This window comes from Helianthus annuus, chromosome 6, assembly GCF_002127325.2.
Source record: "Helianthus annuus cultivar XRQ/B chromosome 6, HanXRQr2.0-SUNRISE, whole genome shotgun sequence".
Classification (NCBI taxonomy): domain Eukaryota; kingdom Viridiplantae; phylum Streptophyta; class Magnoliopsida; order Asterales; family Asteraceae; genus Helianthus; species Helianthus annuus.
In genome coordinates, this window is record NC_035438.2 from 38,514,480 (window position 1) to 38,586,568 (window position 72,089).

General features: G+C 36.9%; 4 protein-coding genes and 2 non-coding genes across 7 annotated transcripts; 2 read left to right on the top strand and 4 right to left on the bottom strand.

Annotated features, from left to right (window-relative positions):
- Positions 1–30,661: 30,661 nt before the first annotated feature.
- Positions 30,662–33,383, top strand: LOC110865257 (protein ALP1-like). Its single transcript, XM_022114493.2, has 4 exons — positions 30,662–30,778; positions 30,962–31,127; positions 31,722–32,203; positions 32,686–33,383. Exons 2-4 carry the CDS (start codon positions 31,007–31,009, stop codon positions 33,247–33,249), a joined length of 1,167 nt encoding a protein of 388 aa, XP_021970185.1. The 5' UTR covers positions 30,662–30,778; positions 30,962–31,006; the 3' UTR covers positions 33,250–33,383.
- Positions 33,384–34,685: 1,302 nt separating this feature from the next.
- LOC110865256 (zinc finger protein ZAT7) lies at positions 34,686–35,303 on the top strand. The gene has a single exon (XM_022114492.2). The coding sequence runs from the start codon at positions 34,754–34,756 to the stop codon at positions 35,201–35,203; it is 450 nt and encodes a 149-aa protein (XP_021970184.1). The 5' UTR covers positions 34,686–34,753; the 3' UTR covers positions 35,204–35,303.
- Positions 35,304–35,556: 253 nt separating this feature from the next.
- Positions 35,557–40,178, bottom strand: LOC110865254 (ras-related protein RABE1c). 2 transcript variants are annotated; one of them, XM_022114489.2, is made up of 9 exons: positions 39,886–40,178; positions 39,676–39,798; positions 37,507–37,579; positions 37,328–37,428; positions 37,077–37,142; positions 36,867–36,964; positions 36,709–36,771; positions 36,530–36,622; positions 35,557–35,827 (listed from the first exon to the last, which is right to left on the bottom strand). In XM_022114489.2, exons 2-9 carry the CDS (start codon positions 39,746–39,748, stop codon positions 35,744–35,746), a joined length of 651 nt encoding a protein of 216 aa, XP_021970181.1. In that variant the 5' UTR covers positions 39,749–39,798; positions 39,886–40,178; the 3' UTR covers positions 35,557–35,743. The 2 variants fall into 2 exon arrangements, with proteins under 2 accessions (XP_021970181.1, XP_021970182.1); XM_022114490.2 differs by having other exon boundaries at positions 39,676–39,780; positions 39,886–40,166.
- A 941-nt stretch (positions 40,179–41,119) lies between these two features.
- Positions 41,120–42,597, bottom strand: LOC110944628. The gene is made up of 2 exons (XM_035974114.1): positions 42,153–42,597; positions 41,120–41,919 (listed from the first exon to the last, which is right to left on the bottom strand). The coding sequence occupies exons 1-2, from the start codon at positions 42,595–42,597 to the stop codon at positions 41,120–41,122; spliced, it is 1,245 nt and encodes a 414-aa protein (XP_035830007.1).
- A 3,501-nt stretch (positions 42,598–46,098) lies between these two features.
- TRNAI-UAU lies at positions 46,099–46,172 on the bottom strand. The gene has a single exon. It is a non-coding gene; the product is annotated as a tRNA-Ile (tRNA).
- Positions 46,173–46,266: 94 nt separating this feature from the next.
- Positions 46,267–46,340, bottom strand: TRNAI-UAU. The gene has a single exon. It is a non-coding gene; the product is annotated as a tRNA-Ile (tRNA).
- Between the last annotated feature and the right edge of the window lie 25,749 nt (positions 46,341–72,089).

Genomic DNA, 72,089 nt, shown 5'->3' on the forward strand with positions numbered 1-72,089 from the left:
ACTTAGCGATATCCATATTAACGAACCCTTTGTGAATCCGTTACCTTGACCCGTTTAAAGATCTTTGGTGAAATCTTTCACTTTTAGCAACAAATCCTTTTATTTTCAAATTTAGTTATTTGGTTCAATTATACCGAATCCACTGCTTACAAGCAAACCAAATTTATTTAAATGACCTTAACCGGTGTCACCAATCTAGACTTATTGGTCCAGTTACTTTCTACCCTTATTATTTGCTATGGTTTGCCTTATAAGGTAACCATTTAAAAAACTCGTTATCTTTTAGTTAAAAAAATTTTCATGTATACTGACGCGTATGTCATTCATGTGTAAGGCCTCGCGGGCCGTTACTTACTGCTTATAACTCTTAATCTTTATTGACTGAGTTGTAACTTGACCACTTAGTCTCGTTAGTCTTTTAACAGGTTTATCACGCACTTGTCTTATATTAACAAGCGTTTTGTATTCGTCATGACATTTTTCTTGACTTTGAATAGTTTTGGCGGCTAGCCTAATTTGCCACCGTCACTTCATACCCCGTCACACGGGTATACTAATTTGCCATCTTCGGCCTTATGTGTGTCTAAGATTTTCTAAACCATCTCATACTACTTATGTTTGTTAAAACATTGCTTTTGGCTAAAAACTAAATTTTTAGTTTACATTTTCTCCTTGTCTTATATCTTTTACTCATTTCCAGGACTTTTCGTCTGAAAATTCATTTCTTTCCGTTGTCTTTTCGGTAATATTTCTGTCCGTTTAGATGTTTTAGTGAAACCCCTCACTTTTGTCAACCAGGCCTTTCTCGATCCCTTAGCTTTTAACTCACTTAGTTAAGTTAGCGAAACCCCTCGCTTTTATACTACTTTTACCTTCCGTTATTTATTTTACACGGGAAGTTTAACCATTTTCCTCACTTCACGTTATTGACCCGTAGGTTCTTTCACTCAGCCTCGTAGGCTTATTTCTTTAGATTTTTCACCTTTTTAAGACGAGGCCTTTATGATCCCTTTGCTTCAATTCATGTCCCGTGGGTCATTTTGGCTCCGTAGACCTTTACCCTAATTAACATCCCGTAGGTTATGATGATCCCGTAGATCATCTTTTATTCTAGTCTTTATTCAAATGTGTATACGTTTATATACGCATATGGCGTTAAGGCATCCCTTTTTATGTTTATAATTATTTATCTTTTTACTTTTTGGATTTCATTTGACCTTGACCGTAGTCTAAGGCTACATTGTTTTCTTTCGAATCATCTTTCCGACTTCTCGACTTCTAACGTCAATTACACGTCGGTTTTCCATACACTTACCGTTACCCGGTTCTTACCTGTACTTCCTTACGTCCCATTACCCGGGTTCTTTTATTTCAGTGTTTTTAACGCCTTTAACTCCTTTACATAGGTTATTTAATATTTTGCACTTTTATTTATTCGATTCGCACTTACTTAATTTAGCAAGTGTCATCCTTTATTAAATTTGTTTGACTTGTTCGTGTGAACATTCATCGCTTACGAATGCCAAACTTCAGTCTTTGTTTGACCTGTTCAACTTTGAAATGGCTGAACATAATTTATTCAAAATTTCTATTTACATTATTTTGTCGTCTTTTAGTTAAGACTCAAAACCCGAGTCTTTTAACTTTCCATCCGAGTTCCCGTTTCTCGGTTCACGCATGTGTTTAAATCCTTATCCACCAACCGGGTGTTTTACCGAAGTCGTTATTACTGCAACCTTTACGGTATGCATTATGACTTCCTTTCGCCTTTATATTCCTACTTTGTTCTCGAATTTGGCGTTTTACAAAAACGACCCATTTAGAGACGTATTCGCATTTTCCGGGTTCGAGTGTAAGTACACTCCTTCCCAATGCATATCTTAATCATTTTACATGTTTCTTTGCCCCCTTCTCTCGGGCTCATTTTTTCTAATATAATACGCTTCTGTCACTCAGCTGTGCGTTTACATGATAATCAAATATTTTGCTTATCTGATTCATTTGGGTACTTTTTATGCTAGTCCCATTCACCCCGTCCCTACTACATCGAATGTAAGTATGTCCATCATAAAAAAGTTCATAACATCATGTGTTCACTACTTACTTGGCCAGAGTAAGCGATCAACACATGACACACATGACCTTTTCATAATTTCCGCACTACACCCCATGTAAGTGACGCCTCTAATCTTTCTATATTCTTGACTTTCATTGGCAACCATTTATTCAGTTACTATTTAACAATTATTAAATTTACACGTTTCATTCCTAAACATATACAATGTTTTCCTTTTTATCAAACTAATATATAATCACATTTGCTAACGTGATTGCTACTTTTCTCAATAACATCGAATTGAGAGTTTTCCACTTAGATAATTACCCCAATCCAAGTTTCCACATGAACAAATCTTATTACTCATTTGTTATTCATCATCGTGAATAACACATTTTCTATTAAATTTCTCTTGGAAATCAGGTTTTCCAAGTTCTATCATATATGTAGGCAACCGTCATTACTTACGTGTTTGTTGCATATTACTACTTATGCATTTAAATTTAAAAGTGTGCACCTGATAATGCTTGCTTTAACAGGCTCTCTTTGCCAATAACCTTGTTCGCGGTCGTTGCGCAATTTAGTCCTTGGGTGAGCATGCTCCTCTTGTCACACTTCAGACCGCTCCTCTATCATATCCGAAATTTGTTCGATTCTCGTCGTCTTCAAACGCGAGTGTCCTTCAATTATAATATTCACAAAAGTTAGTAACGTCAACTTTAATAATCGCCCGTATTATAATACAAGGCTTTTTCTACTATACGCGTCAACGCGCGCATTTTCGCCAACTACATCTATCGTTTAATTGGGGTAACATGCGTTACACGATAGCCCTATGTGTTATTTACAACAATTTAGCATACTAAACTATTAACATACGCGTACTTACCGGATTTGCGATCAAGCCTCGAACCGAACACTATTCTTTATCAAGAGCATAAGGTTTAAGTCCAAGCATAGTTTTCCCACCATACTTGAATCTCTTAAACCAAGGCTCTGATACCAACTTGTAACACCCTAGTTACTAATTAACGATTTTGTATGTAATTACCAACAATTAGTTTTGTAACTAAGACAACACATATTACAAAAATTCGGGTTTATTAAAACTTTTACAAATTATAATTTATTCTACATAACGTGACCGAAATTTGTTGTTTAAGATTTACAACGTGGCAAAAATGCGGAAGCATGTAACTATATCGTGTTCGGTCCTGCGTTGAGCTTGATCGTCTTCCGGCATCCAAAAAGTACCTACATTTCATAAAAACATGAAATGATTTAGTCATACGGGATTTAATATGTATCTAAACGAGTCCCCGAAACAAAACTGGTCAAAAATACATTTTTGTTCAGGGTCCACCGTAAATTACGGTGGACACCGTAATTTACGGTAGCCCTGTTATAAGATACCACCACCGTAAGGCAGTGGAGAACTGCCGTAAAGACTTCAGCCTCCACCGTAACTTACGGTACCCACCGTAAGTTACGGTGGCCCCTGCACCAGCTTCTTCCATTTTGCCGTTTATTGACACGAAAACTTTCGTATCTTTCAATCCGCTTACCCGTTTGACTTACCGTTTCTTCCCACGTGATTATAATTTGATTCTCCATCATATGGAGTTAAAATCCGACATCCGACTTAATAAATTTTGAAACTTTCATGGCTTCGGCTTATTACCTTTTTACAAAAATTTGACCCGTTTACGCATTTTATCAAACAAACGTATTTGTTTGATTCCTACATCACAAACACTTCTTCAAACTAATGTTATCTACCATTTTAGGTTCTAATCAAAGGTTTATTACACAATTTAAACCCATTTTCACTTGTATGCTTATTTTGACCCGTTAAGGGTATTTTAGCACTTTAACACTTGAACTCGCTTTCATTCATTCCTAGCATTTTATTCCTACATTTCTTATCAAGTTATCTTCCAGCACATCTATATATGTATGTTGGATTTAATATGGATATCTATAGTTTCCGAGTTTCTACCCCTCGGATTACCATTTTACGACAAAGATTCATATAAGGTCTTTCGACCCAAGGATTTACATCCTTCACTACCTATACTCATTCTAAGCATATGTTTAATCATAAAACTTATTCCGAACCACCTTTATGGGTCGTTCGTTTAAATTAGTTTGTAAGGGCAATTCGGTCAATTTCATCATTCCTTTACTACAAGGACTTTTAAGTACTTGTTTGGCTAAAATCCAACCTTTTAACTATAATTCTTGTTTGTAAACTCACGTGCTTCTAAAACACCATAAACTTAATTCAACTTATTCGGTTTACCTAAAGATAACCGAATATCTATACTTTAACCTGGTCTAACTCTTATAGAACTCCAAATTCTACGTGATGAGTTGTATTATTATACATACCTGGCTCGGATTAATAAATTGGCCTGTTTCAATACCTTGACTTAGTAGCCGCTAAGCAATAGCGATGTGCGTATCCATTCGATATTTATTCCTATAAACATATAACTCGACAAACCATTAGTCAATATCGTCAAAGGGTGATAATTTCACCTTTTGACCCGTTTATTTACCAAGTGATCCTCGTCACTTCCACTAAATGCCAATTTCATGTATTTTGCTAATTTAAAGTCTACTAACGAAAATACGAAATCAAGCATAATGTAACGGAACCGTAGTTACGTACCTTTAAAGCACACCTTCCAAGCGTGTATCACCTCCGGCTTGTCCGTTTGACGTTCCGGATTCTTTGCCTAAAGAGTTCAATCACAAACATGTTTAGAACTCCTTTTTAAACCATTTGTCGCATGATACACCGAAACATCATAATTATGCGTTTAAACTTCAATTTCAGTTTTAAGCCTTCTTTGAGGCGTTATCACAAACACTTTATGGGCAGATTTTTACATGATTAAATATCAAGTCTCTAGTTCATCACTTAGCCCTAATTTCACATCAATCAACCATTTTACATAATGGTTTGCTTCTACAATTCCTGAAATCACTTCACAATTGTCAAATTACACTAGAACAATACTCAATTTCCTAGTGTTTATCAATTTCTACATAACCCACTAATCACTTATAAGGGTGTTCATGGATTTTGCTGAATTACACATGATTTAAACTCATAATTGTCTAGGGTTTGCCCCTAGACACTATATTGTTCTTAATCCATCATAAAAACAAACATGCAAACCCTAATTTTCAGATTTTTCCCAATTCATGAGAATTTCAATTTCAGAGTTTTCCTTAAATTTTACATACCTTGGAATCCTCTTGCGATGAGGATCAATAATCTATGCTCGGATTTTGATTTGGGACAGGATTTAACCTTCAATTTGAGAGTTCTAGTGATTTTTAGGTTTGTGAGAGTGGGGTGTCGCCCCTGCTCTTCTCCTGTACGACCAGACCCTTCAAAATGGGGGTTTGGTTTGATTTTTATTAAAAACAATATTATACTTTCATTTTTAACAACATTGGTCCCTCCTCTTTTGTTTAACATTTAGTTTTGGTTATTCTAACCTTATTTCAAGTTATATCTAGACTTGTAGTTAACTAGGTTATAATTCTCCTAGTTATTCATTTTGTTCAAAAACCCGCTTTATTTTAAGTCCCGTTAAATCTCGGGCCTTTTTATTATACTTCGCTTTCACAAAGTATTTCCCCCTTCTTTTAATAAATATAAGACTTATTTATTTAAATCCTAATATTCACCGGGTTAATTTTACCACTAATGGTATTTTACCCGTTTTTACTATTAACGAGGTTTAATTACCAAACCCATTTTCGGGATGTTACACCAATTAACCCATTTTCGCGAATTTCTGATGCTGATAGTCCCACGCGGCCCGCTTGGGTCTGTCCAGGCGGGTCGCCTGACCTGCTGTTCAGCCAAACAACTTTCAAACTTGGCAGCTTTGGTCCCTGTCCTTGCACGCGATGTTTCGGCTACTTATCTTGACTCGTAAACCCCCAAACTTGGTTTTTAAGAACCTTGGGACATTTACCAACATGGTAATATCCTCGGAAAACTTTGCGCTCAACCGAAAAGCCATGAAATTCGACGTTGACGCTTTTAACCCCTCAAGTACGGTTTTGGCCATAACTTTCTCATACGTTATCGAAACTTCACGAAATTTTTACCACATATTCTAGTGAGTATATTTTAGTATTATAAAGCTTCGGGTCTGCCAAAAGTTCACTCAGATGTATAAATTCAACATGTTGACACTTTTGGCCCCTATAGTTTGTAATTCCTCACTTTTGGGCATTTTCCGCTTCGTATGATCCATGAACCACCCGTTTAAGGTCATGAACATTATGTAGGGTTATCATAGAGTCTATTTATCCATTGTTGACACTTTGGACCCTTACGTTCCATAGTTTCCACCGTTTGTCACTTTTAGTCCCTCTAAAGTTTGTTTTCACATACCGGAACCTTATGACACGTGTCAAGACATTATTGGACGAAATTTTTCGAGGTGTTACATCCTCACCCCCTTAAAAGAAATCTCGTCCCCGAGATTTACTGAAACAAATGGGGATATTTTTCTTTCATCGTGGATTCCACTTCCCACGTGTATTCGGGACCTCTACGGGCATCCCATTTGACCTTGACAATAGGCACATGCTTCCTTCGAAGCTTCTTTACCTGTCGATCCTCAATCGACAAAGGTTTTTCCACGAATTTCAGACTCTCGTCTATGTGTATATCTGTATGCGGTATAACCAGTGATTCGTCAGCGAAACACTTCTTTAAATTACAGATGTGGAACACATTATGAATAGCACTAAGCTCTTCAGGCAAGTTTAACTTATAAGCAACTGACCCGACACGTTCGATAATCTCGAAAGGTCCTATATATCTCGGGCTTAGCTTGCCTTTCTTTCCAAATCGCATCACACCCTTCCAGGGTGATACTTTAAGCAATACTTTATCACCTACCTCGAACTGAAAGTCTTTGCGCTTAGGATCCGCATAACTTTTCTGCCTATCCCTGGCAGCTTTCAAACGATCGCGAATCTGAACGATCTTGTCTGTCGTCTCAAAGACGATATCTGGTCCTGACAGTTGGACTTCTCCAACTTCTGCCCAACAAATGGGTGATCTACACTTTCTACCGTATAGGGCCTCAAAGGGCGCAGCCTTTATGCTGGAATGGTAGCTATTGTTGTAGGAGAATTCAATCAGTGGTAGGTTCTTATCCCAACTACCACCCAAGTCGATCGCACATGCACGAAGCATGTCTTCCAAAGTTTGAATAGTACGCTCGCTCTGACCATCAGTCTGAGGATGATAAGCCGTACTAAAGTTCAAACGAGTGCCCAACGATTGTTGGAAACTCTTCCAAAAATGCGACGTATATCTAGTATCTCTATCGGAGATAATAGATATAGGTATACCATGTAATGCTACAATCTTATCGACGTATAATTGAGCTAACATATCGGAGCTATACGTCTCCTTGATGGGTAGAAAATGAGCTGACTTAGTCAGTCTATCTACTATGACCCATATGGTATCATTTTCCTTTTTCGTCTTTGGCAACTTGGTGATGAAATCCATTGTCACCATTTCCCATTTCCATTTGGGAATTTCAGGTTGCTGAAGCAAACCTGACGGCTTCTGATGCTCAGCTTTGACTTGCGCACAAGTCAAACATTTAGCTACATGCTCAGCTACTGACTTTTTCAAACCAATTCACCAGTAGTTTGATTTCAGATCCTGGTACATCTTATCAGCTCCAGGATGAACGGAATATTTAGAGCTGTGGGCTTCCTGGAGGATGACATCCCGAAGTCCTCCATAAACTGGAACCCATATTCGTCCGTTTAGTCGTAGCATTCCATCTTTGTCGTAGGATAACTGTTCCTCCGTTACTCCTAACTTTTCTTCAGGATAGTTAGCTTCCAACACAGCTTCCTTCTGTGCAGCTAACACCCTTTCATTCAGACTATTTCTTATCTCAATGCGCTTGGCATTGATTCTGATCGGTTTCACCCTTTCCTTTCTGCTTAAGGCGTCGGCAACTACATTTGCCTTGCCTGGATGGTATCTTATCTCACAGTCATAATCATTTAGAGTTTCCATCCATCGCCTTTGACGCATGTTCAATTCCTTCTGATTGAACAAATGCTAAAGACTCTTGTGATCCGAGTAAATTATACACTTGGTTCCATACAAGTAATGTCTCCATAGCTTCAAAGCAAACACAACAGCACCCAATTCCAAATCGTGGGTGGTGTAGTTCTTTTCATGCACCTTTAACTGTCGAGAAGCGTAGGCAATGACTTTGCCTCTCTGCATGAGCACACAGCCCATACCAGTGTGCGATGCATCGCAATACACTATGAAATCTTCTATGCCATCGGGCAGTGTCAATACTGGCGCGTTGCTCAACTTCTTCTTCAGGATGTCGAAGGATTCCTGCTGCTTAGGGCCCCAATCAAACTTAATCTTCTTACGAGTCAACGAAGTTAGGGGCGCAGCAATTCTTGAAAAGTTCTCGATAAATCGCCTATAATATCCTGCCAATCCGAGGAAACTGCGAATCTCGGTATGAGTCTTCGGCTCCTGCCAGTTCATGACTGCTTCTACTTTAGCGGGATCTACTTGGATACCACGCTCGCTTACCACATGTCCAAGAAACTGGACTTCTCGAAGCCAAAATTCGCACTTCGAAAATTTGGCATAAAGCTTCTCTTGATGCAGAAGTTTGAGAATACAACGAAGGTGTTTCTCATGGTCAGCTTGGCTCTTCGAGTAGATAAGGATGTCGTCAATAAAGACGATAACGAATTTATCTAGATAAGGCTTGCAGAAACGATTCATGAGATCCATGAATGCGGCTGGTGCGTTGGTGAGCCCAAACGGCATCACTAGGAACTCGTAATGTCCATAACGAGTCCTAAACGCTGTCTTATGCACATCTTCATCCTTGACTTTCAACTGATGATAACCTGACCTCAGGTCGATCTTTGAGAAGTAACTTGCTCCTTGCAATTGATCGAACAGATCGTCGATCCTGGGTAACGGATACCGATTCTTGATAGTGACCTTATTAAGGTCACGATAATCGATGCACAGACGCATCGAACCATCCTTCTTTTTAACGAATAAGATTGGCGCTCCCCAAGGAGATGAGCTAGGTCTAATAAAACCTTTGGCTAAAAGCTCATCCAACTGCGTCCTCAACTCCTTCATCTCCGTTGGTGCCAATCTGTATGGTGCTCTTGCTACAGGTGCAGCGCCTGGAATGATGTCTATCCGAAACTCCACTTGCCTATCTGGTGGCAAACCGGGTAGTTCTTCAGGGAATACTTCAGGGTATTCTGAGATAACAGGGATATCTTCGATCTTCGGCTTCGGCTCATCAATGGTAACTTGTGCCATATAAATGACACATCCCTTCTGCATGCATCTGGATGCCTTGAGCATGGACACTTGCTCAGGCAATCCATGCTGGGTATCTCCTTGAATAGTGAGTGACTCACCTGACGAAGTCTTCACTATCACTTGCTTTCTATTGCACAGAATCTGGGCTTGGTTACTCGACAACCAATCCATGCCTATCACTATGTCGAATCCAGCTAGCTTAAAGGGAAGCAAGGATAACGGGAAAGAATGATTCCTAATGGATATAACACATCCATCTAGAACAGTCGAGGCGGTTTCTATGGTTCCATCGGCTAATTCCACCTCATATTTCACACTTAAGGTTTTAACAGGAAGGTTCAACAATTTACAAAACTTATCATCTACAAACGACTTATCAGCTCCTGAATCAAACAAGACTCTAGCAAAAACATCATTTACAAGAAACGTACCTGTAATGACGTTGTCGTCAAGAACTGCCTCCTTGGCGTCCATTCTGAAGACTCTCGCATTAGTCTTCTTTCCTTCATCTGCCTTCCTCGCATTCTTTGGGCAATTTGGCCGGATATGCCCTTTCTCGTTGCAACCAAAACAAGTTGCATCCTTCATCTTCTTGCAATCTAGAGCTTTATGGTCTGTGGACTTGCAGATTCCACATCGCTTTTCGTGAGACTGGGAATTCGCTTCCAAACGACATTTCCCAAAATGGTGTCTCTTGCAGTTCTTGCATCTGGGTTTTTCACCCGACTGATGATCACCTTTCTTAGATCCCGACCCTTTCCGGTGGTCGCTGTTCCCTCTGTGTCGTTTCTCCGATCTTCGTGAGGTGTCATCCTCACGTTTCCTTTTGTTTTCTTCTGAGCTCTTCATAGCTCTCAATCTGACCACATCTTGAGTGAGGGAGAGGGATAGATCAGCTACGGATCTAAATGTAGTAGGCCTTGAAGCCTTGACGCTTGCCTTTATCTCCAGTGCCAGACCCCCAATAAATCGAGCAATCCTTCGCGGCTCCGGGGTCACCAGATACGGCACTAAACGAGATAAGGTGTTGAACGTAGTAAGATACGCTTGACAAACGAGATTCTTCATAACCAGGGATACGAAATCCGATTCGATCCTTTCGACCTCGTGCTGCGGGCAGAAATTCTCTTTGATCAGTGCTACAAACTGGTCCCATGTCATGTTATACAGAGCGGCCTTACCGGCAGCTTGCAGAAGTGACTTCCACCATGCTAACGCATCTCCCTTGAACGACTGGGACACGTACTTCACGACGTCCCTATCAGCACACCCGCTGATATCAACCACAGTATCCATCTCATCAATCCACGTCATGCAATCCACGGCTCCTTTTTCCCCAGTAAAATCCCTGGGTTTGCAAGATACGAAATACTTGTACGTACAGGACTTGCTGTGCGTATCCTGCTTCAGCTTGATCTCTTGCTTAGGAATACTGCTGTGGTTGGAGGAGTGATTATCCTCCTCATCCTTTTTCGGCTCACTCTTTTTAGAAGGCGGCTTACTATGAGCCCCTGAATGAGTCTTGGGCTTAACATGCGTTACTGTTCGGGTCCTACTCTGAGTACCGCTAGATTCCCTGAATTGCCTATCCATAGCTTTGGCAACAGCATTATCTATCAGTGCTTGCAATTCTTCACCAGTGACGTGAATCCTGGTATTATCTGGGTGTTCTCCAGAATGACTGTTGGTCTCCTCCGATTTGGCCATGTAGCTTTAAGCTACATAAAAGGACAAGGTCTTATTTAGAAACCTAACAGTATTATCGTTCTAGACGATTTATTAACCATGATATTAAGAATCATAATAGTTAATTTACTTAATCTCATTCAAGGCTTTTATTAGCAACTATATTATGGAATGAATTATATATTGGCACAATAGGCCTAGTCACTTCGGACAACTTACTAAATTATAAATTTAGATTTTTATAGGATTAGCATCGTATAATTAAACAAATAATCCTTTACTAGGCAGGGAGTCATAAACCACAACTGCCACTATATGACATAGTCATAACCCGTAGGTATCAAGTTATAAACAGACTTGTGTACAGATATAATCTGTAGATAATTTATTAAAAAGGTGACATGTGTGATTTTACGAATCACGCTTAGTCAAGAATGTTAACATGTTTTCAGATGTCAATAGAGATTTGAATCTTTTCAACCAGGTTTTACCATGTTGGCTAGGCCTGTAAATAAGGCATTCAAGCTAGGTTCTACCTTACTAAGATTCTTATTAAAATGGCAAATCAAATAAAAAAAATTGATATTTTCCATTTATTTTAATATTATATTCATGCACATAAATAAAATGAGAAATTCAAATTAACCATTTCAAATTTTAAATAAAGTAACTAGTACATCTTTGCCCTAAACGGGACTTTAATTCAAATAACATGAATAACATGCCCGCGCAGGGGCTAAACAAATAACACAACAACAAATAAACTAAAACAAACCCACGCAGGGGTTAACAGAACAACATACCCACGCAGGGGTAGAATAAGAGAAATATACCCACGCAGGAGTAGAGTACAGGAATAGATGTCCACGCAGGGACATGAGTAAAAGAGCTAACATCAAAGGATTTAATAATCCTTCTTACTCTTACCCTTAATCAAGTCAACCATCTTCTTGAGCATACCGCGGTTGTGTCGGCGATCATTTTGCAACTCCCGTCGCACGTCGTGTATCCCTTGCAGGATTTCTTGGACTTGCGGTGGCGAAATCATTGGCGCCGGCGGCGGTGGCTGATACTGCTGTGGCTGTGGAGGCTGCGGCTGCTGGTATCCCTGTGGTGGGAATCCAAAAGCTGATGGTCCCGTAGCCCAGGGACCTCCAAAAGTACTCTCCTGGTTGAGAGGGTTGTAGCCTGAAGCTAACCAATAGGGATCTCCCGTATAATCATAACCGGGAGGAAAAGTCGGCTCGAACGGGTTGAACTGCGCTGCGCTAGCATACGTAGGAATGGGCTCCCCAAAGTTCTGCGGCGGTAGTGGTGCAATAGTCGCAGAAGTAACCTCTGAGACGGGATGCTGAGACTCTCCCGTCTCTGACTCCTCGTGGAGCGGCGAGTAGCGGCCGCTACCAGAATGTCGAGGGGTGGCAATGCGAATCCCTCCTCGCGTAGACATACGGGCGTTCCTCCTTGGCCTCTGAGGCGGAGGAGGCAAAACTGGTGGTGGTGGTGGCGACGGAGTAATCACGTCGCGCCAGAAGGCCTCAGATGGGTCCTGCTGCAAAGGCGGCTGCTGGAGCTGCTGCTGCTGAGAGTGGTGCTGCGAATGCACCGGAGAACCATGGTGAGACTGGAGCATCGGAGAGTTGTGGTGGCTGGGGGTGTAATACCAATCGTGCTGTCTGAACCTCTCCTCATAGCTATCAACACCATTGAATGGTGATCCCCTGTAGGGTGACCCATCCGATATCTCAATGGTATGGTTAGGCGTGCCGGACGGTGGTAGGGAAGGGTCAGTGTCCTCGTCAACCTCCATCTCGTTTCCACCAGAGAAGTGGTCTTCAGGTCCTAGTGGGTTATGACCCACTGGTTCATCCAAGAAAGCATCAGGGTTGTATAGGCCCTGATAAGCTGGTGCTGGGTAGTGTTGAGGTGACTGGTGTAATGGAATAAAAGATCCATGGGAGTCGTGGGGCCCATTTTCAGAGTGGGGCCCTAAGGAGTGGGGTAGGGATGGCGAGGTGCTCAAAGATACCGAGTGCCTGGCTGGCTCGGCGAATGATCTCCAAAGATCATGGGCTGCAGTGTTGTGTGAAGCTGATGGGGCTCGCCTGTGTGAGGGTCCTGCCTCGTGGTCATGTGATGTGGCGAATCCTCCTCGTCCTCGCATACGTGGCGGCATGATGAACCTGTCAAAAATTAAACAAGTTGCACACCAAAATATATAAGACAAAGCTAATAATAAAAATAAAGATAAAATAAACGAAATGTCGAACATTTCCTAAGTTCTTTGTCTAGACTCGAAAATCGAGGAATGTGCAATTGTGTAACTGAGATCAAACACTAAAGACTAGTGTTTAATTCACTCAGCGTTGGCTCTGATACCAACCTGTCACACCCCGATTTCCACGTGTCACCGGTGGGCCCGGTGTGGGGTACAGTGACGTAGTTGGCATCGTCATAGACAAACAACACAATATAATAATGCACAGCGGAAGCAGAATAGATACATTTCAACTTTAATTAAAATGACATAATAAACATCATAAGCAGTTGAAACGGATCCACAGGCGGATCAAATAAAAATAAGAATAAATTGTTCAACAGTTATTTGTCGTCCGAGCTTGCGAGACTATAGTGGACGCTCTTAGGAAACAGCCAGCCTATTTCGTATAGTACCTGCACTTAACCTTTTGGGAAAATACGTCAGTTTACACTGGTAAATACAAATCGACTGACTCATTTTGAAAATGATTGAAAATTGATTTAAATGCACAAGGCATAAATATTTTTATTAACTTGGGATATTTATGCAATATAAACTTGTGAACGATTTACATGTACCCGTACTTATGGTGGCCCGGGATCTGCTGTCCGGGCTAAAGATTAAATGACACACCACATTAAAGAGTTATACACGCCGGGTGTACGCCTACACCCCGTGCTCTGGTCATGGCCATCTCGTAAGATAATGCCAAGGATATCCGGGACACGGTCAATAACCCCCCAAAGCCTAAAGTAAGACAAGACTGTTTAAACGAGTCGCACAAGCTATTCAAGACTGTACACCCATACGGTGCAGGACTTGTGCTCCCGATCAAGCGGTATTTTAAATACCGTACCCCAAGCCCGTATAGGGAAAATAAGTCAAAATGTATTTACCTGAGCAAGTATGAATCACAAGTGGTAAGTGTAGGTAGCTTTTACTGGGCCTCCTAATCTGGAACAAAGGTTTATAATAACCTATTAGATTCCTAACGGGTCCTTTATTTAAGCCTAAGCTTGACCGGTTAGTTTTAAGGACGATACGGTACAAGCGCACGATTAAGCGAAAGACCGGATAGAATGTGATTTAGACCCAACAAGTTTGAATACTTGTATAATATGGGTATACTAAATACATTCTGGATTTTGAGATAAAAATGATAACGTTTGACCTGTTTCGGTCAATTTACGCAAACTAGTTACGTAAACCGAACCGAACGCTAAAAGGGCGTTACGGGTAGCCAAAAGAGTCAAATGCAAGTTCCCTGAGATAATATGCTTTAAATATGAGATAATATCAGTAAGTTATGTTCTATATTGCCCGGAATAATTTTAAACTCAATTTATGCCTTATAAGGGCATTTTGGTCATTTAAAAGATTATAAAAGAGTCAAATTAGAAATCTGAGTTTCGGGTCTGGTTTATACAGTAAATATACTTCATTTAACATGTTATAACAGTAGGGTATGACCCATATACCAAACTTAACATTTAAAATCAAACTATGCACCGTAGGGGTATTTTAGTAAATTCACAAGGGCTAAAAATGCCAAAACTGGAATTCTGAGTTCATATACTTATACTTACTATTATTATATGAAAATATGCTAATTACATCAGTAGGTATAAGTCTTATATGTTTAAAATGAGTATAACGCTTACTATGCGCTAAAAATGCTTAAAATGCGATTTAACGCCGTTTCCGGGTTTTCAAAATAAATCTGGGATTTTTATATTCCCAGAATACTTAAAATAATTTATTTAACATATAAAATCAGTAGGAAAAGGTTTCGGGTCAAAAGAATGCATAAAACTCATTTTATGGCCTAAACGGTCAAAACCGACATAAACCGAAATAACTAAGCGATCTAAGATACGACCAGCCAAAAATTAAATAAAAATCATCAAAAATCCCAAAATATTATATAACATCAGCGGGTAAAAAGTTTTGTATCAAAACGTGGCCAGCAATGGGTTATATGCGAAATACGCCGTTTATTAAACATAAGAACATAGTTTTACGCTATCGGCCATAATTCACAATCTGGACCACCAACTGGTCTCAAATTTTCGGTGCAAGTTTATATATTAGAAATAAAGATTTCTACTCTTTCACTTTTCCAAAAATCACGTTTTATATCAAAAAGGGCAAAATAGTCAACTTTTAAGCATAATCGGAAACATGCAAATGAATCGGCTAAGTATAGACTCAAGCAACAAAATTCAAGAGAGTTTTACCAAAATAAAAATGGTCAAAAATTCTCTCCAATACAGATCTCAAACATGCATGTACGAATCCGAATCGATAGTCTACGAAATAGTCGTTTTACAAGACTTTCGGTTCCGATTCGTATTTATACTAAAGATTTGTCGAGTTTATTATGATAAAACATATTCTTACATGTATTATAAGTTGTTTATGATGATCAAACAGATTGCATGTCCTTTACATTATCATTTAAGCTTGTTTTTGCAAAAACAACTTCTGTTGACTTTTTAGAAACAAGTTTGACTCGACAATTAGCATGCATATAGTGGGAATCAGAGAATACCCTTTTGAGGGTTTGTTTCCCACATAAATACCAACATATATGTGGTTTCAATTTGAGAAATGACTGAGTAAAACTCGTTTAATCAGAAAGTCAAAGTATAAGAACAACAGTTTGACTTTTAGCAATTAACCTATGCTAGAACGAATTATAGGATGATATAAAAGATTATCAAGGTCCTAATGAAGCCTAGCAAGCACTTGGAGTCGGCCTTGATGTCCAGAAATGCTCCAGAAAGTCTTGAGAGAGTTCTTGAGAGTTGAGAGCTCTTTGTTCACAAATGTAAATGCCAAGAAAATGAGTTTTGATCTGATTTAAAGAAGAATCAGATGTTTGGAAGTAGCTCCCTGTTGCAATAGGCATGCATGGGATTTTATTGGAGCAAAGAGAGGTGGAATGAGCTGGTTAGCACTCAAATTCGGACCCAATTAACCCATTTTCGCGAATTTCTGATGCTGATAGTCCCACGCGGCCCGCTTGGGTCTGTCCAGGCGGGTCGCCTGACCTGCTGTTCAGCCAAACAACTTTCAAACTTGGCAGCTTTGGTCCCTGTCCTTGCACGCGATGTTTCGGCTACTTATCTTGACTCGTAAACCCCCAAACTTGGTTTTTAAGAACCTTGGGACATTTACCAACATGGTAATGTCCTCGGAAAACTTTGCACTCAACTGAAAAGCCATGAAATTCGACGTTGACGCTTTTAACCCCTCAAGTACGGTTTTGGCCATAACTTTCTCATACGTTATCGAAACTTCACGAAATTTTTACCACATATTCTAGTGAGTATATTTTAGCATTATAAAGCTTCGGGTCTGCCAAAAGTTCACTCAGAGGTATAAATGCAACATGTTGACACTTTTGGCCCCTATAGTTTGTAATTCCTCACTTTTGGGCATTTTCCGCTTCGTATGATCCATGAACCACCCGTTTAAGGTCATGAACATTATGTAGGGTTATCATAGAGTCTATTTATCCATTGTTGACACTTTGGACCCTTACGTTCCATAGTTTCCACCGTTTGTCACTTTTAGTCCCTCTAAAGTTTGTTTTCACATACCGGAACCTTATGACACGTGTCAAGACATTATTGGACGAAATTTTTCGAGGTGTTACAATTTAGCTCATTGTATCTTTTTATTTAGAGTAAACTACAATTTTACCCCCTGGGTTATAGCCAGTTGGCACTCTTACCCCCTCCCTAGAAAAAATTGCAATTTGCCCACCCAACATTGTTGTTCTGTCGTAAGATTACCCCCTGCCGTCAGTCAACAGTTGTTTGACTGTTAAATGGTATGTAAAATGACTATATTACCCTTTCATATTACCCTCTATGATTTGTTCTACTCTGTAATATTACCCTCGAAGTAAAATGACTATATTACCCTTTCTTGTTACCTCCTATGGTTTTCTGTACTCTGCAATATTAACCCCCCAGTGTTATATTTTCTTGCAAACATTACCCCCTGTAGGCTTGCCTGAAAGACGGCCAGAACCGGCCGGTTTCATCGCCTGATTAAGGATCTCCGGTGGCCGGAGATTTTGAGAGGGAGAGATAGATGCATGTGAAATGACTTTTTTGCCCTTAACAAAAACAAAAATAACCCCCACCCCTTCCAATCATCTTCTTCATCTTCAACAATAACCATATGCCGTCATTATAAATTCCCTCTGCTGCAACATGGCTGTAGAACTTGTTGTAGCCATTGAAGAAATATAACAGAGTATGAGACAAAATTAGATCTGAGAATCCAAAGAATGACTACTCTGGGTATGGATAATCCACAGGGAGGTAAGCTAAAGTTACAGTAATTAATTTTGCATTAGTGACTGTTTATCAACTGATAATCTAATTTTGGTTTTACTCAATCTAAAAGCAAGCATCCAAACACCCCCTTAGTGATCCTTATACTTTATTAACAAGTTCATACTTATCATGTGGTGCAGCCAAGTAAGAATAATATATACGCAGATATTGAAGCTGTTTATAAATGTCTTGAGGAAAGTTATGGAACTAAACAAGAAGATGTTGTCCTTTACGGTCAATCGGTTGGAAGTGGGCCCACTTTAGATTTAGCAGTCCGTCTTCCTCGTTTAAGAGCCGTTGTGCTTCATAGTCCTATATTATCAGGATTACACCCCACCCCTTCCAATCATCTTCCCTTTGCTGCAACATGGTAGAACTTGTTGTAGCCATTGAAGAAATATCAGAGTATGAGACAAAATTAGATATGAGAATCCAAAGAATGATTCAGATTTAAAAAATACAAAATTAGAATAAAAGATCAGAGATAGAAGATTCGCAGGTGAAGAAGAAGATTCGCCGGAGAAGATGAAGCTTCGCCGGAGAAGATGAAGGGAGGGGAAACAAGGTTGGGGGAGGTGTGGGGCCTACACTATAATAATAATAATAATAAATATGGGGTAAGATTACCAAAATACCCTTACCTATAATAGTCAAACAACTGTTGACTGGCGGCAGGGGGTAATCTTGCAACAGAACAACAATGTTGGGGGGGGGGGGAGGGGCAAGTTACAGTTTTTTCCAGGGAGGGGGTCAGAGTGCCATTGGCTCTAACCCCAGGGGGTAAAATTGCAGTTTACTCTTTTATTTAACATTGTGTTTTATTTTTATTTTATTCGTTGTGTTTTTTATGACTCATTGTTTCTTTTTTCCTTAGCATTGTGTTATATTTTATGATTGATTGTGTTATAGTTTCCAATCAATTGTGTCTTTGACTTTGGATGTGAATGGGGCTCCGACATTTGAATTTGGATATGAAAAAGGTATTAGACAGGGAGATCCTATCTCTCCATTTCTATTTATTATCGTTATGGAGGCGCTGTCGAATATGTTCAGAAAAGCAGTTCAGATTGGTATGTTTAAAGGTGTTGTCTTTTCGAATGATGGTCTGGTTATTTCACATTTTATGTTTGCGGATGATGTTATGGTTTTCGGGGAATGGTCGGAAGAGAACTGTGTTATGATGAAGAGAATATTAAGAGTATTTCATATATGCTTCGGCCTCAAAATTAATTTAAATAAATCGGTTATGACTGGGGTCGGGGTCGATTGGCAGGAAGTTAAAAGGCAGGCAGAAATAATGGGTTTTAAGTATGGTTACATTCCGTTTAATTACTTGAGAATTAAGGTTGGTGCCAATATGAATAGAGTGGCGAATTGGGAGCCGGTGTTGGAGGTGTTAAGGGGTAGATTATCAAAGTGGAAGGCGAAAACATTATCAATAGGAGGTAGATTGGTGTTAGTTAAATCGGTTTTGGAAGCCCTTCCGAGTTATTATTTTTCTTTGTACAAGGCGCCTATCACTACATTAAAGAAAATGGAATCGTTTATGAAGAACTTTCTGTGGGGAGGAAATGAGGATGTTAGAAAGATGCATTGGGTCTCGTGGGAAACCGTCACTAAACCTAAGAAGAAGGGTGGTTTGGGGTTATCGAATTTGTTTCTTGTAATAAGGCGTTGATTGCTAAATGGCCTTGGCGATATCGAATTAATCCGGATTCTTTATGGGCGAGTGTAGTTAACGCCATACATGGAACTAATAGAACATGGGACGTGTATCCGTGTAACACCCCGAAAATGTAAATCATTTATTTTAAATATAATGTTGGTAAATAAACAAGTGAACTAACTAGGATTAAAATAACCTAATTAGGTAAAAGTCTTGTAGTGACTTATAAATGGGTTAAAACACTAAAAATTAAAACTAAATGATAGTTGAGGGGCCAAAAGTGTTTAAATTGAAACTAATATTAATAAAACAAAACATAAAACTCAAAACACACTTGTGTGTGTGTGCTGAGATCGAACCAGACAAGGGGGCGACCAGGGTTCTTCAAAACCCTAACTTCCACAAATCTCATAGATTGAAGGTTGAAATCTGTTCCAAAATGAAATCCGAGCTAAGATTAGTGATCTCCATTGCAAAGGGGTCATAAGGTATGTGAAATTTGATACAAAATCTCTACTTGAAATTCTCATGAATGTAGGGAATTCGAAATCTGATGATGCATGATTGTTATATGGATAGAATAGGAACGATATAGTGTCTAGGAGTAAACCCTAGACAATGATATGTGAAATCATGTCTAATTTATGAGAATTTCATGAACACATTGAAGGTGATTCATGTGTTTTGTGAGAAACTAATAAACACTAGGGTTTTGAGTGTTATTCTAGTGTAATATGGTTCATAGAAAGTGATTTCTGAAATATTGATGTTTAATTTTATATGTGATAGCTCAATTGATGTTAATTTTGGCTAAGTAACAAGCCATGAACTTGAATATAAAGGTATAAAATCCTGCCCTTAAAGTGTTTGTGAAAATGCCGAATAGAAGGCCAATTGTTGAGATATAAACAAAAATGCATAAATTTTACTAAATGGTAAACTATGCTTACATGTGAAACAAAGAGTTCTAAATGTAATGTGATTGAACTCTATAGGAAAGGAAGCCGGAGCATCGAGCGGACAAGCCGCTGTTGATGCACGATTGAAGGGTGTGCTTTGAAGATATGTAACTTGATTCGTTACATTGAGTAATTTGATAACTAGAATATGTATAGTTGCGTTGTAGAATAAAGGTTGTGTTGATTGAAGCGACAATGTTCGTTACTTGAAATAATAGGTTAAGAATCGGTTAGAAGTCGTTTGGTAGTCATCATAATGGAGGATTTCGCAGATGAGCCAAACGGGTCGAATAATGGTGTAATAAGTAGTGTTAGAGTTATTTAATAGTTAGCATAGGCGGTAACAATCACAAGAGCATGAAGCCATAACATTGGTAATGAAGTGCCGGTGATAATAAGCCCCGGAAGTTGGGTAAAAAGCGCCTTATGTTTACTATTAAAAAGGTAGCAAAATGAGTGTGACTAGAATGGGTCGAATAAATGCATAGTGATTTTTAGTCGTTCGGTCCGTAAACCAATTTTTCGATATGGTAATCATTATAGACGTGTCGGTAATTAAATTACAGTCGTGTAGGAAAAAGAATCACCTAAAACGGACCTACGGATCAAAAGTTGTGGTCAATTGAAGTCGAAAAAATGAATTTCCGGAGCTGGCAGGAAATGCAGGTCAAAAACCTGCATCTGCTGGAAAACGGTATTCCCCGCGCCACGCGACAGGATCACTTAGATCAGGCGCGACACGCGACGAAGCAGATTTCAAACTTTATTTTATTTTTCATAATTTGATGCAGGAACTTGTTTATACACCCTATATAAATGTCAAAACTAACACTTTAAGTGGTTTTGACCTTAGGTGACAAAGGGGGACTTTTCGGATGGCGATCAAGCATGTTTTGAAGAACCGAACACAAAATTGCAAGCTTCCGCGTTAATTTATCTTATGTTTAGACAGTGTTTTTGATGTAAACAGATTACTAATCACGTCATGGATATCTAAACTAGTTAGTAGATAACTAGTATGTAGTTACCCTCAAACTTTGACTTGTGTTTATTATGAAGTAGTGTACTTTTTATATAAAATCTTGCATCTTTTATTAAATTCAAATAGAAAATTAGACGGTTGTTACAATCCGGTGAGGAAGTATATGGTTAGCGTGTGGTCGAATGTGATAAAGGAAGTGTCGTCGCTGAACAGAAACGGTGCTGATTTCTGCAGCTTAATTGGCTGCAAAATTGGAAGGGGGATGACGGTTCGATTTTGGTTGGACAGATGGCTTGACGACAGTGTGTTAAAAGATAGGTTTCCTGCTTTGTTTCAGCTAGAAACTAAGAAAAGATGCTTTGTGTCGGATGTGGTTTCGATGGAGAACATGGAGATTCAGTTTAGTTGGAACCGGAAAAGGACGCCTCAAGATGAAGAATCGCTGCTGCAGCTTAACAGTCTGCAACAGCTTCTGCAGCAGATTTCGATTCGGTTGGGGCAGGATGATTGGCGATGGAGCGGTGATAAAGATGGTTGTTTCTCGATGGCTGCTGTGCGGAATTGGTTGGTTGGGGATCTAGAGGTTACTCGGAAAAATGTATTTGAATGGTGCAAATGGTTACCTAACAAATGTAATATCTTCATGTGGCACGCCTTGATGGATCGGATTCCAACTAAAGTCGCCCTTACAAAGAGGAATATTTTTACAGAAGATATCCGTTGTGTGCTTTGTGAGGAAGGGGAGGAAACGATGGACCATGTATTTTCTGGATGTGGTATCTCAACCGGGGTATGGGGTATTGTATCTAAATGGTGTGGTATTCCTAATTATTTCACTTTTAGCCTTAAAGATGTCATGGAGCTTCATAACGTGCAAGGTATGTCGACAACACACAAAGAGATTGTTAGAGGGGTGATTGTAGCGTCTTGTTGGAGGTTATAGAAAGCTAGAAATGAATTGATATTTGAGAACAAAGTGGTTAAAGTCGTGGAGATAGTGGCGGACATCAAGGCGCTAACATATTTATGGAATAGTAATAGTAACAATAGTAAAGGTTTGGATTGGGAGAATTGGTGTAACTTGTATTTGATGTAACGTTTTGTGGCGGCCTCTTCTCTCTGCTTTAGAGAGTAGGAGGTTTTCGCGTTTCGTGTTAAAGAAGTTCTCTTTTAAAAAAAAAAATTGTCTTTGACTTTTTGTACACTTACTAAATTTAGGAACTTTGTATGATAGGTTTACCCGTTATGTAATGTGACTCATATTTATGTACCATAATTAATAGGTGATATATTTGTCTGAAGGTAATAAATGTAATCCATTAATTTTTTTTAATGACAAATGTTTCTCCTGAGTTCAATTCTTAATACGGTGTGTAAGAAAAGTGTTTTACATAAAAAATCAAATAAACTAGGATACATTTTTCTAAATTTAGAGAAATAGTTATATAATAGTTATTAAAACTTTATGAGTGTTTTTGCTCCAGAGAATATTTTTTTAAGAGAATTATAGTTAATAAGTTTGAGTGTGGAGTTGTTCTAGACAATAAGAGTTAATATGTACACCGTTTTTTTATTAATACACAATCGGCTTAATTATTTTGAAATGAATAAAATGTAATTTGTGTCCTTGAGGTTATAGGGCGGTGTCAGGTCGTGTCCTCTAAACAATTTTTTTAACATCCGAGTCCTCATCTTAGAAAAATAGCTATAATTTGAGTCTCTGCCACTAGCTTAGTTAACTAACCCAACATAATGTCCATTTATCCTTTTATTTGAGTCCCTAAGCCCTACAATTTGAGTCTCTACCACCAACTCAGTTAACTAAACTAACAGAATGTCTATTTATCTTTTTCTTTGAGTCCCTATGGTTTAAAACCCGTTAGTTATTTGAGTCCCTGGTCGAATAATGATTGTATTTAAATAAAGTATTCTGTGAATGTTGTTTTATAAAGGATATTAATTGTATTTAAATTGTGTATTTTGCAAATATTGACGTAAGATTAATATAACACCTACGAATTAAAGACCTTTTTCATATAATAAAGTTTTACGAAAAGATTATATTAATTTTATGGCGAGTTTCAGAAGACGTTGAAGGTTAAAGTATAATTTTAAGTAGGATAACATGTTAATGACATTTAAAATCAAAATAATAAAAACGTTTTTTGCTTCGAGTATAGAGATTCGATCTTGACTCTTATTTCTATAATTTATTTTTTGTATCGATGTTAACATCTAACGACTTGATATATGTATTTCTGTACATTAAATATCCATTTTTATTATTTTACACTAAAATCATATCAAATAAGGATGCATATTTTACTACTTTTTATGTATTATTTTTAATATTTTTTACTCTTAATTACCACCTAATCAATTTGTATTTTAAGAGATTTAAATCCACGTTACACTTATACCACTAGACTACAAGATCATAAAATACATGACAATTACATAAACATAAAAGTCGTACAGTCACCTTTACATAGCATAAACCATATATGGTTAAAAAAAAATGAGATAGTTATTGTATACTAATGTTACGTGTTTCGATAAAAAAATCCGATGACGTGATCATGCGAATATTATATAATAAGTGATATATAAAAGACAATAATGTAACTGAAAAGATTATACTAATTTTATGCATTTTGGTATGTAATATAACTAATATTTACGTTTTATATTATACTAATTTAATATATTTTGGTCAGAGCCGTCCTCGAAAACTTTTGAAAAATTTTAGGCCTCGGGCGACGAAAACAATTGGGCCTAAAATTATGGTTAAGAGTAAATGAATTACAAAAATAAAAACTTAGATATGGAGCAAAGACTCGAACTTGAGACGTTTACATTACGTTGAGATGGTTTTTACCACTACACCACTAATACTTTTTTGCATTATAAACGGAAATATACTAAATATATAATTTAATAAATATATACAGTCTTATAAAGACTTTTCGGGCCCTTTGAAAATTTGGGCCTCGGGCGTCGGCACGGGTTTGCCGGGCCCAGAGCCAGCCCTGATTTTAGTGTGTTATGGTAGGTGTTTATATTAATCTTACGTTAATATTCGTAAAATACGCAATTTAAATACAATTTGTATACTTTATACCATATTCACAAAATACTTTTTTTAAATCAATTAATACTCGGCCAGAGACTCAAGTGGATAACATGTTTAAACCACAAGGACTCAAAGACAGAGATAAATGGACATTGGTTAGTTTTGTTAACTGAGTTAGTAGCAAGGACTTTATTTATATATCTTTTTCAAAGATGGGGACTAAGACGTCAAAAATTTCGTTTGAGGGATGCGACCTGACACCCCTATAATCTCAGGGACAAAAATTTCATTTTACTCATTTGTAATTAACTAGTTGATGTTCCGCCCACGTTGAGAGACGATGGTCGAATAATGAGTGAGTGTTAGGCAACTCATTGACACGAAAAACAATTAAATCGAGTCAACCAATTAAAACAAAACACTTTTATAGTTTTGGAAAAAAAACTAAAACAATGGCAATATTGGAATTTTTAACTGAGGGAAAGTTGTATTTTTTGACTGGGGTAAAATCGTAATTTGCCAAAAACTAAAGTAATGGCATTATGTAAATTTGAACCAGGGGCAAAGTTGTAAATTTTCACAGAGGCAAATTCGTAATTTTGAACTTGGGGTAACAGCGTAATATAAATTTGAACTAAGGGCACAATCGTAATTTTAAGCTGGAGGCAAAAGCACAATTTTATTTTGAACCGAGGGCAAAATCGTAATTTTGGGTTGGGGGCAAAAACATAATTTTATTTTGAACCGGAGAAAAAACGTAATTTTGAATTAAGGGCGAAATCACAATTTTTAAACGCGGAAAAATAACATTTTTTAACAGAGGGCAAAATCGTAATTTTTAGCTGGGGGTAAAAACATAATTTTATTTTGAGGGGGGGGGGGGGAAGGTAATTATGAGCTGAGGGGCAAAACCACAATTTTATTTTGAATGGAGGGAAAAATCGTAATTTTGAGATGTGGACATAAGCGTAATTTTATTTTGAGCTGGGGGCAAAACCATAATTTTAAAGAGGGGCAAAAACGTAATTGTAGAATGGATATAAAATAATAAACTGGTTAGTCCAATGGGGGAGTGCCAGGCAAAGTCGTAATTTTGAATTGATGGCAAGAGCGTAATTTTGAGATAGGACAAAAAACATAATTTAATTTTGAGCTGGGGACAAAAACGTAATTTACAATGGATATAAAATGATAAACGTGTTGGTCCAATGGGGGAGTGCCTGGCACCATTCCCCCACTTGGTGAATGTATGTATGGCAAGAGCGTAATTTTGAGATAGGGACAAAAAACGTAATTTTATTTTGAGCTGTAGACAAAAACGTAATTTACAATTGATATAAAATGATAAACGTATTGGTCCAATGGGGGAGTGCCAGGTAGCTGCCTTACACTATTCCTCCATTTGGTGAATGTATTTATGGGAAATGCCCTTGTAAAATGTTGATCTTTGTTTTTTTGGGTTTATTTTTTGTTTAAACACAAAATAATAGTATTTGTCGATGTACAAACTAATAATTAATAAACATAAACTCGCAAATAATGACAACCAAATACACAAATTAAATTTGATGGTACACGGTAGCGCTTTCTTACTATACGCAAAATAAAATTTATCTTATTATAACTTTACAATAGAAAGAAAAACATCCAAAACTAAAAATGTCAATATACATACGCACACACAAATGAGTTGGTGCGACAATGAGGATTAGATCACCTCACATCATCCAACAATGAGTGCCACAAGATTCTAGATTAATGGACGTGTCATTCACTTTCATATAATATACATATATATATACATATTAGGGTGTGCATAGGTCAGTTTGCTTCAGTTTTACCATTAATCATAACCACAATGGCTAACTTTAGTTATGATTAATTGGTTATAGAGTCGGTTATAGTTTAGTTTCAGTTAATTTCGATTATTAACCAAAAACTTTAACCAAAACTAACTTTTCTGCTAAAGTTAAAAATCATACGTCAATGGACCTATAAAATAAAAATAAAACCTATCATGTTGGACTTAACTTGAGCTTTTTTATAAGACAACTAAGACTACACTTTTAGGTTAAATTACCGGTGTGGGATCCATTTTAATAAAGTAATTATTTAGTCAATGTTATACAGAAGATTCATACGATTATAACACATTAGTTTTTCATTAAAATAAAGGGCATCTACATCAATATCATTTTGTCTCTAACATACTTTTATATTAATAAAACACCTCTACATGGTTATTGTAAAACATAAAGTCATTATATAGAATTATAGACTTAAACATTACAGGTTCGGTTTAGTTTTGGCTATATTGGTTAACCAAAGCTTATAACCATAACCATAACCGATTGGTCGGTTAACCAAAGTTTCATAACAATAACCATCGGTTATGTTGGTTATCGGAATCGATCATACCCGATTAATACCCGAAACCAGACAAGAACCGGAACCAAAACCGATTATACCCGACTATACCCGATACATGATTCTAATATCTATCTTTTAAATTTATGTTTGTGCATTTATTTTGATTTTTTTTACATTATACAATGCATATTTAATAATAATAATAATAATAATAATAATAATAATAATAATAATAATAATAATAATAATAATAATAATAATAAGCAAAAAGACAAGAAAATAGGGTAGTAAAAACACAATAGAGTATTAAAAAACCTGAAAGTTAGGTACTAAATAAAATCGGAAATAGGGTATTTTAATACCCGGAACCGAACCCTACCCGTAACCGGGTACATAGGGTATGGTTTTTTGGTTAAATAACCAAAACTGGAATCGAACCGGTTATAGCAATAACCCGTTCTAACCGTAAAAACGAGACATCGAAACCGGTTATTAAAAATATCCAGTTTGTGCACCTCTACCATAGGGTGATTAGTGATGGGCAAAATTGAAATGGTACTTAATGTTGGATTGTGCTTAAATAACACAAATTAGGCTTCGTTTTGGACTCCATTTTTGTTGGACTTGTATATTTCAGCCCATGTTACTCAGGATGATTCAAACAACGATCCTCATTATTATTTTTTAAAATATAATTGTTGAATCAATTAAAGTTTTAGTGAAAAAAATTACTTCATTTATAAATCATTAAAATCACGTCTTGTATCACAAGATTCCTATGAGATGTACCTTATGCTATTTTTAATTTCTTTGAGGTGTTGTAACTTATGTTATTTTTTAGCATGAGATATGTAGTAATCAAATTTGATGTTATACAATAACCCTCTTTCATAAATTATTAACTTTACAAAGAAGCTACAATTTCATTAATGTTAGTATGTTATCGTAATTAACTGTTAAGCATAAACTATAAAGGATTGGGTGATATCCGTGTCGGATTGATGGGTTTATATTGCGGGTTAAATATGACAACCTAAATATGTGTGCATTTCACTCCTAATCCGAACACTTTAAAAACCATTTGAATATGATCCGTATAACTCATTTATGTAAACGAGTTAACGTTTATAAGCGGGTTAACAAGTCAAATCGTTTGTTTACAACCCAACCCAATCAAAACGTAACACATTAATTGAAAGAGTTAGGCAGTTAACTCGTTTACAACCTACACACATTTGAGCCTAACTCAAAACTTTATGTATTTTATATCATGTTCCATGTTCTCTTAGAAACTGTGAGCCTTAAGACTACACAAAGTGGAGGCATGGAGAGCGGAGGGCAAGCCCCTTCACGCCACTCACACCACCCAGTCCTCTTTTCACATAGGCATTACCCATTTCACAGTGGGAATCTCAAGGGCGTTGGGGCTCTTCACCAACTTGTTTTTTTGGGCCACACCATCCAGTCCACAACACCACCACTTCCCTTTTGTGATGTGGAGGGCAAATCCCCTCAAAGGTCTACATGGTTCTTGTCCTTCACTCATGCCCATGACTCCATGTAGTCTAAGAGGGTTCCTAATTCCTATAGGTATTGTGTTAACCTAGAGCCTAGAAGCTGAAAATCATGCCACTCACCTGAATTCAAACGCAATGTGTGTATAAAATAATTACGATTAAACTATAAAAAGTTATGTTAGTTTCCCTTTTATTTTCTAACTTTTAGACAAAAAAAAAATATTTTAATTAATGGAATGGGATCAAATACAAACACTTAAGTTTGTAAGAACCGTAAGAACCAACAAATAATTGACAAGTGTCTATCAATAAAAAAATTAGTTTAAGGGTAATTTAGACCTTTTGACCATATTTATTTAAAACTAATTAAAAATAATTACTAAAAATATAATCAGCACAACACTATATAATTAGCATAGCATGCTTAATCGTTCTTCATTATCAGCACATCATCCTCAATCGTTCTCCATTATCAACATAAACGACATCAGCACAACAACCTCAATTGTTCTCCATTATCAGCACACCAGATGTGCTGATTATATCTACTTTTGGTGTTTGGTTGTATTATTTTGTAATTAACACATAATCAGCACGTTATCAGCACAATTATAAAACACCTTTTGTTAACTTTTTTAAAAATCACTTTTATAAATACAAAAAAGTATAGCAATATGGTACTCATATTAAAGATAAAAAAATACTTGATTTTATGATATATTTTTTTTAAAAAAATAATGAAGTATATAAAAGTTATTTTAGTTTAAAAACCTTGGTGGAATTTGTATTTAATGGAAAATGGTCAAATGACTAGCAATTTTACAAAATTACCCCTAATTTTTTAGTAGTAACTTTTAATTATAAGGGTTTTTTTATAATCAATATCAACCCTTGATTTAAATTATCAATGGTTCAGATCTGTTCTTACGGTTCTTATAATTAGCAATGTTTGTACAGGATCTCAACCCTTTAATTAATGACTTAAACATACTTTTTAAAATATAACGAGTTAAATGCCCGGATAATCCCTGTGGTTTGGTCTTTTCACCTTTAGTCCCCAACTTTCCAAATTATCTCTATAGTCCCCAACTTTTCAATTTTCGTTCCCAGATAGTCTCTGACGTGGATGGGGGTTAGTTTTCTCAGTTAAGTTAGTGTAAAATGATTATAATGTCCTTAAGTAAAACAAAATGAATTAATTAAGTAATATAATACCAGTCACACCTCTCTTTTTACTCTCTCTCTCTCTCTCTCTCTTTCCCTCTTTATTCTCTCTGTCTCCTTTGAAAAACCATCACCACAACCACCATCACCATCACCTCCACAGCCGCCATCACCTCTCAGCCACCACCACCAGCACTGCCAAAACTAGCACCGCAGCCATCATCACCAGCGAATCGTCTTCACAACCACCACCATTAATCATGTTACACAAATCTCAAAATAAATTGAAACAAGCCTTCAATCCTTCACTTGTAACCAAATCGGAATAACCAAATCAACACCACGGTGATGGTGGTGGCTGAGAGGTGATGGCGGCACAACCACAACAAAAGATTCTTCAACACATAAGAATTGTATCCAGTATTATGCTTAGGGGCAACATACTCTCTAGAAAATGAGTTTTGGCTTATTTTCCCCTTTTTGTTCTCTGAATCAGAGGTGGAGGGTGTAGCATAACAATTACCCATATTATCAAACTCAAAGATCTTTCAAAAATCTAACCTTTTTGTGACCTTATATGTTCCAACAGTCTAAAGATTCAAGTGGGTATCATAAATTTAACAACTTTAAGGTCAACAACAACTCAAAACTGTATATTATGACAGAAACTGAAGAGGATCACAAGGGTCTATCTTGAATCTAAGCAGATCTTGAAATCTTGCTTTGATTAGCAACTTGAAATGGGGTTTTGGTGATATGAGAGGTGATGGTGGGGTAGTTTAGTGATTTCACAAAGACATAACTGAGAAAACTAACCCCCATTCACGCTAGGGACTATCCGGAAACGAAAATTAAAAACTTGGGGACTATAGAGGTAATTTTAGAAAGTAATGGACTAAAGGTGAAAAAAAGCTAAACCACAGGGATTATCCGGGCATTTAACTCAAATATAATATAAACATGTTGACCAGTAAACATTCTAGATTGATCCGTACATAACCGGTTTAACTAAATATATTCACAAATTCGACATGAAATTGACCCAAATTTTATTTTGAACTAAAACTAAACCCATAGATTTCAAGTTAGTTTAATTCCATATCATAGTTAAGGAAAAAGAAAAAATATATTAGTAGTTAAGGAAAAAGAAAAAAAAAAATATACTAGTATTACAAAACAAATCTTTAATTCCTCTCGTTGTCACACCCATTAAGCAACACCAACCCACCCCCATAAACATATGTCGTATTATTTCCATCAAGATTTTCAACCATCTCTTTGTCTATGTTCTATCCTTCTTTGACAAGTAAGTATATCTCAAACCCCTTTATTTTGCATGCTTCAATCACCCAACACAACACCGTTGCATGTTCTTTGTTGTCGTTACTTGTATACGATCTATTTCATCAATCTTTAGTGTTTATAACAAAGCGGGTATCTGTTTTCCACCAATCTTTAACTAAAAATATCTCCTTTTTGTTATGTCAAGATTGTAACATTGGTGGGTGGTTATTCCAATCGGGTCATCTTCTTGATGGGTCCTATAAGAGGTAGGAAAAAGAAAAGGAAAATCGATAATGAAAATGGTGTTGTTTGTGGGTCTTTGGAAGAGGGCTCTGTTGATTGGTGGGATCAGTTCTGCAAGCAGATTACTGGTAAGTTTTGTTCTTGAAAAATTATGTTTTTGCTTGTTTCATATGTGCAGTATAATCAGTTTTAGATGAGTTTAATTTGTGGGTTGTTGTGTTGAAAATGCATCTTGATTGTTGCAATAATTCATTACTAATCTGCTGATTGTGAGCATCTGTAGTTTGTGTTCTTGACCTAAAAGTATGATGAAACTGTGACTGTGAGTGACTTTTGTTAGGGAACTTTATTCTTTTTGTTTTAACTTGTATGTGAAGTTAATAAACTAGATGCAATCAGTTTAGGCTAATGTAAAGTTTTTTATTCCCCTTAAGGGACCCCATTTCTTGATACAAGGGTATTATTTAGTCCGTTATTGTTAGAAAACATGTATTAGGATTAGCCATCAAAAGCTCGTTAGCTAAGCCCGTATGGTCCTCGGAAAATTTGTCTCTATATGCACATTGTATCACAGAAATCATATCAATATTATATCTCTCTTTTACCTTATTATGATATTAGCGTCTTAATGTCTTATTGGTAGAAACAGCCATTTTAGTTACCAATCAACGAAAATGTTTTGAAGAAATCGTGTCAATTAACTCGTTTTCACCTGTTTTCAGGTTCGGTATCTCCTTCAAAAGGTGTGGACGAGTTTGAATTAATTTTCAAGGTTTCAAGAAAAACATTTAACTACATATGCTCAGTAGTAAGCGAGCCCATGATGGCCAAAACAACAAACTTTGCGTTCTTAAATGGCAAATCAATGTCTCTAAACGACCAAGTAGCTTTGGCTTTAAGAAGATTGAGCTCCGGTGACTCGTTAATAGGCGTAGCCAACTTTTTCGGTACAAACCACTCCACTGTCTCTCAAGTCACGTGGCGGTTTGTGGAGGCGATAGAGGAGCGTGGGCTCCACCACCTCCAATGGCCGTCAACAGAAGCGGAAATCACACAGATAAAATCCAAATTTGAGAATATCAGAGGTCTTCCAAATTGTTGTGGCGTGATCGATACCACTCACATTATGATGTTGTTGTCGGCCTCCGATCGAACAGTTGATGTTTGGCTTGACCGTAAGGACAACCACAGTATGATCTTGCAGGTATTTAGAATTGATTTTTATTAAAGAGTAAAGTACACGGATGGTCCCTGTGGTTTACCAAAAATTTGGATTTGGTCCCTAGCTTTCCAAAAGTACACGGATGGTCCCTATGGTTTGCACTTTGTAACGTATTTAGTCCCCAGTCAACAAATCTAAAGGTTTTAGCCTGTCCAATTTAAGGACTAAATGCGTTACGAAGTGCAAACCTCAGGGACCATCCATGTACTTTCGTAAAAAGCCGGGGACTAAATGCATTACAAGTGCAAATCACAAGGACCATTTGTGTACTTTTGGAAAGCTAGGGACCAAATCCAAAGTTTTGGTAAATCACAGGGACCATCCGTGTACTTTACTCTTTATTAAATATGAAAACTTTGACCCGTTTATATATGAACGGGTTGATTTGAATATGCTTTATTTATAACGGGTCAAACAGGTTATACTAGATAAGTTAGCTAAAAAGAAAACGGGTCGATTTGCAGGTGATTGTGGACCCGGAAATGAGATTCCATGACATAGTTACAGGATACCCCGGGAAAATGGACGATTTATCCGTGCTTCAAAAATCATGTTTTTTCGATTTATCAGAGAAAGGAGAGAGGCTAAACGGGAATAAACTGAAGCTTACAGAAGGAACAGAAATTCGAGAATACATAGTTGGAGACTCGGGTTTTCCGTTACTACCTTGGCTCATAACACCGTACCAAGGTCAAGAGCTACCCGAGATAAAAACAGAATTCAACAAACGCCATTTTGCAACAAGACTGGTGGCCCAACGGGCTTTGGCCCGGTTGAAAGATGTGTGGAGGATGATTCATGGAGTGTTGTGGCGACCTGACAAGAATAGGTTACCTAGAGTTATTCTCGCGTGTTGTATTCTGCATAACATTGTGATTGACATGGAAGATGGCGTGTTAGATGAGTTGACTTTGACTCCTCAACATGACTCGGGGTATCAGACTGAGGTTTGTGACATGGCTGACAATAAAGCGTCGGTGTCAAGAGATAAGTTGGCTCTTTACTTGTCTGGAAGACTGCCTGTATGATCTTTTTTATACATTTGGTTTAAGAATTTGTACATTACACACATAGTATGTAGCATGCTTAAAGTTCCAGATATGAGGTTTTTTTTTTTGGTTGACAAAAATAAATAACAGTGTAGTGTATGCATTTCTTTGAAGTGGTGAAAATCTTTGCATGATGTCTTTTAGCAATTTGGGCTAAAGTGTGTTGGCTCGTTAAAAAATGTGAGACGCACTCTGGGGACAGAGTCCCAGGCAAAGGTGCATCATCATGCATGTACAGCTATGCGAGGCGCAAAGTATTTATATATATTTTTGTTTTGTTTTTCTTCATATGATTTAGTTTATAAATAACATTATGTATTGTTGGACTTAATTTTCGACCCATCAAGCTGGATCATGTTGGGCCGACTTGGAGTGCAAGTTGGTTGGAATAGTTACGGGATTGACTGAATTGACTGACAAGTGGATCGGCTTAATGTAACCTAGTCAACAAGTTGGTTGGATTAATGAGTTAGGATTAAATTAAACTAGTAGGTTTATCTCCTATTAGTTTGCTATTTGATTTGTGTTCAAATAAGTTAGCCTGGCTAGAAAGTTTGGTTGGTGTATATAGATTATCCGAATCATGAATTCATTAAGAGAGTTGTAATAGTTATTTTCCGATTAATATACGTGAGAGTTATTCACAAATCTCCATTATTCTTATTGGGACTTGATGTACAACCAAAATAGTCATATATATACAACCTGCTAATGCACAAAATTTGTCCATGTACATGAGACGTGCCTCAAGCTTTTGCTGCATGCGCCTCTTGTACGCTTGTCACCTAACAGTCAGACACGAAGAGTCTTAGCCTAAGTGCACCTTGCGCCTGAGACGTGCAATATAAAACCAAGCCTAAGTCTAGGTAAGACGTTAAAACCTTAGTCATGTTATTGCAACGAAGACAAATCGAAGGAAGGTTGATCGGTGACAACCATGTATAGATCCAATCCAACTAACTTCATTTTGGCTCTGACCACTTTAACTACTACGTTTTTGAAGTGCCAAAAAAACAAAGACTATGTCAAAAGTGTTGAAAGGATAATAGTTACAGATTTTGAATATAATCATGAATAAAATAATTATGGCACATTCGTTATAGTTATACTTGTTATTTTAATTAAAAATAAATAAATTGTATACGTATAAGAAGTTGTTTGAAAAATTAAATCCTTTCACATTTTAGATTTTCTTTCTATATTCTAACTTGCAAAATGTGTTTTGACGCAACACAAAAGTAGATAAATTTCAAAATTCTAGAAAAAGTAGTCATCCCACGGCAAAAAAAGATCGAAGTTTCGTCATAGGTGACGAGTGTTGCCGTCACCTGACCCACTTACCTTCAACATGGGATCACTTTGATATGTGCGTGTTTGTCGGATAGATATATTATATATATGCGTGTGTGTGTTTATTGTTAATACACACAGCAACAGAAGTCAAAACAGTTTACGAAATAAGCTAATAATTCTTTTGTAAGTTATGAAGAGAAATTGGGAGGATGATCGAGAGGTTGAGAACTTAGCTATGGCCAACTGCCTTATGCTCCTCAATCGTGTCGGTGAATCGGGTGGCCGTTCCGGAAGAGTTTTCCACTGCAAGACATGCAACAAGCAGTTCTCGTCGTTCCAAGCGCTAGGCGGCCATCGTACAAGCCACAAGAAGGTTAAACCGGTTGATGAATCGCCGCCAAAGGCTAAGACACATGAATGCTCCATCTGTGGATTGGAGTTTGAGCTTGGGCAGGCGTTGGGCGGTCACATGAGGCGGCACCGTGACAGTCAGCCGGAGAAGAGTGTTCCGACGAAAGCGACCGTTGAGGAGGTTGATGGTAGAGGGTTGTGTTTGGATTTGGATTTGAATTTGACACCCTTTCAGAATGGACTGAAAATTTGGAGTCGTAGTACTGGAACGAGTAGAATTGCTATTTAGAATTCTGTCTAATTTTTTGTAACTTCACTCTTGTATATCTTTTTTATCTTTTTTGTGGAAATGGTAAATACATAGAGAAAATATTTAGGAGCTTTTTAAACTTTCTTTACATTCAAGTACGTAGACTGTATAATGCAAAATACAGAGGAAGCTATCGACTTTCGAACCTGGTGAAGAAGAAACAAAGAGACCAACAGCGGTAAGCCCCCGACACAACCGTGTTGACCATACAAAGGTTAATAAGGTGAAGGATGTCCATCTCAAAACCGACAGAAAAATTATCGTTAAATTTGTGTCAAATGACTTTTTTTAATATAATAAGTTAAAAGAACCTTGTGGATTTACTTCAGGCATGATAAAAACAACAGTAATTATGTCGAATCGAAACTTACAAAGTTAGATACACAACCAAGACCTCCACAATAATAGTATGGTATGGTTACAATAACGTTTACTTCCATTGTCACAGCTACAAGCTATTCCACATGAACAAATTCAAACATCAAACAGAAAACATAAAATCTATGCATCACCATCAGTTTAAGAACCGCAGCAAGCTGATTTCTGAGCGGCTTCACTGTTCCCACCAGTTGCATCCGGTTTATTAATTTTAATCGTAGATGGCTGCAATAATTCAGTGGGTTATGTTTTATCATCAACGGCGTGATCTATCTCAAAAACAAAGGTCGGTGGCCTTTGCCACCGACCAAAAACACCCCTAAACTTTTAAAATAGACACGTACACCCCCTCTTCTTTGAGTAAGTCACAAATTCATTTCTAACTTTTGGTAATTGACAATTTTAGCCCTCCAAACTTCTCTACTTAATAACTTGAAACATCATTTTGTTTAGATTACTTTTAGGACTTTACACCAGTTGTGCGACACATTATTATATTTTTTTTTATCTATGCCTAACCACGTTAATGCCTCTAAATTACTTTTACGACTTTACATAGTTGACTAAATACTTTTACGACTATACACCGCAACGATTGAGACATACTCTATTTTTTTATGTCTTTGGCATTAATGTCACGAATGAAAGTGTGCAACAAAGTCAAAATGTGTAAATGTCACGTGCGGGCACCACACGTTGATTTCATCATCGTACAGTGTAACCGCAATTCTTATATAGGTTACACTAAGTTAGATTGGATACGTCAAAACAAGCATTTTCATAAGTCTCAAAACATGCATTTTCATAAAAAGTTACCTTTTTGGACTTTAGACCCGTAACCCAAGACATACCCATTTTAGCACCTCTAGTTTTAATTGTAGCGTCTTTTTTACCGACAGTAAATGTGAAGTAACTTTGATAACATACCTCAGCCTTGGTGTCGGTCTCCGAAAGCCTTTGCTTGATATCCTTTGCTATCGAAAAGAAAACTTGCTCTACGTTTAGGTTTGTTTTCGCACTCTGCCAACAACAGAAGGTGTTCAAGATTTTCTTTAAGTCGTCTCAAAGAAGTAACGAAAACATAAGTATGCTGTTGGTAAACTTACAGTTTCAAAGAATTTAATGCCATATTCATCAGCAAGTGCTTGTCCCTTTGCAGTCGGTACAGCCTACAGCAAAATGCAATGACGTTTTGATCATTTTGGTTTTCTTAACAACTAAAACGTCATTCAAAGCATACAAAAAGAAAAAAAATATAAAATACCCTTTTGCTTTCATCCATATCAGCCTTATTCCCAACCAAGATCTTGTTAACATTATCAGAAGCATGTTGTTCGATGTTACGAATCCAGTTTCTTATGTCTACCGACACCAGGAAGCAAAATGAGCGAAATAAGTGGCAGTCTCATAATATCAGAGTATCAATTATTAAGTATAGAGTCTAATTAAAAACATTGAGGGGAGAAAACCTTACTGTTGAAAGATGATTCATCTGTAACATCGTACACTAGCAAAATACCCATAGCTCCTCTGTAGTAAGCTGGAGTTTGAGGGATAAAAGTGTAAATTACATGGCATTACGATACGAAACAAAACTAAATGAATATCTATAAACTTTATATATCAGTTCTTTCGTAACTTAGATATATGGATCCGACACAAGAGATGCTGAACATATAAAAACTAAAATCAAAGATACATAAAATGTGTTTTCAAGTGATTTACCAGTTGTGATTGTCCGGAACCGTTCCTGACCAGCTGTATCCCAAATTTGGAGTTTGATCCGCTTGCCATCAAGTTCAATGGTTCTTATCTTGAAATCAATACTGCATCACGAAGTTCGTATTTATGAAGTTTAGAATAATAAATTAAACATCCAGGTAGAAGTTATGAGGTAAACTCACCCAATGGTAGTGATGAAACTAGTAGTGAAAGAACCATCAGAAAAACGCAAAAGAAGACAACTCTTCCCCACACCTGCCAAATAATAGAAAAATATAGCTACAGAAATGTGTTCCAGAATATGATGAATAAGTTTGAGAAGTTGAAACGTTAATGTTCCCAGAAGTCAAATAGCGCATTTTTAAGATATATCTATAAAATAGGCATGCACAAAATTCCAAAGAAAATCTGGTACTAATTGTAACCAACAAAAACGGACACTATTGACTGAAAGTTGAAACCATTTTCATTTACCATATGTAGTTTGGATTGTTTGTATCAAGCAGGTAGGATGGTTGGGCATTTATAGTGATAAAGGTTATGGTCCACATACTTCATAATTAATGTTGGGAGGAGGTGTAAAAAAAGGTTGACAACAAACACAATCTTTATTATAGTGGGGTCTTTCTATATCTACGCTTAAAAAAAGAACAAAAGAAATAGAAAGAAAATAAGCATCCTTCATCAGGATATATGTGTGTGTGTGCGTGCACAACAATAGATTATTCTAAGCAACAAAAATCTGGAAATTACGCATTAATCTTTGGAAATAAATCTGACTTATTGTGATATTAACCAATTATAGATTGTCAAGGATTCATCTAGTTAGGTCAAAACACTATTAAGATAAATAGTCAGTTTCCTACTTCTATACTAAGTTTAGACCATTGCAATGTCTTGTGTTCTTATTATACAACTAGTTATATAATCTCACATTATAACATAGTGATATTATTGTTTAGGTGTGAGCTTTGCGTATTTTGGTGCTCTCACTCTTCCGACTTCTGTAGTCCTTTCCGGTTCTTGTCTATCCCATCCTAGGAAAAATATACAAAAACTGTTGACGTACTTTCACATACTTTCTAGACTGTGCTCAAATAAAGACGATTCAACAACACGCTATATCATCACAAGATACAATGCCATATTTATCCGATTTAGTCAAGCTAACTTACATCAAAGAACAATTTTAGACCTTGATGGACCGAATGTTAACATCTCAACTGTTATTGACTGTTAAAGAGAAATGATTTGAATATAACTGGAAAAAATTGATTGTTAAAGAGAAATGATTTGAATATAATTGAAAAAAAAAAAGTGCCATTAATATGAATAAGAGAGTATGAGTGACAGATAAATCAATTTTTCAAGTGTGTAACTGAAAGACATGTAAAGATACATTGACATTTCATTTACTTTGCTTCCCATGCTATGCGGGGTATAAGAGCCAAAAAGAATCTTCAAACAATGGATATACATCAATTTACGACTCCATAACCCACCGACTTTCATAAAAACCCTAACCACCTTACCCCCTTTATCTATTACTTCTCCATAGACACTTGCTTCTTCCAAATTATTCTAACAAGTTTTTTTAAAGAGAAGAAAAATTAAGAGAGTAACAAAACAAACTTTATAGAAACTAGCTCTTTCCATTGTAATTATGGGGCAAACAAAAATACTAACAGAAAAAAGTACAATTTGGACGTACAATTTGGAATTAACATGGGCAATTATTTGGTTGTTTGGTTGTATTAGTTAGAATAACAATATTGTTTTCTATTTTGGTACGTCTAAGACTTCACATTCCACAACATATAGTCTCACAAATAGAGAGATCTTAATGACTTTTTTGCGTGATCACGCCTTTCATAGTCGATAACGTAGCGTATCTCATCTTCTATTGTAGTTCTCTCCTCAACCCTTCTATTGTTGCATATATTGTCTTTCATGAATACTATCATACGTGCTCATGAGTCATGACAGCCGCATCAAGCCAAGCCGACAATGTTATTATAAATTTCTAATACACCCTTTAGCCTGTCTCTTCATCTCTTGCAGAAAACAGCACCACTAGTAAGAAACTATCAGCACCGCACTCTCTCTCTCTCTCTCTCTCTCACACACACACACACATCAAGCATAACATTCATCAACTAAGCAGCATATTCCACAAACCACAACTCAATGATCAAGACATCATAAATCAACCTAGATCAGTACAAAAATCACATTCAAAATACCTAAAACCTATTTTTCCTTGCTAACAGATTCACCAATTTCAACATCATGCAAGCACATAATCTATACAAAACCTAATATAAACCGGTAAACAAAAAACTTAAACATACCGCTATCGCCGATCAAAAGAAGCTTAATAAGATAATCATAATCTGCACGTGCCCTAACAGGTGGAGCGGCCATCGTATAATCAAACTGAAGTCGAATAAAAAGCCCTAAAAACAACTCTATATCTGTTAAACAAAAAAAAACACAACAAATTCACAAATCAGAAACGAAACTTCAATCGATAAATCAATTTGAAAGCATACGTTACACACCAGATCAGAAATCGATCAGCGATCTGACTGTAGTTGAAGAGATGAATGGTATTGTAATAATAAAGCTTGACCTAAGTGACAATAGAACCGTTGTGATGAGGTAGTGTTTACAGGTAGCTGCTCTGTTTTCCGGTGAATCCCCTGTGTAAGAGGGGATGAGAACGATGAAGCGAAAGAGAGAGTTTCAGGTGTTGACGGGAACAAGATTGGAATGTAGACAGCTGTCGGTTTTCGTTTTTAACGGAAATGTTCGCTGTGATAACGGTGGCATCGTCTTTCTTTGTATTTATTTTCGAGTAAAGTGTTATTTTTGAAGCTTTGATTTGGTCATTATTGTCACTAGGTTGTCCATTTTTTAACTTAAAACTCATAACTTGATTTGAATCTCAAGCCATCCGTATAAGAGAATATTCAAAAAACAAAAAAAAAAAAAAAAAAAAAAAACACCCTAACACAATCAACCTGAACTTTGGTTGGATATTAGGTCATTTTTTCTCATTGAACAATCTGACTCGAAAAACTCAAAACACGAAACCCGAATATTCATTGTCTTTTTATATATGTGATTTGGTTTGGAGTCTCTTGTACATGCAACATTTCTCGAGACTTTTAAACATTAGCATGTCATATTGTCAAATAATCTTTGAATTTTAAAGATAGGTTTTAGTAGCAAGTAGGATTTAATTGTCACATATTGGCAGCGGTGTAATTCCTTTTATAAGTAATTTAAAAGGGTGTTTAAGTCCGTAACTTCGAAGTATGGCCTATATATCAAATAAGCAACATGGAAGCCGCTTCCTTTAGTTAACTCAATGATAAATTAAAAAATTTAATGCATGCAAACAGATCAAAACATTGCATATAAGTAGTTCGTGTCATCAAAACTTTGACTTACTTGCCACATAGGTAGTCCATATCAGCAAAAACTAATTAGGCTAGAGGGTATGGTGATGCTCCTCCAAGGGAGGATGATCCGCCACGTAGGCGCCATGTCATAGTCCTCCCAAGGATGCTTCATCCCACAAAACTAGAGGGTATGGAGGATGGTCCTAGTCACTTTTATGTTTTTTTTTTTGAATCTTCTATTTTTTTTTAAATCTTCTACTTTTTTTAACATTTAACAAATAAACTAACAAAATATTTTCATTAATATTAAAACCACATTACATAAACTTAAAAAAAAACATAAACTTAATAAAAAAACATAGACTTAAAAAAAGAAAAAAACATAGACTTAAATAATATCATGCTTCTTCATAATGTCGTTTTGTAATTTTTTCAACATCGAACGTTTCGGCTCGGGATACTCATCGACATCCATCGTTATTATTTCCCATTCCTTGAGTCGATTTTTTTCATCGGAAATTCGGATTTTCTCATTCGACAATCGGACCTTCTCGCGTAACTTTTCTTCCGCTACACGAGTTTTTTCTTCGACGGCCCGCTCCTTCACCTTCGCCTTTTGGGCTGAGACGTCCGTGTACGTTTTTAAGTGTTCCATAAACTCTTCCATCTTCGGGTCCACCTTTTCCTTTTCTTTACCCTTGGCCCGCTCCTTATTTGATTTGTCCCGGCCCGGTGGACGCTCCGCTTCATGTACGGCGTACTCCTCTTCGTCAAACTCGGCGTCATCATTTAAGTTTATGTGACACCTTGCGTCCGATCCACCGGTGCTAAAACTACCCGTTTCCGATGTTTTTTGGCGTTTCGCCATCTCCACCTCGTTGGGAATCGGCGCCCATTTTGGTTCATTTTTCATAATTCCCCACGCGCGAACGTGTGCAAAGTTGGTATTACCATTGTTCGCCTTATACTTCTCCAACGTTTTTTTGAACACATCGTCATCGCTCATGCCACCACGACGCCCACTTGTATATATTTTATTATATTCCTCGCAAAACTTATTGACGAACGCGTTCATTTTCCGCCACTTTGATGAAACCGAGTCGATATCTCGATACGGGCCTTGCTCCATAAGCTCAAGGAACTTCGCCAAAACCTTGGACCAAAACCCGTCACCCGTTTGGTTATTACCTATAAAAAACAAACAAAATATATAAAGTTAAACAAAGTGTTAACAAAATAAACAAACTTTAAAACAATTAAAAACTTTAAAAAAATAAACAAACTGTTAAGAAAAAAATAAACAAACAAAAAATTAAACTTAAAAAAAAAACAAACTGTTAAGAAAAAAATTATAAAAACAAACTTTAAAAAATGTATAAACTTAAAAAAAAAATAACTTTTTGTCGGGTGTGTAGACGTGCCTATGTAAGCCTTCGCTAAGGCTTCTTCTTCGATTGGCGTCCACTTAGTCGACTTCGGTTTGGACGGTTGCTCACCCACCACTTGCTTGCCTTTTTTCCGTTTGCCTTTTTCTTTAGACGGTTGGGTTTCGGGAACAACCTCCATATCGTCGTCGGGTTCGGATTGTTGAACGGGTTGCGTCGGGATCGGTTGGGGTTGAACGGGTGGTGTCGGGTTCGGTGGGAAATTCAAAGCACCCCGCATCATCATTTGTTGAAGGGCTTGATTTTGAGAGAATTGAGCGAATTGGTTTGGCGAATGTTGGTATGATGCAAACGCATTTGATGAATATTGCGATAATTGGTTCGGTTCTAGCGTCGGATAATATCCCGGAACCGAGAAAACATTCGGTTGGGCCGGGTTGTTGGGATTGTTCGGATTGTTCGGGTTGTTGAAAGGATCCATGATAGAGTATAAGGTTTATAAAAGTGGAAGAAGATTTATAAAAGTTAAGTGAGATGGATGAAATTTTGGGGTTAAATTTGTGGCGGGTTGGTGTAGCTGGCGTCGTCGGACCAGGACGGGTGGGGGACGGGACCATACCGTGTAGCCTTAGGTTAACTTTTAATTAGTATGGTATCGCTTATGGAAAATAGATTTAAAGTTGGGATTGCCACAAAACATTTCCTTAGTTAGGACTCTTATCGACCAATATGTCAAAGTTGGGATTATTAAAAACCAACTTTACATTTAAAAACAATACAACAATTTGTATCATTGACTAAAAGAATTAAATATTCAAGGTGAAAACTAGCATTAGAATCAACTTCATTAATCCAATACCATTATGACGAGTGATGGCCACCACCTATTATGATCATCGTTGTTGAGTAAATACATTTCATCAACATACTAGCCCAATTCTTCAACACTGTGACCATAACAACATTAATGTAGTTCATGCTGCAAATAACATGGCTAATTTATTACTCACATGTAGGGGTGTGTAAAAACCGAATCAATTAATTCATAACCGAATTAACTAATTAAATCGAACCGATGTAACCGAACGGTACCAAAAACCGGTGGGTCGGTTATGGTTAACAAGCCTTCCATACCCGCCAAAATCGAACCGAACCGGTCTATTCTAAAAACCAACAATGGTGGGTCGATTATGGTGTGTTGGTATGAGAATTGGTTGCATGTGTACAAAACATTTTTGTCATTAATTCAGATTAGTATGTTTTCCTTATTATGATGCTATACTGAGACCTGCTTTAAGCTCATTGTCTTCGTATTGTTGGTTTCAATGTCATTTTAACTTCTTGCATATTTACAAAAACATTTTGGTAATTAACATTATATTAATATTGTGGGCATTCAGATTAGTATGGTTTCCTTTGGGTCTATGATGTTATTCTGAGAGTTGTTGTAAGCGTTTAAGATGCTTTTATTTACCTATAAAATTCTTACAGGTTTATCATGTTTGTGTTTGTTGTTCTCACATTATTGGTTTGAATGTCCATTTGATTTCTTACATACATGCAAAACATTTAGATAGTTTATATAATGTTAATTTACAAGATTTTTATGCATTGTTGGTTGTACCTTTACTTTGTTGGTTTTATATGCATTGTTGGTTGTACCTTGTGCGTTGTTTAGTTTTAGTTTGTTGTTTTCTTGGGTAGACGACATGTAACGTTCCATATTTTCGTACGTTCTATTTTTAGAAACTTGTATTTGTATGCAATTTCAATCATTGTAATCCGAGACTTTCGATCAATGGAAATCATATATTTTTTTACCATACTTATTCATTCATACATGCACCCAACGTAATCAATCACAGAATTCGAATCTTATATAGAACCTACGCATACTTAATGCTTACATGATCATTAAAATGTTAATCATACATACTCATACATTATACATATTTATATATACCTTAAATACATAAAAACAAGTTAAAATATAAGTTTCCAACCTGAAATAGCATCAAAACCAAGTCTAAGGGCTGAATGTGCACAAAAATCATGAGGTTTGGAAATACACTCCCTCGCGCGACGCGAGACCCTTTGATCTGCAGAAAGTTGTTAGATGTTACAGATTTACCTGTTAAACTCTTATTAGTTAACTTTGTTTATTATATGTTTAGTCTCCCTACTGTAACTTTAGTAATATACATGTTTAGTCCCTCTACTTTTATTCCTTTTAGTATTTCGCCCTTTATTTTTTTACTTGCTAACGTGACGAACCAACCTGGCCTGGACACAAAACGCGGGTAAAATTTCTAGTTACTATTAATTATAGAAGGACAAATATATAAACATATGTTGCTATAGTGCTATGTGCATAGCTTTCATTTTATAAGGTTATGCGATATGGACTTTAAAACGTAGACGTGGCCATTGCGGGCTTGCAGGGAACTTCACGTCTAGGGGTGGCAATTGTGTCGGGTTGATGAGTTGGCGGGTTGGTGGGTTGAAATGTTCAACCCGAACCCGACCCATTATTATTATTCGGGTCAAAGATTTCAACCCTAACCCGACACATATTAATTCAGGTCAACCCGAACCTGACCCGTTTAACCCATATTTTTAAATGAGTGATATACGTTGATGATTTATAAACGAGTTGTTCAGTTTTAAGCGGGTTATCAATAACATGTTTAATGATAAGTATGAGTGTTATAAATAAATAATATAATGTGTCAGAATTAACATTATTATAACTGATCATGTAAAATAGAAACCGAAAAAACAAAACAAAAACAAAAATATAAAAGATTTTTTTATCTAAATAGTTAAACGGGTTAATGGGTCAACCCGTTTTTATACATGTCAACCCGAACCGACCCGTTTTTTTTAAAACGGGTCGTGTTAGTCGACTCAACCCTGTTTTTTCGTGTCGGGTTCGGGTCGGGTTAACGGGTCGTGTCAAGAATTGCTGCCCCTGATCACGCCCCTCTATGCTTCCCGTGAGTTTCAGAGTGAACATGACCACAACTCCACTCGTCACGAAAAATAAAAAAGGATTTGAAGTGTTGCGAGGAAGAAATATGATGTATAGGTGGGGGTGACGGGTAACACCATGCCTCGCCCTTGGTGGGGGAGAGAGGGGAAGCGGGGAGGCCCTGCTTGTATAACACATTCTAAAAATCAAATAATCGACTATTACTTGGTAACTACATAGTTATGTTCAACCAATTTCCAATCTCGACTTATTATTAATGCATACAACAATATTCACATCATCATATAGTCATGTCCTCCATAAAGCTTTCAAATATTACATTTTGAAATTTCAAAATGTTACAATTGTGGTAGTTGATATTCTAAATGAATTAATGTACTTCATCAAGATGGCATGTTTGAAATCATGGTAGTGGTGGACTGGTGGTATCACATCTCTTTTGTATAAATAATAGGGATCACATATGAAACCAAAAAGGTTACATCTCTTTAAACAGTTAAACTATTATCACATATTTGTCTCGATCATTAGACCTTATTGTGAGGTGTCTATCCAAATACGACGTTATTTATGGTTCTACTCTTATGATGTTATCAAGCTTGATTTCCCTATTGCACAAGGGATTAACGGTTGCATTTTTTAAGCATGTGAATGAATCCATGATTTCTTGTTTACCACAAAATATATTTTGTTTTTTTTTTTACTCTACTCTAGACACAATAACGCTATTGTATCAAGCATTTTAAGTTCTTGATATATGACTTATAAGTTATGCATAGACACGGGAGCTAAAAAAAATGTTATAAACATATATGAAAGTATGAAAAAAAAAAACACACACACAAGTTTTTAGGAACTAAAGGAAAAATACTAGTGAAAAAAAAGATTTACTAAACAAGTCAAAAACATGTTACAGGAACTAAAGAAAAAATACAAGTCAAAAGACGATTAACAAATGTAATCATCATCTTCTACAAAATGAAGTATTATTGGTCCCGGCGGGGCTCGAACCCGCGACCTTCGGCTCATAAGACCAACGCTCTAACCAACTGAGCTACGGGACCTTTTGACTTACAGATTCCGTCATTAGTCTTAATAATCGTACTTAATGACTGACACTGAAATTAAACAAATAATTGGTGTCGGCATTAGCATGATTGGTCCCGGCGGGGCTCGAACCCGCGACCTTCGGCTCATAAGACCAACGCTCTAACCAACTGAGCTACGGGACCTTTTGACATATAGAATCCGTCATTAGCATTATTAATCGTACTTATTAACTGACACTGGAATCAACCAATCAAATTGATATTTAGACGAAATAAGAAACTAACTCCAAAAAACAGGATAAAGTATAACTAATTTCTTGAGTATCATGAATTGGTTACATGTCTTTTCTGTATGATACTACTTTTAGAAACATATTTTATTACGTCTTTATATATTTAATAAACATATAATGAAAAGTAATATATTCAAAAGTTAATGCTTGAAGAATATGCTTCACATATGCTCTACCATTAACTCAAAAGCTCATATTATAGGTCCAAACAGATCTTGATCACTTTCTTAGACTCTTTTTATTCACATATTCTAGTCTTATGGTTGTCACTTACATGAGGCTCTTGTGAGGTTCAACATAAGAGCCACCATCAGGTGGTGCAAGGCGGAGGATAGTGGTGGTGGTGATGACGATGGTGGAATCAAGTTTTGAGATGGTGAAGTAGTGAAACTGTCTTTGAAGTTTGAATAGTCGGGCAACTGCACAAGCTTTGGCAAAATACAAGAAGAAACTATCTTTTATTTCTTTTGAAAAAGTTGAGGAGAAAACTATAGTCATGAAATATTTTGGTGTAACTTCCTATACATTGTTGGTGTAATCGAAACCTATTGTAACGGCTTTAGAAGGGCCTCATGTGTTGTTATATGATCATTTCAAGAAATTTTCCATAGAGATGCAGCGGGAAACTTGTATATGTATGAAATATAAAAGGAGCTGTATTTTTGTAACCAAAAGATAAAGTCGTAATATACCTAAAAATATAGATCTATCACATTCACAAGTCACATTCACAAGTCAAACGACACCAATTCTTTTCAACAATGTATAGTCAGATAATCATAACCAATATAAATGGTCATTATCTCTATTTTGGGGTTTGAATATTGACTAGTTATAAGCAATTATAATAAAATATATATTTTTAACAACAAAATATGTATAGAAAGCATTAAAAGCTGATTACCCAACTACAAAAGTTAATAGAAAATATGAATGTGTGTATAAGTGATGGGGTACGGTACTAGACCCGACCCGAGCGGTCGGGCTTCCCGTTACTTATTGCTTTTATATTAACTATTTATTATTGTTGCTACTAACCCAACCGCGAGGCCCAACGCGATGTAGTTTACACTACTTTGGGCCGGAGCTTGTAGAGATAACCCCTAACTGGGCCTGGCCCATTGAGGTTAGGGGAGGCCCATATCCCCCTATATAAAGAGGTGTTCACCTCATTATTAGTGGAGGAGAGATGGAGCCACACACTTTGGTAGCTGGAAACAGGAGAGTCATCTCCTACCGGCAATCTCTACAGCTCCACTTTCTTCTCTTCTCTATTGCAGATCTAGGTTCAAGATGAAGAACAATATGTGATTCTTCACCCTCATGTAGAACGCGGTCCAGTCATCTCGGGGTGATACCGTGTTTCTTCAATAAGTTAAATGAATTAAAATTATAATGGGAAGTGCTGGTAGGAGATGAGTCAATAAAAATTACAAATTAGATAATATAAGTAAAAAGGTTATTATATGAATAAATAAAGCTGTATGCAAAAAGGTTAAACGAAATTAAAAAAATGCGAAGGTGGAAGATGAATGGATTAGTAATAGAAAATTTGTATTGTATTAGGATGGTTATTATTATATAACACACCTGTCCCATAGAAAATACAGCAGACTTCTATGTTTTTAAACATAACTAGTTTATGTTTATGGAGGACAATACAATAACAGTTCTATCCGGTAGATTCTACAAAATGTTTGGAAAAAGTGAGATACAGGTAAATCTTACCTTTATACGAAGATTTATACAAGGAAAAGCTCTTGATTACTAGTAGATTGTCGGCATAAAAAGCTCGAATAGTGAAAATTATCACTATCAACTATATTGCACAATAAAACTGATTACAACTTCGGATGTTGATCAAGTGTGGTACAATTGAATGCGGTGGTGAAGCTTGAGATTTCTGACCGGAGGGTCGAAAACATATATACCAAAAATTTCTATAAAACCGGGGGGTAAAAAACGTATATACCCAAAAATTTCTATAAGAAAACTACATGCTCTCAATTACTGAGCGAAAATTTCGGGGGGTCGGTTGTCCCCTCCCGCCCCCACAAAGCTACGCCCTTGATTGAATGCTAAGTGTGTTGTGAGAGCTCTGGTTTGCAATGTATGCGAGTGTGTGTGTGTTTCATCGTAATTGTATAAACTAACACTTGATAAACCCCTTTTGAATAAGCCTAACAACTAGTTCCGAAATTCTTGGAAGACCACTATCAAGCCCCCATGACCGTTTGTGGAAGTAGCATGTGCAGCATCTTGAACGAATTATGCCCGAGATTCTAGCTGAGACTCAATCCACTCCGTTAGTAACCTGCACATGATCATTAGAAAACATCAAGAACAATTGTTAGAGATCATATGTAATGATAAGGGTCCTTGACCCTTTGAGTCCCTTCATCATCCGCTAAGGATAACTGATCCAAGCAACACTTCAGGATGTATGATCCACAGTTATTAAAACCTATGTCCTAACAATTGCCCCCAATATGGCAGTTGTGATAGGATTCACAGCTGTCATATTCCCATTGAATTCGGACTAGCCGTTACAGCATGCAACTAGCCGTTATGATGTCTGACGTAAGCGATTGGACTGACTACAACCATCATTGCGATTTATAGGCTTAGAAATAACTCCCAAGTCCCTTTAAAGATCAGAAGATCCTCTCATATATCTCCATTCCAGAGTTTATTTAGATAGTACTCTTTCTCTGAGAATGACGAATGTAACGCCCCAAAAACGGGTATGGTAATTTAAACCCGATTAATATAAAGGAACGGTTAAAGTACCGTTAGTGGTAAAGGTGAAGCCGTAAATAAAATACCTAGGAACAATTTTAACCTAGTGGTAACATGAATATAAGTAACAAGATAAGAGTTTTAGTCTCATTTATTATCAAACGAAAGTTAAGGGACCAAAACCGTTAAAAGGGAAACAAGAATTTTAATAAATAAAATTAAAACACAACACAAACACATAGTGTGTGTGTGTGTCGACGTCCAAGAGAAGGAAGAACAAGGGTTCCAAACCCTAGTTCATGAAGAAGCTTCAATTGAAGGAAAATTTGGAGCTCAAACTTATGATTGAACACGAATAATGATCACCTACACAAGGGGATCATGAGGTATGTCTTAAAACTTAGATTTGGTGATTTTGAATGAAGTGGGTCATGTATAATCCGTGAATTAAGTTGTAATTAGAATGAATACTTGTTAATGCTATCATGTTGAAGTTGAATCATGGTTAAATTTTTAGTTATTTGGATGAATTAGAATTAAACCCATTGCATGAGTGAGAAGAAGATGATCATGATGAACTTGTAAGCGTTATATTGTGATTATGTAATGTATAATGTGTTATATGAAAGATTGTGATAGATAAATTTGATGTGGAATTGATGATCATGAGATTTTGCTTGAATATGATGGTTTATGAGATGAAATTGGGAAGGACATGCTTGAAACACTTGTACCTTATTGTCACACCCCGATATTTCCACGTATTACCGGTGGGCCCGGTGGGGAGTATCGTGACGTAGTTGATATCATCATAGTCAAATAATCACAGTTTAATGCACAGCGGAAGTCTAAAATAATAATGCAAACCGAATTTGAAAAGTATAATAAAATATTATACAAACGGTCGATAAAGGATCCACAGGCGGATCTAAAACAGATAACAAATTTATTGTTCAACAGACTTTAAGCACTAAGAACTTGCAAGATTCCTTAATTAGTGCTCAGGAGCTTCCAGCCCATTACGCGTAGTACCTGCCACTTAGTCTTTTGAAAAATACGTCAGTTTACACTGGTAAATACAATTAACTGACTCTTTTGAAAAGTATTTATAAAATTGGTTTGGATGCACAAGGCATAAAATCTTTTATAACTTGGGACAATTATTTAAAGTAATCTTGTATACAGATTTACATGTTTGTCGTCCGTTCAGGACCAGAATAGAAGAGCCGGTACAAGATTAATAGACACACCACAAGTATAGGCCCACAAGAAGTTTCCTTATGAGTGAGATACCGTTTTTACATACGCAACTGTCAGGTGTATGCCTACACCCCGTGCTTAAGCCGTGGCCATTTCAAATGAATGAGCCGAGGATATCCAGGACACGGTCATTAACCCCCCAAAGGCTTTGCATCAAACAAAACAGATAAAATGGGTTATCTCAATGATTTAACCACTAATCGATTAAATATCCAATACCCGACCAAGCGGTAATAATTTACCGTATCCCAAGCCCGTATAAGGGAAAATAAGTCAAAAGTATTTACCTGAGCTAAAATGTAATTTATTCTCAGCCGTATATTCTAATCAGCTGCTGTAGGTAGCTTTTACTGGGCTCCTAATCTGGAACGAATGTTTTAATATCCTATAAGATTTCCTAACGGATCTTATTTAAGTTGTAACTTAGACCGGATAGTTTTTAAGAAAAGTTTACGGCGCGAAACGCTAGATTAAGCGATGACCGGATTGGAATGTGATTTAGACCCAACAAGTATGAAGACTTGTGTAAAATGGGTAAACTAAATACATTCTGGAATTTGAAATGAAAATGATAAGGTTTGACCCGTTTCGGCTAATTTATGTAAACTAGTTACATAAACCGTACCGAACGCGTATATGCATCACGGGTAACCGGATGAGTCATGTACAAGTTCCACAAGTTAATATGCTTTAAATATGATATGATATCAGTAGGATATCAACAATTATACCCAAAACGAATTTAAAAACCAATTTAAGCCCCGAAAGGGTATTTTGGTCATTTTAAAGTTTATAAAAGAGGTTTTAATAGCAAACTGAGGTTATGGTCTAAAATATTCAGTAAAAATGTTTATTTTATCAAGTTACATCAGTAAGATATCATATATATATATATATATATATATGTGAGGTTTATCATTTATGGCCAAACTATGCACCGTAGGGGCATTTTGGTCATTTCACATATGTTTTTAAGGTCAAATTTGGAAATCTGAGTTCAAGACTTATACTTACTGTTAAAGTATAAAAATTTATTTTTAAAATCAACAGGTAACAAGTCTTAGGCGTTAAATATGGTTTTAAACCATACTATGCGCCTAATTAGCGTAAAAGTCGGTAATTAACGATATTCAAGATGTTTATAAAATTCTGAAGTTTTGATCAGTCTTTAATATTAAAAATATTTTATTTAACATATGACATCAGTAGGAAAAGGTTTGGTATGTAAATGATATGTAAAACTCATTTTATTGATGAAAAGGGCATTATCGTCAATTACCGAATTACACAAGAACGCTATGTTATGGTCAGTATAAAATTTGGCAAAAATTTTCAAAAATCCTTAAATATTATATCATAGCAGTGGGTAGCAAGTTTGGTGCCAAAAATTGGGTTTAAATATGATTTATGCTAAAAATGCCATTTCATTAACAAAAAGTTTTTGTTTTACGATATCTTGCATAACTTTTATTTTAGACTAGAAACTGATGTCAAATTTTTAGGACATAGTTATATATCAGTAATAAAACTTTTTGTCCTCTCACATTTTCAAAAATCTCGTTTTAACAACAAAAGGGCATAATGGTCAATTTTAAGCAAATAACGGAACATGCATGTAATCTCTGATTTCTAAGGAACCATGTAGTATAACTTCAGAGAGTTATACTAACATATAATATGGTCCCAAAGGAACCCTAAGGCATAAATAAATTAAGCTAAATCGGGTCAGAACTGAAAGTCAAAGCAAAAGCCTACTTTTGCGACTTTCGTTTGCGAACCGAGCCTAAACTCTGAATTGTCGGGTTGAACATGCCTAAACATGTTCTTATATTATTTACCAAGTTATTTAAATGATAAAACGTATTTTATAGCTTCTACATTATCAGTTATGCATTTTATTAAAAACTGACCCGTTTGACCTTCATTTTAATTATTTTGACCCGACAATTTAACTAAGTAAACGTGATAATTAGGAGGTGCCCTTTTGAGGGATTAACACCTACCTAATTACGATCACGTAGCCATGTTCGTTGCGAACAATGGGTTGACCATTTATGGTATAGCTAAAAGTCAAAGCATTTATCGTTGCGAACAATGGCTTGACCGTTATGGTCTAGCCACGAAAGGACACTTACATATGGTCCTTAGGACTGAATTGAACTCAGAAGAGGTTCCAAAATAATCAGGATCCTCAAGTTTCAGAGATAGGAAGAATGAAAGTGCAAATGAGAATGAGAATTCTTGGCCCTTATATAGTTTTTGTGATCCTTCAAGATCTTGTTAAGTGTTTAAAGGTGCCATGAGATCTTTACAGGTGTAATCTGGTTTTCTAAATCAGTTAACAAGTCCATTGTTTCATTAAAATGGTTTTGTGAAGGAACTAGAATGAAAAACCATCAAAATATAAGGAAACAATGAGTTGGGTTGCTGTTTGGTTAGCTCGCGGCCCGCGTAGGCCTTGGGCCTGGTGATCGCGACCAGCCAGCGAGGTCTGGCTCAAAATAAGTTTGGCAGCATGCGCAGAAATGGTCCCTGTCCTATATTTTCAGCATTTTTAACTTGTTTAACTTATAAAAATGACATATTTGGTCTCTCTGACTTCTGAATCAGATGGATACAAATTCAAAAATAACTTTTGAAGGTTGTCAAGAACAGTCCTTTACACTTTTACTTGTTATATAACTTTCAAACTTTACATTAATGACACAATATTTTCTAATTTATTATGTCATGTTAATACAAGGTACAAAGACCTCTAGTAATCGTTCTTAGGCATCTGGAAGTTCGACCGAGCATTGCGAAGTCTTCGGTTTGTTTAAAAAGATCCTCTAACGCGTAGTTTCGCTTATTGTCGCTTTTAGTCCTTTAATCGAACAAAGTAGCGTGTAATATCATTTAATGATATTTAAGCCTTTCGTGGCCCATATCGAGTATTCCAGAGCATGTACCTAAATATTACAACGCTCCCGTTTGCTTAAATGGTCACCAAAAGGTGCAGTTTTAAGAGTTGACGCTTTTGGTCCCTCTAACGCGCAAACTTGTGCGTATTATCGTTTAATAACATCAAAGCCTTGTGCAATCCATATTAAGCATTCTCAAGAGTATAATTGCACTTCATAATACCTCGGGTTCATTAAAAGGTCATTCAAAGGTATAATTAAACATATTGACGCTTTTAACCCCTTTAACTTGCAAAGTTGTGCGTAACGTCACTTATAGGCATAAAAGCCTTAGATGGCCAATATCGGGTATTCGAGAGATTATAATCACACACCATGAAGCTCTCGGTTTGTTAAAAGGTCACTCAGAGGTAAGAACTAACATGTTGACGCTTTTAACCCTTCGACGCGCAAACTTTCAAATAATTATGCAAATGGCTATTCTCGATCAAGTAGCTCATTTGTGAATATGTATACCGTGTAACGTCATTCAGAGGCTTTGTTTAAGCATGTTGACACTTTTAGTCCTTTCGCATTCAAAGTTTTTAATTTTTCGCAAAATTAGTCCCTCATAGTCAACGTTTGATCTTCTTAGGGTTTAGTACACATGTCAACACATCATTGGACGTGATTTTACGAGGTGTTACATCCTCACCCCCTTAAAAGAAATCTCGACCTTGAGATTTGCTAAAATAATGGAAGTACTTTCTGTCGTATAATGGACTTAACCTCCACAACATATTTGGGCCTCTAAGGGCACCCCGATTGACCTTTATAATAGGTACATGTTTTCTCTCGGAGCTTCTAATCCTGCCGATCCATATTCGATACTGGTTTCTCATCAAACCATAAATTTTCATTAAGTGACGATGCTATTGACTTATCGGCAAAACATATCCTTAAATCACTAGTGTGGAACACATTATGATTACCATCAAGCTCCTTAGGTAAGTTTTAGCTTATAGGCTACTGATCTTGATATATTCGATTCTCTCGAATGATCCTATATATCCAGAGCTTAACTAGAATGTTAAACTAAAATTCAGCACACCCTTCTAGGGTGATACTTTCAGTTGAATCTTATTCCTTATTAAGAACTTAAGAGGTTTGCGACTTTCATCAATCATTGATTTTCTGCCGATTACTGGAAGCTTCCAGACGACCACAGATTTGTATAATCTCATCCATTGTCTTCAGGGTAACGTCAGGTCCTGGTAGTTGAACTTACCAAACTTCTATCAACAAACGGACGTTTGACATTTCCATCTATACAAGGTCTCCAAAGGAGCATCCTTGATGCTTATATACCAACTATTAGTTATAGGAAAGCTTATTTAGGGTGAGATAGTCATTCCAACTACTGCTTTATCCAATCTTTAAAGAATAGCTAACCTCACGGTTAGTCGATCAAATCGACGATCCTGGGCAGCTGATGGCGAATTGTATTGTTACCTAAATAGGGTTGCGGTAATCAATGCATAAGCATAATGAACCGTCTTTCTTAATTAATAATATCGGAGCTTTCAGAATTATGATTTAGGCTTTATGAAACCTTCTCTAAAAGCTTATCTAATTGGTTCTTAGTTCTTCCATTTCCGTTGGTACTAACTGATATGGAGATTTTTCAATAGATGCAGCCTTAAGTGGGATATTATTCTTAATTCTATTTGCCTCTCAAGGGGTAAACAGGGTAGTTATATGAAGAAGACAATCGAGATTCACAGAGATAACAGAGATATTCTGAATCTTAGGCTGTCACACCCCCAAAATACCACCTAGGGAACGTCCCTGCTAGGCGTGTGACGATCTAACAACGAGCCACTAATTACATTGAACCCACACAAGTTTATAAATAAAGTCCTCAAATATTAATGAAAACATTATCATCAAGTTTAAATGAAAACCAATATGTTCAGCGGAAGCAAATAATCAACCAAGTTAAACTATTTCGAAACCAATGTAAAATGTCAACGATTCCATCACAAGAATCTCTCCAGTCGACCCATGACCACTCCTGCCACTCCAGATAGCAAGTTCCCAAGTCCAAGATACCTAACGACCTGCGAGCATGCAACAAGTGTATCAGACAACGCTGGTGAGTTCATAGTTTTACGAAAACGTTAGTTACCAAGTGATTAGTTGATTCATTGAATTTAATTCCGAAAGCAATGTTGAAAACAATGTTGATAATACCCCAATACAAGACGGCTTCTGATTATTTTGCCCTTTCTCCAATGCTCCTATCAAATCATTGGTCATGACTAGGTCATTAGTTCAACACCCGTCCTCCCAGGTACGGGGTGAGGTTGCCAAACCTAAGTAGCGCTACTAACTAATACCATGTTACCTTCCTGGTAACCAAACAACACGGAGGGACTTTAAAGGTGATAGGAAGAGTATATTATCCAACATTCCCCTTTTTACCCAAAAGACTTATCCCTCCTCGGGATACCCACTGACTGTCCCAACCACCGGGACGCATGCTCAAGAGAGATGAACTCACCTTTGATTTGCTCGGTAGGATTAATTACTTTGTTTATCAATTGAACAACCACGCCCTAAAAGGGTTACCGATAACAATCAGTATCATGTACGTACACATCATGTATTTCACACATATTCTAGTTAATTAACATGCAAGAGATTATAGTTCGTACATCCCATAGTTAATCAGAAATTGTAGCACACCCTAGTGTGCTACTAATTAACACAGAATCCTTTCAATTAGTGTACTATCTATCGACAATTAATTGCATCTTATTCACGTAAATATACAAGTCAGAACACATAAAGCCCAAAGGTACCCGAAGCCCAAAACACAACCAATCCCCTGCGGCCCACTTAACAAACAAGGCCCAATGTAATATTCAAATAAACGAACTGTGTATTCCATTACAATTTCCTGCCCAAGTTATGTATAATCGTTACATTGATCTAATTAGTTTGCTAAACCATTGAGTTTATACCACTAAAATCAAGAGTTATAACACTTTTCTCAACATCGCAGCCCCTGTATTCTGCTCGTATTACCCGACCCACTCCAGTGAGGCCCAATCCCAAATTACAACAAACTATACCAATTTGTTTAACATGTTGGGTCGTTACATAACTGTTTATTTGCATGGCAACTATGTGACATCCTAATTTAAAATCAGGCATCACCTAACAGGATCACTCATCTACTCGTTTCATGCAACTTATCCAGCGATCAAGAAACTATAACTATGTGTGCAACTTTCTAGTACTTCATGAATAAACAGTCTTAACTCATTGATGTTGAACTCGAACCATAACATCAGATTCATCATCCAATATTACATCACAATTAACCAATCTCGATATGAATTTTGATTCATCTAACCATCACAATCCATTAAGAGTCCAAATCATATTAAGTCCGAGGTCCGTATCGTAATTCATAACAATCCGTAGATGACCAAGAACAACTAGCAAAAACCTATCATCACATATTCATCATCGTTACATACCACATATACATCAACAGTTTCTTATATTAACCGGTTTGCTACGCATAACTATGCCCATATGAAATCTGTTATAACATATCTAATGCACACTGTTCACACAACACTTTCATATAAAAACCTTATTCTTGCAAGACATTAAGTCAAGGTGGAAACGAAACCGAGACGAAACCGAGACAATAGAACTTTAATAAGAGGATACGAAGTACGCTTACCGTTGCGGTGGCCTTGGGTGGTTGTTCCGTCGTCGGCAAGCGCCGGGGAAGATGGCGGTGTAGGATCGCTCGACTGCCTTCACGTTTTTGTTTTTAGGGTTTCCGTGGGGTGGGGACGATGGGTTGGGTAATTACTAGTTTAAATATAATTATTCAAATTCCTTATTTTCATTAGTACCCCTCAACTTTTAAGAATCCTCACATTACACTAAACTTAATCCAAGTGTTTATTTTCATTATAATTGTTATTATTATTAATATTAATAAATATGTGTGTATATATATATATATATATATATATATATATAAAGCAAACATGATCGCTAATCGTGAACGAAAATAACGCGGACAGTGTTTTGAGTTTAACTGGGATTACACGGGGTAAGAAAATATTGTTTACCGGAAAGTGCGGGTTGTCACATAGGCTTCAGCTCATCTATCGTTATTTGTGTCGTATAAATGACACATTTTTCTTTATGAATGCACGGACGCCTTAATTAGTGACCCCTATTTGGACATTTCTATACTAGATATCTTCTTTGAATACCATTAGCTGACTTTAGTACAATATGACCATTGGAATATCTCAGTTATAACAACCCTCAAAATATTTTCGACACCCCTAATATAATAATAGTATCCCAATATGTCCTAAAATACACCCCATATGCGAAAACCAAGCCCAAAATACAATATATAATTAAAAATTTAATAAAAATCAACTTTTAAGGCGCTCGCGGGCCGCGTAGCCTTTGGCTACGTCTTATGCGGGGCGCGACAACCTGGACATGGGGCGCAGCCCGGTGCTGCCACGTGTCATAATCGTGTCAAAGCTAAACTCAACGAATCAGCAACCCTAGCCCCTATTACCCTACGTCGCGGGCCGCGTAGCCTTTGGCTACGTCTTACATGGGCCGCGAGGGAAGTCGAAGGGTCACCTATAAATAGAGACTGTAACACCTTGAAAATTCATGACCAATATTATATCGACACGTGTCATGGACTTTAAACATGTAAGAAATTACTTTAGAGGGAATAAAGTTGACAAACAAAGAATCTACGTGTGTAAAAGGATTCAAAGTGTCAACAATGGATAAATGTATCCTTATAGAGCCCTACATGATGTTTATACCTTTAAACAAATAAATCATGGATCATACGAAGCTAATTATGAAAGAAAGTGAGGAATTGCAAACTACAGGGGTTGAAGAAGATATCCACAATGGAATTTTCCAAGTAAATGTCTATGATTAAGGGAATCCATAGACTTGTAATGTGAATGTGTCCCTTATCTGACACAAGCAATGATGGTTGAACTGGAGCATGAGATTTGGAAAATCTCTGTAATCTATGTGTATCTTGATTATCTTCTCTTAAGATTACCCTGTTTACCTCCTGAGAGGCAGGTAGAGTTAAGATTTATATCCCAGTTGGGGCTGTATTATTATGAAATCTCCAAGACGGCTAGTGCCATCATTGGAAGAATCGAAACCCTGATTAAGTAAGTTTTAAAATAGAGGATTCATATAGCCTAACTCAATACTCTGAGAATTTGGTATAGTCAAATAAGAAAGACGGTTCATTTTGCTTATGCATTTGATTACCGCAACCCTAATTAGGCAACAATTAGGAATTTCCATCAGCTGCCCAGGATCGTCGATTTGTTCGACTAACGGCAAGGATTAGCTATCCCTTAAGATTAGTTTTTAAGCAGTGATTGGAATAACCATTTCACCTTAAGATAAGCTTTTCTATAATAGCTGATGTATAAGTATTAAGGCTGCTCCTTGGGAGACCTTGTATAGATGGAATGTTAAACATCTAATGTTAGACAGAAGATTTGTAAGTCCAATTATCAGGATCTAAAAGTTGCCTTGGAAACAACGAATAAGATCAAACAAATCCATAATCATCTGTAAACTTGCCAGTATTCGGCAGAAAATCAAGGATTAATGAAAGTCGCGAACCTCCTGAGTTCTTGTTAAGGAATAAGGTTTAACAAAAGATATCACCCTGGAACCCTGTGTGCTAATTTGTAATTATCAGATTAATTAAGCCATGAAAATATAAAATCATTCGAAGGAATCGAATGTATCAAAATTAAATAGCTTATAAGCTAAAACTGTTTAAGGAGCTTGGCGGAGATCGCCATGTATTACACACTAATGATTTAAGGATATGTTTCATCAATAAGTCGAGAAGCATTATCACATAATGACATGCAGATTTATGATATGATGGGAAACCTGCATCGATTAAGGATCGACAGGTTAAGAAGCTCCAAGAAGGATACTTGTACCTATTATAAAGGTCAACTTGGGAGCTTGGAGAGGCTCCAGATATGCTATAGAAGTTAAGTCCATTATGCGACAAAAAGAACTTCCAGTATTTTAGCAAATCTCGAGGTTGAGATTTCTTTTAAGGGGGTGAGGATGTAACACCTCGAAAATTCATGACCAATATTATATCGACACGTGTCATGGACTTTAAACATGTAAGAAATTACTTTAGAGGGACTAAAGTTGACAAACAAAGAATCTACGTGTGTAAAAGGATTCAAAGTGTCAACAATGGATAAATATATCCTTATAGAGCCCTACATGATGTTTATACCTTTAAACGAGTAAATCATGGATCATACGAAGCTAATTATGAAAGAAAGTGAGGAATTGCAAACTACAGGTGTTAAATGTGTCAACATGTTTAAAGTATACCTCTGAGTGACCTTTTAGCAAACCCGAAGATTTGTAATGGTTAATTGTACTCACGAGAATGTGTGATAAAAATTTCACAAGGTTTCGATAAAGTATGAGAAAGTTATGATAATATTCGTATACGAAGGATTAAAAGCATCAACGTTTAAATTTAAGGCTTTGCGGGTGATCACAAAGTTAACCGAGGACTTAACGGTGTTTGGTTATGCCTTGGAGCCCTTAAAAGTAAAGTTAGAGGGCTGAAAATGCAATAAACAAAGTTAAAACCATGTTTGGAAGGACCAGGGGCTGAAATGTAATTAGCTGAAACTTGTTTGGCTGGTTACCCACTTGCTAGCGTAGCGCGAGCACCTACCCTTTTGTCGTAGCGCTACGCGAGGACCTTAGCTGGGCAGAAATCATGTACACCTGCAAGTTCAGCAGGTTAAACCGACTTAGAAGCTTTGTATTCGATTCTAGGGGCTTGTTTGATGGTTTTTCAAGCTTAGGGACACTTGTAAATGATCAAGGAACATCTATAGACTATTGTGGAATGATCTTGTTGCATCTAAAGTGCTATATAAGGAGTTCTAAGTTGCAACACTTGGACTTGCACTTGGAAACCTTCATAACCCAAATTTTGGAGATTCCTGGAGCTCAAGACTCTTTCATAGTGTCCATTAGTCGTGCTTAGGACTATTGTAAGTGTGCTTAACCTCCTTTAATATAGTTTTGCTTAGTTTATTAGCATTTAGTCAAACCGTCGTAATTAAGGTTTGACTTCGTCATTAACCTTAATTGCTCCAGTCAAATTTCAAATTGAAAGTACCTATGAGTTGGTAATTATGTGGGCATTAAACCTTTAAAAGGTCACCCTCTGATTCCCACTCTAATTAGGTCAATTGTCGGGTCAAAGCTTACTTTAAAAAGTCAACAGAAAGCTAGTTTTCAAATAAATGCATATTATCAATATAAAAGCTATGCCACCTGTTTTGACATTAATATAACTTGGTAATTAATGTAAGGACATGTCTAAACATGTTCAACTCGACAATTTTCAGTTTAGGCTCGGTTCGGGACCGAAAGTCGCATAGTTTGACTTATGCTTTGACTTTCAGTTCTGACCCGTTTGAGCATGATTTAGGAATGCCTTAGAGCCTTAATAGGACCAAGTTACCTATAAGTATAACCCTCTGAGATTATACAACTTGGTTCATTAGTTATCCGATTCATATGCATGATTCCGTTAAATGCTTAAATGTTGACTATTATGCTCATATGACCTTAAATCGTGAATTTTGAAAATGTAAAAGAGTAGAATCCTTAGGTACTGATTTATAAAATCGTACCTAGAATTTGACATCAGTTTGAGGTCTAGATTAAGAGTTGCGCTCAATAGCGTAATTAGAAAGCTTATTTAGTAATTAAATGGCGTAATTAGCATATAGCCTATCTAAACCCAATTTTTGATACCAAACTTTTTACCCACTGATATAAAATAATATTTTGGGATTTTTAGAGATTTATATTTATTTTTAGGTTGATCATAACCTAGAGTTCTAAGCTTATTTCGGTAATTGTCGGTTTTACCCATTTTAAGCTATAAAATGAGTTTTACCAAACCTTTTGATACCAAACCTTTTTCTATTGATTTAATATGATAAATAGAATATTTTAAGCCTTCTGGAATAGTAAAAATATCAGCTTTCTTTTAAGAACCCGGAAATAGCTCAAAATCGCCATTTTAAGCGTTTTTAAGCGTTTTAAATGCATAGTATGTATTAAAACCATATTAGATATATAAGACTTGATACCTACTGATGTTTTAAGTAAATTTTCATACTTTATCAGTAAGTAAAAGTTTTGAAGTCTGATTTCCGGATTTGACCTTTAAACCTTAGGTGAAATTACCAAAATGCCCTTTCGGTGCATAGTTTGGTTTTAAGTGATAAATTTCACATATAAGTTATACCCTACTGATATAACTTAGTAAATTAAGTATTTTTACTGATTTCATCAGACCCGAAACTCAGAATTATATTTAAACTCTTTTACAACCTTTTAAATGACAAAAATACCCTTTCAAGGCGTAATTTGAGTTTAAAATCATTTTGGGCATAATAGAAGACATCCTACTGATGTCACAACATATTTGAAGCATATTAACTTATGGAACATGTTCATGACTCTTATGGTTACCCGTTACGCATGTTTCGCGTTCGGATCGGTCTATGTAACTAGTTTGCATATATTAGCCGAAACGGGTCAAACCATATCGTTTTTGTCTCAAAATCCAGAATGTGTTTAAGTTACCCATATTAAACAAGCATACAAGCTTGTCGGGTCAAAACCACATTCTAAACCGGTCTTCGCTTTATCATGCGTTTGAACCGTGTCTTCCATTTGAAAACTAACCGGTCTAAGTCTAAGCTTAATTAAAGACCCGTTAGGATTCTAATAGGTTATTAAATCGTAAATGAGTGAAGCATTACACATAGTATGACCTTCGTTCCAGATTAGGAGCCCAGTAAAAGCTACGTGCACTTGCTGTATTTGATTTATACTTTGCTCAGGTAAATACCCTTAACTTATTTTCCCTATACGAGCTTGGGATACAGTACTATAAAAGTACCGCTTGGTCGGGTGTATGTAGTCATTTAAATCGTATTGTGATTGATGTATTTACATAACCTGTTTGATATGTATTATTTGGTGTATGGCCCTTGGGGGTTAAATGACCATGTCCCGGATATCCTTGACATCATTCAAAGAAATGGCCACGACCTAAGCAAGGGGTGTAGGCGTACACCTGACAGATGCATTATGTAAAAACTGGTATCCCACTATAAGGAATCGACCTTGTGGGCATTATACCTGTGGCGTGTCAGTTAACTTAAGTCCGACCTTACAAACCGGCCCTAATGGACGACAAATGAGTCAAACTGTATACAAGATTATTTTGAATAATTGTCCCAAGTTATAAAATATTTTTGCCGAAGTGCATTCAAATTAATTTTCAAACTCCTTTCAAAATGAGTCAGTTAAGTTGTATTTACCAGTGCAAACTGACGTATTTTCCAAAAAGGTTAAGTGCAGGTACTAAACGAAATAGGCTGGCTACTGCAGGCATCATTACTCAAGTCTCGCAAGCTTTAGATGTCAAAGTCTGTTGAAGAGTTTCCTTTTTATTTGATCCGCCTGTGGATCTGTTTCGACTGTTTTGTGATACTTAAACATTACAATTTATTTAGTTGAAATAAATCTATCTTTTGCTTCCGCTGTGCATTTATATGTTGTGTTGTTTGACTATGATGATATCAACTACGTCACGATACTCCCCACCGGGCCCACCAGTGACACGTGGAAAATATGGGTGTGACAGGTTGGTATCAGAGCCAACACTGAGTGAATTAAACACTAGCATTTTGTGTTTAATCTCAGTTACACAATTGCACATTTCTTGATTCTTGAGTCTAGACAAGAACTTAGGACTAATCCTAATTCGTTTCATTTTGTCTTTATTTGTTTCCTTTGTTATATTTCTGATTGGCCCTTGCATGGGTAAATCATTTCAGTTAGAAGTCCCGTTTAGGGCATCCATGTACTTGTTTAAATTTTAGTGGAATGGTTAGATTTAAAATAACATTCCTATTATAAGATCTACCATTATAATAAAATGGCAAAATCTAAAAGGACAAGACCTAGCCACGTGTCACCTTGAGACAAGGCCAAGATGGTAGTTCCTCAATTAGATTCAGATCCTTGTTAACATCTCAACTTAGGATTGCTCTGCATTAATATTAAAAGAATCTTAAAGGTAAAACCTAGCCTAATTGTCATTATAGACATGGCCAAGATGGTAAAACCTAGCCTAATTGTCATTACAGACATGGCCAAGATGGTAAAACCTAGCCTAATTGTCATTACAGACATGGCCAAGATGGTAAAACCTAGCCTAAATGTCATTGCAGACATGGCCAAGATGGTAAAACCTAGCCTTAATGTCATTGCAGACATGGCCAAGATGGTACAACCTATTCAAAAGATTCAAAACCTTGTTAACATCAGAAAGCATATTAATATGCTTGACAAATGTGACTCGATAAAATCACATAAGTCATTATTAAAATGGGTTATTCTAAATTCCCTTATTTAAAATAATTATCCCTTAAGGATGAAATGCCTACGGGCTATAATTAACGTCCTCTAGGACTAAAGACAGTGGTAGCCTACAACTCCCTGTCTAGGAAAGGTAATGAACTTTGATTCAAACATTAAATACCTCGATCCTGTAAGAATCCTGGTTTATAAATTAAACTTGTCCACGTGACTAGGCCTTTTGTGCCATTATTAACTTATAATTTAGGGTTATGATGAAAATCCTGAATAAAATAAATATTATTCCTTTTCTGCTAGTATATGTATTAAAAAGAATCTTAAAAGGTATAACCTAGCTTGAATGTCATTAAAGACCTGGCTAAGATGGTAAAACCTGTTTAAAAGAGATTCAGATCCTTATTAACACCTGAAAACGTGTTACACTCCCGACAACAGTGATGCGATAAAATCACACGTCATCTTTATATTAGGAACTTCCAAACCCCTTATTTAGCCTAAATGATCAGAATGAATCATGGCTAATAATCGTCGAACACGATGTATATGTCAAAACATCCTTTTAAGATGTATGCCTACGGGCAAAGATGTATTCATGATAAAGATAGTTATTCATAACTTCCTGTCAAAAGGTAATGAGTTATGAAATTTTCCGATCCAAAGGAATCATTGATTATGTTTTAGATTGTCCTTGTGACATCTAAAAATCCTTTGAATCAAGCCTTTGCGCTGTATAAAGTGTCTGTACGACATTGACAGTTGTGACTTATATCCCCTGTCTAATAAATAAGAAGGATTAGATTCTGTGTAAACGCCAAAGATGGTTTATTTAAAAACCTAGGCAAAACATAATCAAATAAATCTTATACTATCTAATGGCCTAAAGGGTTTAATTACACCATGGCTATTTAATCATAAAATTCGACGATTGGCTATACATAATTAAATAAATTATTATTACCCGATTTTTAGCCTTCAAAGCTTCATTATGGCGGATTCATATGAAGCCCACAGTCATTCAGTTGATCAGAGTAATATTGTAAGACTGATCTTAACGGGCACTGAGCTACAAGCTATGTTAGATATAGCCGTAAACAAAGCAGTGGACCAAGTATTTAAGGATCATAAGAGAAAGTGCGAGAATATCCCAAATAAGGTTACAAAAAGGGTAAGACTGGTCCAAATTATAACCAGTCCAAGCCAAATAAGGCAAAACCCAAATGTAAAACCTGCGGGAAACAGCACTTCAGAAAATGTATCCATAAGCAGATCATGGGATGTGGCATCTGTAGGAAGACAGATCACAAGAGTCATGAATGCAAGGACTTGAAGGACGCCACATGCTATGGTTATGGCGAGAAGAGGCACATAAAGACCCGCTGCCCAAAGAAGGCAACTAAAGGGAAATGCACTTTGGAGTCACAAGCTAAGCCTTGTGGAATTTGTAATAAGAAAAGGCACAAGACTTTGGAGTGCCAGGACATAAAGGACGCAACCTGCTATGGTTGTAATGAAATAGGGCACATCAAAACTAATTGCCCAAATAAAACCAAGAAGCCTGTGGAGGCTAAGAAGACCAAAGCTGGAGGCCCTCAAATGGATGCTCAAGAGGCTATTCAGGATGACAATGTCACAACAGATACTTCCTTTATCAACAACGCTCATGCTAGAGTATTATTTGATTCAGGTTCAAATAAGTCTTTCGTAGACAATAGATTTTGTAAATCATTAAATCTGCCTGTTAAAACTCTAAACGTTAAGTATAAAGTAGAATTGGCCGATAGTACCTCAGAGACTGCTCCGGCAATAATAAATGGATGTTTTATATCCATTAGGAACCATTCTTTCTGCTGTCCTTGTTTCCGTTGGAATTAAAGGGACTCGATATAGTGATAGGAAAGGATTGGTCGTCTTGTAACCAAGCCCATATTGTGTGATAACGAGCAAGTAGTTATCAAGACTCCTTATGGTGAGTCTTTGACAATTCAAGGAGGCACTGGGTATGGATTGCCTAAGCATTTGTTGAATTTGGTATTTAACACCAAAGCTTCGAGTATGGAAAACTCAAAAGAGATAAACAATAGTCGCGATGCTAGAAATGCAACAGATATTAATGATGCATCAAATGTGAACCTCAATGTTAATGGAGTTAAACTCCAAAACTGTAATTAACGCAGCTGTTAGAAAGGCTATAAGAGAAGTCATGAAAAGATTCAAGGAGCCAAATACTGCTTACTCTAAAAAAAAACCCATGTCGCTGCTCATGAGAAGAGCTTTATTCATACTTCAAATGTGAAGAATAAACCTAACCAAAGCATATAAGGCAAGGAACCCCATTCTTTCAAGACGTACTTAAAAGTACTTTGTCTCTTGGAAGTCAAGAGACTTTAATAGTAAAAAGGGGCCATTGATTACAGGAAATTGTTGGATGAAATAGAAACCACTAGGCGTATCAGCGGTTATGCTGGAAAGGACACAGTGAGGTATGCATCACAGTCGTTAGATGGCAATACCCTTAATTAGTGAGGACATTAATGAAGTCCACAAGAAAAATCCTCTTATACAATATGAGATGGACCAAGTTTTAAGAACCTTGTTAGAAAAACCTATTATCCGCATCACAAGATGAAAAAAGATGGAATAAGAATTTCCTGACTCTCACCATAAAAGTTCTAGGCTGTCGACAGTATGTCGCAAATTTTAATTCATTGGCTGAAATAGTGCTCTACTCCGTTTACCCAGAAATCCAAGCTTAATAATCATTGGTGGTTAGCATCGGCAATAAGAGGGCACATTAAGCTGTCAAAGCCTGTTCATTATAAATCCCTTATGGATCTACCTCAGCTACTCACGTTTTATAGATTAAGAAATAACCAGTCAAAGCTGAGACTGCCCTAAATTGTCAAAGATTTTGCAGCTAAGTTTAAAAGGTTTAAGAATGGAGGCGTTTAGCCCTCCTGATGAATGATTAGAGGCAGCTCACATTAATAATAACACCAGATAAATCCCTTATTGTGATTTTATTAGTTACGTTTGGTTTTAGACGCTGCTAAGTCTCTCATAAAACCATAAGCTTAGCAAACTTTTAGAAATTTTCCCGTAAGAACCCCAGATGTTAAGTGTAAGGTAAAACTTACAGGCGAAACCATAAGAACCCTTTTCTCCTGTTCCTATCAGAAACCTCCAATCGTAAGAATTCTAGAAGTATCCTCTCTCTAGAAGAAGTACGTCAGCATATAATTGATATCTCTTTGATATCTATCGAGTAAGAATACCAGAGGGTATGATAAAAAGCGCCACATGAGGATTGGTGTATCTTAATGTGTTCCATAGATTGCTTCCATGCCTGATCAGTATGGAGGTTTAATGCATGGAACCATAAAGATATTTCGATGGTCATATGGTACTAAAAGTCAACTAATGGTATTCAAAGAAGATATCCACAATGGAATTTTCCAAGTAAATGTCTATGATTAAGGGAATCCATAGACTTGTAATGTGAATGTGTCCCTTATCTGACACAAGCAATGATGGTTGAACTGGAGCATGAGATTTGGAAAATCTCTGTAATCTATGTGTATCTTGAGTATCTTCTCTTAAGATTACCCTGTTTACCTCCTGAGAGGCAGGTAGAGTTAAGATTTATATCCCAGTTGGGGCTGTATTATTATGAAATCTCCAAGACGGCTAGTGCCATCATTGGAAGAATCGAAACCCTGATTAAGTAAGTTTTAAAATAGAGGATTCATATAGCCTAACTCAATACTCTAAGAATTTGGTATAGTCAAATAAGAAAGACGGTTCATTTTGCTTATGCATTTGATTACCGCAACCCTAATTAGGCAACAATTAGGAATTTCCATCAGCTGCCCAGGATCGTTGATTTGTTCGACTAACGGCAAGGGTTAGCTATCCCTTAAGATTAGTTTTTAAGCAGTGATTGGAATAACCATTTCACCTTAAGATAAGCTTTTCTATAATAGCTGATGTATAAGTATTAAGGCTGCTCCTTGGGAGACCTTGTATAGATGGAATGTTAAACATCTAATGTTAGACAGAAGATTTGTAAGTCCAATTATCAGGATCTAAAAGTTGCCTTGGAAACAACGAATAAGATCAAACAAATCCATAATCATCTGTAAACTTGCAAGTATTCGGCAGAAAATCAAGGATTAATGAAAGTCGCGAACCTCCTGAGTTCTTGTTAAGGAATAAGGTTTAACAAAAGATATCACCCTGGAACCCTGTGTGCTAATTTGTAATTATCAGATTAATTAAGCCCTGAAAATATAAAATCATTCGAAGGAATCGAATGTATCAAAATTAAATAGCTTATAAGCTAAAACTGTTTAAGGAGCTTGGCGGAGATCGCCATGTATTACACACTAATGATTTAAGGATATGTTTCATCAATAAGTCGAGAAGCATTATCACATAATGACATGCAGATTTATGATATGATGGGAAACCTGCATCGATTAAGGATCGACAGGTTAAGAAGCTCCAAGAAGGATACTTGTACCTATTATAAAGGTTAACTTGGGAGCTTGGAGAGGCTCCAGATATGCTATAGAAGTTAAGTCCATTATGCGACAAAAAGAACTTCCAGCATTTTAGCAAATCTCGAGGTCGAGATTTCTTTTAAGGGGGTGAGGATGTAACACCTCGAAAATTCATGACCAATATTATATCGACACGTGTCATGGACTTTAAACATGTAAGAAATTACTTTAGAGGGACTAAAGTTGACAAACAAAGAATCTACGTCTGTAAAAGGATTCAAAGTGTCAACAATGGATAAATATATCCTTATAGAGCCCTACATGATGTTTATACCTTTAAACGAATAAATCATGGATCATACGAAGCTAATTGTGAAAGAAAGTGAGGAATTGCAAACTACAGGGGTTAAATGTGTCAACATGTTTAAAGTATACCTCTGAGTGACCTTTTAGCAAACCCAAAGATTTGTAATGGTTAATTATACTCACGAGAAGGTGTGATAAAAATTTCACAAGGTTTCGATAAAGTATGAGAAAGTTATGATAATATTCGTATACGAAGGATTAAAAGCATCAACGTTAAAATTTAAGGCTTTACGGGTGATCACAAAGTTAACCGAGGACTTAACGGTGTTTGGTTATGCCTTGGAGCCCTTAAAAGTAAAGTTAGAGGGCTGAAAATGCAATAAACAAAGTTAAAACCATGTTTGGAAGGACCAGGGGCTGAAATGTAATTAGCTGAAACTTGTTTGGCTGGTTACCCACTTGCTAGCGTAGCGCGAGCACCTACCCTTTTGTCGTAGCGCTACGCGAGGACCTTAGCTGGGCAGAAATCATGTACACCTGCAAGTTCAGCAGGTTAAACCGACTTAGAAGCCTTGTATTCGATTCTAGGGGCTTGTTTGATGGTTTTTCAAGCTTAGGGACACTTGTAAATGATCAAGGAACATCTATAGACTATTGTGGAATGATCTTGTTGCATCTAAAGTGCTATATAAGGAGTTCTAAGTTGCAACACTTGGACTTGCACTTGGAAACTTAAGAAACACTAGATTAATCGATCGGAATCAATTATCTAGGGGGTTTGAATCCGCATAAAAAGGTAAGTTTCCTCTCGTTTGATTCGATTGCAACTGATCTCGTTTTCCGACAACTCTGCATAAAAGAAGCACCGTTAGCCCCGCCAAGGGGAGAAAAGGGTTCTCTCCTTGACCCGACTCCGGTGTGAGAATAAGTATGGGTTATGAAGAAGAAGATGTATTTTAGAAGTGTGTGTAACTTGCCCTGATACCTGGGTTGTTTCTCATATTTATAGCCGGGAGTCTTTGGGTGGGAAAACCTGTTAGTGAAAAGTTAACGGAAGATGCTAACCCCGTAAGCGGTTACAACTCCTTCCGTCAAGCTTCTTGATCCGACGTGAGTGCACACGGATCGCTGATTAGATCTATGGCTGGGGATTTGCCACGTGGAAAGTGATTAAGGGGAGTTTTCTTTCCACTTACATGCCATCGTTGTGATTTCAGGGAGGCCTGAGATGGCGACACGTGTCCAGACGGTTATAACCGTCTTAGTGGTGCATGATTGAGTTCCTTCTAGAAGATTACTGCTGTAATCTAGTGTGACTCCTTATCCTGTGGAATCAGCTAAATAACTAAATCCCAAGTCTGGGTAAATAATATCAAAGTCTGGATATTGAGCGGAAGTGTTTAATTTAGGATTTTCATCCTTTGCTTCATGGGAGAAAGCGCAAGGACTTATGATTTCCTTTTGGCGCGCAAGTGTTGACTGTTGCTTGTTTCTTAAGCCCTTCCTCAGTGCGCGGCCGCGCAAGGTAGAAAGGTTGGCGAGCAAGATTGTGGTATGGTCCCAAGTGTTTATTATGAGGTTTTTGGGACCTTACCCCTTCAAGTCCCCCCAGTCTAGTGTTGTACTTGTGCAAATAAGTGGAGCACTGGACTTTTAAGAAAGAACTACTTTTTGGCGTGAAAAATGGGGAATCTTCTATGAGAAGATTTAAGAAGATTTGAAAAGGTTTTTTTAGGGGAGGTTATGACTTTTGTTCTCTTGTAATCATGACCTGACGTTTGATGACGTCAGTTTGTAATAACAAATTCGTATTTGCGATATTTTGTCTTCTTACATTGGGATATGTAATGGCGCTTGTCAGACTTCATTAATGGGGATATGACATTTGCTCCTGTAGCACCGTCTGGAAAAGATGTTTGACTGGTGATCATGACCTTCTCGTTTCCTGGAGTTAACTTGCCTATATATATATTTGGGTGCCTTTTCCTTTTTGTTTGGTTTTGGAAAAAATGAAGGCGAAACGTTCTCTCCGCTCTCAGCGACCTTTGGAAGTTCTGAGGGTTTATGAAGTTGCTGCAGGTCTCCTGCTTCTTGCTAATTCCCCATCATTGGTGTTTGATGAAGAAGAAAAGCCGTTCAATGCTGCTTCTTCGGTGGTTGTCGGCTCTGTTCGCCGTCAAAAGAGTGTTGTTGATGAGGGAATCAGTGTAGAATATGCGCTTATGTTGCGCTTTTTTCAGATTGTTCATGAGGTATACAATGTTTACCATATTGTTTTCGCGCAACCCAAAGGAATTACATTCAATTTGTAACAAACCATAACAAGCATGAAAATAATGTTTGTATTAATAAAGCGCGAGGCTTGTAATACAAGTGTAAATAGGAAATACAGTGCCTGTGAATGATTTGTCCTATATGTAACACCTTCGCAACTGCTGCGCATTCCAGGTGCGGGGAACTAGAGTCCCGTCGATTCTTTTTAGGGTGTGTGCCCCTTTACCTAGGACCTCATCGATGATGTATGGTCCTTCCCATTTTGGCGCTAATTTGCCCTGTTTTTCTGCATTTGACGCTTCATTGTCGCGCAAGACGAAATCACCGGGGACAAAGGTACACACGCATACACGTGCGTTGTAATATTTTTCGAGTTTGGATTTGTACCTTGCTTCTGTGATGGCGGCGTTCTCGCGCCTTTCTTCAAGAAGGTCTAAATCCATTCTTCGCTCTTGCTCATTGTTTTGTTTTTCCATGGCTATCATGCGCAGTGACGGTAGGCCGATTTCGGTTGGGATTACGGCTTCAGACCGTAGACCAGACTAAATGGAGTTTCTCCCGTGCTAGTCTTTGGCATTGTTCGATGTGCCCATAGGATGCTAGGGAGTTCATCAACCCATCCTCTGCGGCTGTGCCCAATCGTGCTTTAATGCCGTCGACTATTTGTTTGTTGATGCTTTTGACTTGGCCGTTTGCTTGCGGGTGTGCCACAGAGGCAAAGTTGTGTTCAATTTTCGTTTCCTTGAACCATTTCTGTAGATCTTCTGAGGCAAAGTTAGTGTCGTTGTCGGAAATGATGCACAATGGTAATCCAAATCTACAAATAATATGTTCCCATATAAATTTGCGGATTACCATTGCTGTGGTCGAGGCCAAGGCTTTAGCTTCAACCCACTTCGTGAAGTAGTCGACTGCTACAATGATGAATTTTACTGCGCCTGGTGCGTCAGGAAATGGGCCAACGAGATCAATGCCCCATTGCTGGAATGGCCAGGCAGACGTGACCGGTACTAGTGGATTCTTTGGCCGGAGCGTTTTTGGCGTGTGGCGTTGGCATGCTGTGCATTTCCGTAATATTTCTACCGCGTCAACGTGCATTCCCGGCCAATA

Bases quoted from the DNA above. Each gene is read 5' to 3' on its own strand.
- LOC110865257 (XM_022114493.2), top strand. From the start codon at position 31,007: ATGGGTCCTATAAGAGGTAGGAAAAAGAAAAGGAAAATCGATAATGAA. The intron at 31,128-31,721 runs GTAAGTTTTGTT...ACCTGTTTTCAG, and splicing joins GTTCTGCAAGCAGATTACTG to GTTCGGTATCTCCTTCAAAA. The intron at 32,204-32,685 runs GTATTTAGAATT...GTCGATTTGCAG, and splicing joins ACCACAGTATGATCTTGCAG to GTGATTGTGGACCCGGAAAT.
- LOC110865256 (XM_022114492.2), top strand. From the start codon at position 34,754: ATGAAGAGAAATTGGGAGGATGATCGAGAGGTTGAGAACTTAGCTATG.
- LOC110865254 (XM_022114489.2), bottom strand. From the start codon at position 39,748: ATGGCCGCTCCACCTGTTAGGGCACGTGCAGATTATGATTATCTTATT. The intron at 36,965-37,076 runs GTAAGGTTTTCT...TGGTGTCGGTAG, and splicing joins AGATGAATCATCTTTCAACA to ACATAAGAAACTGGATTCGT. The intron at 36,772-36,866 runs GTATTTTATATT...ATTTTGCTGTAG, and splicing joins ATATGGATGAAAGCAAAAGG to GCTGTACCGACTGCAAAGGG.
- LOC110944628 (XM_035974114.1), bottom strand. From the start codon at position 42,597: ATGGATCCTTTCAACAACCCGAACAATCCGAACAATCCCAACAACCCG. The intron at 41,920-42,152 runs GCACGTCTACAC...TGTTTTTTATAG, and splicing joins CTTAGCGAAGGCTTACATAG to GTAATAACCAAACGGGTGAC.